The sequence below is a fragment of the Acipenser ruthenus genome, chromosome 32 (assembly GCF_902713425.1).
Source record: "Acipenser ruthenus chromosome 32, fAciRut3.2 maternal haplotype, whole genome shotgun sequence".
Lineage (NCBI taxonomy): Eukaryota > Metazoa > Chordata > Actinopteri > Acipenseriformes > Acipenseridae > Acipenser > Acipenser ruthenus.
Genome location: NC_081220.1, coordinates 2935203 through 3007291, shown reverse-complemented (window position 1 = coordinate 3007291; position 72089 = coordinate 2935203). Strand labels below are relative to the sequence as shown.

The window sequence follows — 72089 nt, the reverse complement described above, 5'->3', positions numbered from 1 at the left end:
TTGATTTTGTATTTCCAGCTGTCCATATGGTCCTTTGCGAGGTGCCGGCAGTATCCCAGAAAATACCAGTTTTGGTCTTGTCTTTTAATTTCCTTCCTAGCTCTCTGAATTTGTTTTGCAGGGATCTTGGCCTGTCTCTTCCAATGTTGTTTGTATTGATGTGGACGACTACTACCGGGTCGTCTCCTGTTCGTTCTAGTAGCCTGTCCACGTTCTCAGTTATGTGCTTGACAGAGGCTCCTGGAAGGTAGCACACTGTTGTAATAAGGGGGTCCAAACTGCGAACTGAACTTGCTGTGTTTCTCAATATGGAGTCCCCAACAATCATGACCTCCCTTCTTTTTGTTGCCTGGCCAGCACTGTTTATAGGGTCCTTGATGTTGTTCCTTTCGTTCTCTTGATGTTTGTTTTGGTCATCGAAATGTTGAAGTGGCTAAAAATCAGAGCTTTTTAATTATTTTAAATTATTATTATTATTTATTTCTTAGCAGACGCCCTTACCCAGGGCGACTTACAGTTGTATACAAAAAATACATATCAAGAATTACAGTACAATGAAGAGCAAGATACAAAATACAATGTTTAAGATGAAAGCAGGCTCCACACAGGCAGTAGCTTTGTGCTTAAATTCAGCAGTTTATTAGCACAGGTCAAATAAACAACTAAGGACCAAGCAAAACAAAATATTAAAAACCCATCTCTCTGTGCTAAACTCCACTTATTTACTGGCTCACCAGAATATGTGCAACAGTTTCAAAAAATGGCAAATGAAAAATACCTCTGTGTGACGTGTGAGATTAATATATATATATATATATATATATATATATATATATATATATATATATATATATATATACACACAAAAAAAACACAGAATCAACACAGCTCTTGAGCCTCTATTTAAGAGTTTTAGACAGCAAAAAGTAAAAAAAAATCAAATTATGCATGAGCACCTATAGTGATCTCTATGGAAAGCCATCTGTGACAAAAAATGCATTGTGCTGCTTTAGACTACCAGAGCGAACCACAATCTCATGGGACTGACATGCCTATCTTAAATAGTACCCAACTTCCTGAAAATGCTGTGTAGTGATTTGTATATAGATTGTATATATTTTGTTGTTACTTTATGTGGAATGTAATAAACGAGAACCAAAACGTTGATTTTTTCCCCCTTCACTTTACAAGGCCCTTTGTTTTATTTGAAGTGTTTAAAGTTAAATTTCAGTTTTTCATTTCTTTGTTCAGCTACAAAAAGGCACAAGTAAACCTCATTTTATTACTTTATGAAAACGTGTCGATGGCCGCTGTTTACTGTAAAGAAACAGCAATGGCAGCGCAATATAATGACTTTTATTACTTTTTGAAAAACTAACGAATATCTGAAGGAGTATTTAAATTATGAGCGACTATCCAAACATGAAAATCCTGTGTTTATCCCAGCACTAATTAAAACCCACCGCTGCTGCACTTTCAAATGAAGGAGGGCTGGGCGATAGTGTCGCTGAGCTACGATAGGTGTGAAACGACACAAGCTCTGTAAACAGGGATTGGTCAGATTTAACAGGGGGTTGGTCAGATTAAACATGATCCCTGCCTGGGTAGGTTATTAAGTCAATCATCCTGGAGGCCTACCGAGTCTGCCATTTACCGCAGAGCTTTCACAATCGGCAGGAAGTCAGAAAAATGTATTTTCCAGTCAGGTGTTGGCACCCCCCTAATAAACTCGTCGGGCCCCCCCCCCCCAGGAGGGTGTGCCTTGCAGTTTGAAACCCTTTAATTTAAGGGTTATTGATAACACCTGCTGGATAGGGGTTCTCCAGGCCCAGGGTTTCACTTGAGGGTGGCTCTTGGGAAGCACTTGTATTGCGTCTTTGGTTGTTTGCTGCGTTTCTTGGTTTTCTTTCTCCAATCTAATCCACTTTTTACCTAGAGCAGATCTCCAGCGCAATCAAAGGTCAATCATTTGAAAAGGTTCAAAGATAGCTGATATTAAAACCAAGGTTAAGACTCCTAGAAGTGCAGAATGACACAATACTAATGTTCGTAAACGTACTGTGTCTGTAATTTTAATTTTTTTCAGGCGAGCATTATTGTTGCGGATCCATTTTGTACAGACATTGCCAGCACCCCGTATGCAGTGACCAATGGGCAATGTGGAGAAGAAGGCAAATATATTCATTTCACTCCCAAGTATCTCCTGCAAGATGAGGTTGTTGATAACTTTGGGCCCCGTGGTAAGATGAAATCACTGTTAATACTGCCCATTAATGGCTGGGTTCACAGAACCTGGTTAGCACTAATCTTGGACTAATGTACCTAATGTTATCTTAGGTAAGGTAGACCACTATTAATGCTTACAAGGCACTGTTAAACTGACTCATCTACTGTTATAAAAGTGTAAAGAGTGGTTGCAAAGCATACTAGTCCTAGCTAGAATCCTGTTAAAATGCATTGTTGACAGTGAAAGAACAGATGGTCTAAAACAGCCGTTGTCAAGGTAGCGTAGTAAAGGATGGATTTATTTGAATGGAATGTATTCATTTATTTTAGGACGTGTCTTTGTGCATACATGGGCAAATTTTCGGTGGGGGGTGTTCAGTGAATACGACACGCTGAAGAAACCATTCTACCGGTCATCCAAGGGACAGATTGAAGCAACAAGGTAACAAAACTGACCATTTATAATTTAAAGCAAATATATTTTTGACAATGACAATGGTTATAAATAGGTGCTTTTGGGATGAGGACTCATTGCTTAGTCCATTATTAATTTCTAACCTCTTCCTTCACAAAACATGAAATATTCTTTGAATGATTCCAATACTAATTAAGAGCTATCTTGTAACTGCATCATTTGTGCATATATGTTATTTTTTTTTTGGACATTGATAATAATAATGAGCTCATTTATAAGCATTATAACACACACTTTTCAGGTGGCTGTATCAGAACTATTCATGACTGTGTGTTTTTGATAGGTGCTCAAAGGACATCACTGGGTATTTAATTAATCCTGGGACTGGATCAAGCTGTGAAACTGACACAAGCACAGGTTTACCGAAAGCTGACTGCACATTCATTCCCCATCAGAAACAAAACACAAATGCATCTATAATGTTCCAACAATTCCTGCCTGACGTAAGTGTTATGATGTAAAAAAACGACTCCAAAAACTTAAGGTAAACTAGCAGGACTCTTTAATGTGTGTCTTATACATCTCAAGCATGGCATCTCTCTGCTGTCAAGCACGCACGCTCACCTACTGCAACACACACAATCCACACAGCACGACACCCACCCACACACACGTCATGAACAGAAACAAACCCTGAACAACCAAACACAACAGTAATTAGTCAGTATAATGCATAATGATAGCCTCACAATTCACAATGATTATTATTTTTTTTTATGATTTATTTTCTTAGCAGACTCCCTTATCCAGGGCAACTTACATTTGTTACCAAATATCACATTACAAAAAAAAATCACATTACAGTAAGAGCAAGTACAGTACAACATACACATACGGTACACATATGCTTGCACAAAGCCTTCTCTCCATGAGTGGCCATGTTGAGGACATCTTTCCTCCGGGCAATAAGCTTCCACAATTCCCTCCTCTCCAATCCATATATATATATATATATATATATATATATATATATATATATATATATATATATATATATATATATATATATATATATTGTGTGTGTGTGTGTGTGTGTGTATATATACAGTGCCTATAGAAAGTCTACACCCCATTGAACTTTTTTCACATTTTGTTGTGTCAGTGCCTCAGAGTTTCATGCATTTTAATGAGGATTTTTTCCACTTATCTACACACCATACTGCACACTGTTAAGGGAAAAAAGATTTTATTGAGAAAAAAGATTATATATTAAAAATACAAAACTGAAAGATCATAATTAGATAAGTCTCCACCCCCTGAGTTAATACTTGGTGGAAGCACCTTTGGCAGCAATTACAGCTGTGAGTCTGTTGGGATAGGTCTCTACCAACTTTGCACACCTAGATTTGGCAATATTTGACCATTCTTCTTTACAAAACTGTTCAAGCTCTGTCAAGTTCCTTGCGGAGCGTTGATGGAGAGCAATCTTCAAGTAATGCCACAAATTTTCGATTGGATTTAGGTCGGGGCTCTGACTGGGCCACTCAAGGACATTTACCTTTTTGTTCCTTAGCCACTCCAGTGTAGCTTTGGCTGTGTGCTTTGGGTTGTTGTCATGCTGAAAGGTGACCTTCCGTCCCAGTTGCAGCTTTCTTGCAGAGGGCAGCAGGTTTTCCTCAAGGACTTCTCTGTACTTTGCTCCATTCATTTTCCTTTCTATCCTGACAAGTGGCCCAGTACCTGCCGATGAGAAACATCCCCATAACATGATGCTGCCACCACCATGCTTCACAGTAGGGATGGTGTTCTTTGGGTGATGCGCTGTGTTGGGTTTGTGCCAAATATAACGCTTTGTGTTTAGGCCAAAAAGTTCAATTTTAGTTTCGTCAGACCACAAAACTTTTTGCCACATGGCTACAGTATCTCCTGAGTGTTTTTTGCATACTTCAAACGGGATTCAAGGTGGTCTTTCTTGAGTAAAATACAGGCCAGATTTGTGGAGTGCTTGGGATATTGTTGTCACATGCACACTTTGACCAGTCTGTAGCTCTTGCAAAGTTGCCATTGACCTCTTGGTAGCCTCTCTGTTCAGTCTCCTTCTTGCTCGGTCATCCAGTTTGGAGGGACGGCCTGATCTAGGCAGGGTCTTGCCATACACCTTCCACTTCTTAATAATCGTTTTGACCGTGCTCCAAGGGATATTCAAGGCCTTTGATATTCTTTTATACCCATCCCCTGATCTGTACCTTTCAACAACTTTGTCCCAGAGTTCTTTTGAAAGCTCCTTGGTGCTCATGGTTGAGTCTTTGCTTTGAAATGCACTACCCAGCAGAGGGAACCTACAGGAACTGCTGAATTTATCCTGAAATCATGTGAATCACTACAATTTAACACCGGTAGAGGCCACTTAACTTGGTGTGTGATTTTGAAGGCGATTGGATACACCTGAGCTAATTTAGGATTGCTATTACAAGGGGGGTGGACACTTATCCAACCAAGCTATTTCAGTTTTTATTTTTAATTAATTTTCTACAAATTTCTAGAATATTTTTTTCACTTGGAAGTTGTGGGGTAGGATGTGTAGATAAATGAAAAAAAATGTTTAATGCATTTTAATTCCAGGCTATAAGGCAACAAAAGGTGAACATTTTGAAAGGGGTGTAGACTTTCTATAGGCACTGTATATTGCTACTAGGAATTATTTCTATGTAACAAGGAAAGATCTTCTTGTGTCCTAATTTTTCAGTTTTTTTGCAGGTCACAGATTTTTGTGATGAGAATACCCACAATGATGAAGCTCCCAATCAACAGAATAAAATCTGTAATTACAGAAGCACTTGGGAAGTGATCAGACAGACGAAGGATTTCAGGGGAAGCAACCCCCCTGTGTCCACTAGTCCCCCTGAAATAACGTTTACTTTACTTCAGGCGAGACACAGGGTGGTGTGTTTGGTCCTGGATGTATCCGGAAGCATGGGAGGTGTAAGAAACTATTATCAGTTATCAGGGGTTCACAACATGTTTTTTCCATTAGGTTCTCACATGAGTACCAGCAGTTTAAACAGCTGAGATGACGTGCTGCTTGCTGTGCTTGCCAGTCGTTTTAATTAGCTAACTAAAACAGCGGTGTATTTAAAGGGGAGCTCACGTTGTTGTTTTTTGTGTGTGTTACATGTTCCCATATGTTGCCATAACTGTTTAAGTATTTGTATGTGTATTGTTTTTTTTGTTTGTTTTTATTACATCCTGACCACTTTTATACACTATTAAATTGCAGCCTACAGTGCTCTGTTTCCAAGATGGCTTCATATGTACCCTTCAGAAGAACTTCAGAACTACATTTCCCATCATCCTACTGCTCACATATGTATGATGGGGGTGATGGGAAATGTAGTTCTGAAGGGTACATATGAAGCCATCTTGGAAACAGAGCACAGTGGACTGCAGTTTAATAGTGTAAAGAAGTGGTCAAGATATCAAAATAATGAAATAAAAACAATACACATACCATACTTAAACAGTTGTAGCAACGTATGTGAACATGTAACACACACACACAAAAACAACTTGAGTTCCCCTTTAAGTAGGCCTAAATAATTCACTACACTATGTCTAAAAGACAAAGATTTGTACGTTTTACGATTTGGGAATCGAAGTAAATAAAACAGACTTTGCTTTTGTGACCAGGACAGTGATATTTTGAAATTTACCTATTTCCAATGAGAAAACGGGCGAATTTGTGTCTTTTCGTTCACATAAAGTCAGAAAAAAACAACATATGAATCAAAATTAACGTTTGGAAGGGTCCACCATGCAGAAGTAGCAGTTGCTTGAGTGGTCAGTGGGTTCCCGCCAAATTCTTGGGATAGTGAACTTAATGGATCTCTTTTCCCCTCTGTTCCATCCCACAAAAATACATTTATTTCACCCATGACTAATGTGTAAGAGATTCTCGCAACATTTTTCATATATGATATATTTTTTCAATAACATTGAAAATTGTAAAACATTTTAAAATTAAAAACTTTTACAATTTTAAAAATTTTAACAAATTTTATAACATAAAATTCCGAGCAACAATTGTCCATCTTACCTTCCAGAGTTTTTTTGCAATGCTCGCAGGTGAAATGAGGTGACCAGGGTTTGTCTTGATCCTCGACAGGCGTGCCAAAATATGCCTTGTAGGCCTCACACATCTTAGCAGATGCATCCACGGAGTACTTTTTCGCTCTTGTCTTGATAAATTGGCCGCAGACATAGCAAAATGCGTCTGCCGGATGCTTGCAGCCTCTTGATGCCATCTCAGAAAAATGCAGATATGTATCCACTTAGGCAGCTGGAACTAAACTGAACTGGTGGGCTTAAGGCTTATTAAAAAAATGTACCAAGTTGTATATTATTGATAACACTGAAGCACAACATTTTAATAACCTCAGTATTTCATTAATAATTATGCATTAGGATTGTGAGATGCTTTTTAACATGTTGCACTTTTGTTTGCATTCACTTTTAAATCAAAGTGAAACAAAGTAACATTAATATGATTTAAAGCACATTTAGTTGTTTCACAGAAAAAGCCTGTCATTGTAGCCAATTTTACTATCAACAGGTTTCTCGGTTGTAATTGAGATACAGTGAAGGGGGAGGGAGTTTATAGGACTGGGTTAAATTGTTACAGAGAACAATGCCTGTCCACTGTAATTACTTGCTTGTATGGAGAGCAGCTACTGATGTTCAGGGTGTACCCCCTTTTTTCTCAGTTTGACAGGATTACAAGGCTGCGGCGGGCTTCTGAAGTGTTTCTGATGGAAATTATTGACAAAGGCTCGTGGGTTGGAATTGTAACATTTAGCAGCGATGCTGCCATTCAGAAATCACTTACGTTGATCGACAGTGAAGCAGTCCGGACAGATCTGATCAGTCATTTGCCAAGTACAGCTGGTGGCGGGACCAATATATGCAGCGGTATAAGAAAAGGATTTGAGGTATGTACAGTATGTATTATGATCATATTGGTATATGACCTTCAGGTCCATTTTCAATGGGTGTTTCTTCTGTGCATTGTTTCAACTCCAGAGGTAAAAATGAAACCCCTTCCCAGGTACCAGATTTTGAAAATAATAATAATAATGTTTTCAAACCTGTAATTGCTATAAAATGTTAACATATGACAAATAAAACACAAATACATGACCTAAACTGTGTTTTTCATTAACCCTTTATGCTCCTGTGTACTACATACCCATGTTCAATATAGAGATAAAAACACGTATGGCATGGTACTGTAAGAGGGTTTTCATTTGACGTATGTGCGTACGTCATGGTGTTGAAGTGGTGATCTGGCACGGTTTAAAACAAACTTATTCTTGATGGAATCTGCTCACTTGGTTTAAACTCCCCTACTGGTTCTAGAGTAAACACAGTAGGTCCAACTACTAGGTAAAAAATGTCTATGGGGAATGTGACGGTGTGTGTGCGTGCGTGAGTGTGTGTGCGTGTATGTGTGTCTGTGTGTGCGTGTGTGTGTGTGTGTGTGGCAGACACTGCCCCTGGTCTTCATTAGTTGGGAACAAATTGCGTCTTTTTTTTTTTTTTTTTGCTACCACTAACAAAGTGGAGACTTGTTTCCGTACAGAACTTTCAAAGCAAATGCGTCGCTTCACTGCACATGTGTCGGTACGCTGGTGGTACATATGGAAGACTAGTCTTCTGGCTCAGAAGAGATGCTCCACAAGAGTGATTTTTCACATTGGCAGTGTGGCATTATGCAGCAAAGGTCATTCAAAATGATCTAGACAGCATTCAGAACTGGGCAGACACATGGCAAATGACATTTAATAGAGAAAAGTGTAAAGTACTGCACGCACGCACTAAAAATGTGCATTATAAATATCATATGGGAGATACTGAAATTGAAGAAGGAATCTTTGAATGAGACCTAGGAGTTTATTTTGACTCAGAAATGTCTTCATCTAGACAATGTGGGGAAGCTATAAAAAAAGGCCAACAAGATGCTCGGATATATTGTGAGGAGTGTTGAATTTAAATCAAGGGAAGTAATGTTAAAACTTTACAATGCATTAGTAAGACCTCACCTAGAATATTGTGTTCAGTTCTGGTCTCCTCGTTACAAAAAGGATATTCTAGAAAGAGTGTAAAGAAAAGCAACCAGAATGATCCCGGGTTTAAAAAGCATGTCATATGCAGACAGGCTAAAAGAATTTAATCTATTCAGTCTTGAACAAAAAAGACTACGCGGTGATCTGATTCAAGCATTCAAAATTCTAGGGGACTCTTTTGACATGAAAAAAGAAACAAGGACCAGGGGTCACAAATGGAGATTAGATAAAGGGGCATTCAGAACAGAAGATAGGAGGCACTTTTTTACACAGAGAATTGTGAGGGTCTGGAACCAACTCCCCAGTAATGTTGTTGAAGCTGACACCCTGGGATCCTTCAAGAAGCTGCTTGATGAGATTCTGGGATCAATAAGCTACTAACAACCGAACGAGCACGATGGGCTGAATGATCTCCTCTCGTTTGTAAACTTTCTTATGTTCTTATGTTTTGGAGCATATGATTATTATACAATAACCAAACACATTCGGACAGCACGGTGGGATAATTTGTCTTTAATTTTATTTATGTACTGCCGAGTTCCCCTTTCAGGATGGTACCGGTAATCATTTCCTGTCCCTTTTTGACAGTACTGTATACACTATGTCCTGGAATAGCAGCTTATTTGTCAGTACTGTATACAGTATGTCCTGGAATAGCAGCTTATTTGATCCATTTAAATCCGGATCCATTGGGAATGGCAATATTGAAAATGGAAGGGCCCCTGAGAGTGTTAAACTTCTATCTCCCTGGTTCTTGTTTCTGTAAACTTTAGGTTCTTCGAGGAGATGATGGAGAAACATCAGGTGACGAAATCATTTTGCTCACAGACGGGGAAGACAGCGCTGTTAGATCTTGTCTTGAGGAGGTTAAGAACAGTGGAAGCATTATTCATACCGTAGCGCTGGGACCTTCTGCAGATAGCGCCCTTGAGGAAATGTCTAATGCAACAGGTAGAAACAATGTAGAACATGTTTTTGTAACAAAGTAATGGGGTAGGGGTCAGGGCTGATAAGTGACACAATCACAAGACAAGGGAGCCTGCCTCTTTTGTACAGTGGTATCGGTGCTGTGATGCAGAGCCGGCGGGAGGTCCCGGGTTCGATTACCACCTCCATCTGTTTGGATAGCATGTGGGAACCTAGGACTATATAAGGAAGGACAGGACAATGATGTCACAAGTAGGTGGAGTTCACTGCTAGGACTATATAAAGAAGGATAGGACAAATGTCACAAGTGGGCGGAGTTAGTAAACAGTGGAGCCATTTCTGGAGCCCAGAGAGCACTTTGACAGTGCACTCGCAATGCTTTTAACGTATTCACGTTTGCCCTGGCAACATGTTTCTTGACATAATTAAGCATTAATTTACAGTAAGTGACTTTATATTAACAATATATTTTATTGTTGTTAAAAAAAAAAAAAAAAAATACTGGTCTGTCCAGGCGCTGCAACACAGCATGGCTGCAATGTATTCAGTACTGAGTGGGCTCCACAAATGGCGCCTGCAATTGAGTATGGAACTGCATCACAGGAATGTGGCAAAGTGGCTGAGTGGAAACAGGTGCAGGAGTGATGCAGTGCGGTAATGAAACAGACAGAGCCTTGTAATCCTGTCTGGCGACCAAACAATAATCCCCCTGGCAATACACACCAATGTGTAGAGCACGGGGTAAATAACAAGGGGATTGCAGTCCCAAATAATAAACAATAATATCCACCCCACAATAATACAGACACGGTCACCAGTCCTGGGTGCGTGCAGCAGTGCTCGTGGAGGGTGGCAAACTCAGACCACAACATGGTCTCATTTGAAGTGTTTTTTAAAACCCCAAAAGTAATGACTAAAGCTAAGGTTTACAATTTTAGAAAAGCAAACTATGAAGGTAAAAAACAGAGACTAACAGAAGTAGATTGGAGTAAAATAGAGAAAACATCCACAGAAAAAGGATGGCTGTTTTTTAAAAATGTAGTACTAGAGGTGCAAAACAATTACATCCCAAAAGTAGACAAATCTAAATCTAAAACAAAATGGCCAAAATGGTTTAATAGATCAATTAAAAAAAAAAATTCAGCGAAAAAAGGCACATATCAGAGCATTTAAAAGGGACCAAAAACAAAGTACACGGAAAGAGTACTTGGAACTGCAAACACAAGTCAAAAAGGAAGTTAGAAAGGCCAAGAGAGAGATAGAAATCAGTGTTGCTAAGGGGGCTAAAACCAATTTCAAAATGTTTTTCCAATATTATAACAGCAAGAGAACATTCAAAGAGGAGGTTAAATGTCTAAGAGACACAAATGGCAAAATCATAGACGAAGAAAAAAATAGCAAATATATTAAATGATTACTTTTCACAGGTTTTTACAAAGGAGGACACAGACAACATGCCCCACATGTCGAACTGTTCCTATCCAATTTTAAATAACTTTAACATAACAGAGGCAGAAGTGTTAAAGGGACTAGGAGCTCTTAAAATAAACAAATCCCCTGGGCCAGATGAGATCCTCCCAATAGTACTCAAAGAAATGAAAGAAGTTATTTACAAACCGCTAACCAAGATCATGTAACAGTCTCTTGACACAGGGGTTGTACCGACAGACTGGAAAAAGGGAGACAAAACCTCTCTCAACCTCTCCTTTGATGCCCACATCTCCTCTGTCGTCAAATCTTCCTTCTACCATCTTCGAAACATCTCCAAAGTCCGTCCTTACCTTTCCCTCTCGGATGCGGAGATACTTTGTCATGCATTTGTCTCCTCTAGACTCAACTACTGCAACTCTCTATATGGTGGTCTCCCGGCACACACCATAAAATGACTGCAGCTAGTTCAGAATGTCACTGCCATGATCCTTACCAGATGTAAAAAATGTGATCACATCACCCCCTGTCTTGCCCAGCTGTACTGGCTGCCTGTAAAGTTCAGGATTACTTTCAAAACTCTCCTGCTCACCTACAAGGCCCTTCATCACACAGGTCCCGAGTACCTCCTCAACCTGCTGACCCGCTATGTCCCTGCCCGTAAGCTGAGGTCCTCTGACTCTAGCCTGCTTGTTATCCCCAAGCAAAAGTGCACCACACTTGGAGAACGCTCGTTTAGCTTCATGGCTCCAACTCTTTGGAACTCTCTCCCAGCTTTGGTGATTGATGCTCCACCGTCGCTCGCTTTAAATCAGCTCTCAAGACCCACCTGTTCTCTCTTGCTTTCCATGCTCTTTAAGCCTGATAGCTGCTATTAGCTGTGTGTTGGTGATACTATTTCATGTATTATGCACTTTCCACTTTATTTAATGTATTATGCATTTGTTTTAACTGTATAACATTTATTATGCATTTCTCTGTATTTAAAGTATTATGGATTTTCTTGTTGTGACTCCATCTTGTAAAGCACTTTGTGATGGTGCTCCACTATGAAAGGCTGGTTCTTGAAATGTATTTTTTGTTTATGACTGTAAGTCGCCCTGGGTAAGGGTGTCTGCTAAGAAATAAATAAATAAATAAATAAATAAATAAATAAATAAATAATATAAAATAAAGATTCATTTACTGATTGATATGACCTCTACATACCATACGTTCAGCCAATTAAATTAATTGTGTAAGTTGACATGTATACATTTTTATTATATTAATATATTAATTAAGACATCTAACTTTATTGTTTTGATAATCTTCGTCCTGTAGGAGGTCTACAGTTCTATGCCTCTGATAAATTGGACTCAAGTGGATTAATTGATGTTTTCAGTTCACTGTCTGTGTCCTCTGGAGATTTTGCTGCAGAGGTTATACAGGTATGTACAGCTTGCCAAGTAACAAGGACCTGACTTGGTGAATACCTTTGATCAGGGGTCTCAAACTCAGTTACTGGAGGCCAACTTCTTCTGCTCTCAATTACTTCATTGATCTAATTATTTAGTTAATTTTAGCTTTTCTTTGCAAGGAATTACAGATGATGGTTTAAAATGTTCCCCGCTTGATTCAAGGTTAAATTTGCCTATAATATTGTGTGGCCTGGATAAGGGGTTAAATGTATCCAGCTAATTAATTAATTAGATCAGTGAAGTCACTGAGGACTTGGGTGGAATGAAAACCAGCATACCCAGTGGCCCTCCAGGACCAGAGTCTGACACCCCTGTTGTAGATGTATAGACATAAATGGCCATTTTTGCCTAAAATCACGCCATAAATGTAACCATCTGTTCTCTATATTCTTTTTTCTTAGTTGACCAGTGATGGTAAACAAACTGATGCAGGCAAATGGTTTCATGGGACCATATACTTGGACTCCACTGTTGGGAACAATACAGTTTTCACTATAACCTGGCAGACTGATGTACCAACGATACTAATAACCAGTCCAAATAGTCAATCATACAGCAACGAAGACCTACAAATCAAGACTGACTTGAGAATAGGTCGCTTAACCTTACCTGGGACTGCACAGGTAATTATCACACAGAGAAGCTTTGACATTGTCAAGAGGTAGAGATGTTTTCTGGAAACGTCAATGTGTTGCTGCATTCACTGAAGGGGAGCTCATTTAATAAGTCTAATAAAATAACATGTAATTGTGATCAGGAGACTGGTTGGTGAATGAATAATTTTCCTTCAGTTTTATTTCATGAAAGGCAGTGAGAAAAAATCAAATTATTATTATTATTATTTATTTCTTAGCAGACGCCCTTATCCAGGGCGACTTACAATCGTAAGCAAATACATTTCAAGTGTTACAATACAAGTAATACAATGCTATCAGGCAGATGAAACTGGATGATTTCACGACTGATTGATCATTTTACTTTTAGGAACTAGATCCTATAAGCTATTTACACTAAATCATCTTCAGCACGTATTTGAACAAGGTCAATTAGGTTAGCAGCATATTTCAATGTGTGCTTAAACCAAACAATCTGAAGTGTCTTAAACAGAGGAATGAAGGGCAGAACTGGAAAATTGTTATAATTCAGCCAAAGTACAATTGAGCACCTAATTGTACTTTGGCAGGTATGTGATTTATTTTAGCTGAGTGATTTATTTTCGTGGACCTTATCTAAGTTCATGATTCAAAACAAATGGACTTTGCTTTTCACAGCAGATGACACTTAGCGGTACCGTACTGCGCATGTGCCCAATGCTCAAACTTAACTGCCAGTACCCACTTAAGTTCCTTATACAATTGTACACGTAACTTGGAATCAAAGTCAAATATGGTGACTACTGTATATGCTTCCATGTTCACCAGGGCAGAGTTCACAGTTCAGGTTTTTAAGCTCCCATCCCAATGCATTCTGGGAAGTGTAGTCCTCCTGTCCTGGTGAACATGAAGCCATATAGTCATCCTAAATGAATTGGCCAATTAAACTTTGTCATGTTTTGAATATACCACTTATTTGTGTGCATGCAATGTACACATTTAGGCACCCAAATAATATTTTTTATATGTGTATCTTCAAGACTGATATGTTTTTCTTCTTCTAATTTAGCCAGGTTTGTGGGGATACAATATTCTTAACAGTGGCAAATCACAGCAAAGCTTTACAGTGACAGTAAACTCCCGTGCTGTGAATGAGTGTGTGCCTCCGATCACTGTGAATGCTGAGATGAACACTGAAAGCACATCCTATCCGACGCCAGTGATCATCTATGCAGAAGTCAACCAAGGGTACACTCCTGTGATAAACGCCAATGTCACTGCCATTATTGAGCTGGCGAACACATCCACAGTGGAACTGTCTCTTCTGGATAGCGGTTCAGGTAATTCTAATAACAATACCTGGGCTATTGCTTGAGTTCTTTTACATTACATTACTCTGGGTACACATAAGAGTCTAGTGCAGTGCTTCTCAACTCCGGTCCTGGGGACCCACTGTATCTGCTGGTTCCAGCTGAGCTCTCAATTACTTAATTGAACCCTTCATTTAACTAATACAGTCAATTCTTGATTTTCTGTGGGCGGATTTTCCGGTTTGCGGATCATCCGTGCTACAGAGAAAAATATTACACATGCCCTATAGGTCAATTATAACTTGGTTCCCTTTGTAAATGCAAATATGGCTGAGAGTAAACGATTGGAAAAAAACAGCAAAGAGCTGAAGGTCTGCCAGCGTCTGGATAAACAAGCCAAGTATCTTTTCTTTTTGCTCTGGGGATGGGGGGCGATTTCAATGCTTCCTAAAGGAATCAAAGCCTCTAATGTGCTGGTGGATTATTTTAATAATAATGAGTAGCAGAATGACGCATCGTGTGAGTGCTTTGGACTAATAAAGGAATGCCAGTCGATGACACAAACAAGCACGACTGACTACTGTAAGAAACTATAAAGTGAGTGAGTTTTATTAGGATTTGCATTATCCAGGTTTTTGTTTTATGAAAACATAAAGTTTCCAAACGAGAGGAGGCCATTCGGCCCATTTTGCTCGTTTGGTTGTTAGTAGCTTACTGATCCCAGAATCTCATCAAGCAGCTTCTTGAAGGATCCCAGGGTGTCAGCTTCAACAACATTACTGGGGAGTTGGTTCCAGACCCTCACAATTCTCTGTGTAAAAAAGTGCCTCCTATTTTCTGTTCTGAATGCCCCTTTATTTCATCTCTATTTGTGACCCCTGGTCCTTGTTTCTTTTTTCAGGTCGAAAAAGTCCCCTGGGTCGACACTGTCAATATCTTTTAGAATTTTGAATGCTTGAATCAGATCACTGCGTGGTCTTCTTTGTTCAGGACTGAATAGATTCAATTCTTTTAGCCTGTCTGCATATGACATGCCTTTTAAACCCAGGATAATTCTGGTTGCTCTTCTTTGCACTCTTTCTAGACCAGCAATATCCTTTTTGTAACGAGGTGACCAGAACTGAACACAATATGCTAGATGAGGTCTTACTAATGCATTGTAAAGTTTTAACATCACTTCCCTTGAATTAAAATCAACACTTTTCACTATATATTCAAGCATCTTGTTGGCCTTTTTACAGCTTCCCCACATTGTCTAGATTAAGTCATTTCTTAACATAACATAAACACAACATAAACTCCTAGGTCTTTTTCATAGATTCCTTCTTCAATTTCAGTATCTCCCATATGATATTTATAACGCACATTTTTAGTGCCTGCGTGCAGTACTTTACACTTTTCTCTATTAAATGTCATTTGCCATGTGTCTGCCCAGTTCTGAATGCTGTCTAGATCATTTTGAATGACCTTTGCTGCTGCAACAGTGTTTGCCACTCCTCCTATTTTTGTGTCGTCTGCAAATTTAACAAGTTTGCTTACTATACCAGAATCCAAGTCATTAATGTAGATTAGGAATAGCAGAGGACCTAATACTGATCCCTGTGGTACTCCACTGGTTACCTCGCTCCATTTTGAGGTTTCTCCTCTAATCAGTACTTTCTGTTTTCTACATGTTAACCACTCCCTAACCCATGTGCATGCATTTCAAAACACTGTAAATATGGTATTATGGTAAAAATAAATATGGCAATATGCTCCAGTAAAATCCCAACTGTATAAATGGGTACCTGTGACAGGATTGACCGAGGTTTGAGACTCAGAGACAGTATAAAGTTCAAAAATAAAGTTCTTAATAAACAAAAATACAAAATAAACCGGCACGAGGGCCAAACAAAAAGGTTTCAAACACAAAATACAAACACAAAACAAAAACTTACAAAATAAAGTTTCCAGGCTGGGCGTTGCCTTCACTGGAACAGAAAAACACAGCACAAACAAAACACTCCTTCTCCTTCCAGAACTCTCTCTCTACCACTCTCTCCAGCCAGGGCCTCTCCCCTGGCTTTTATCCCCTGTGGCTGGAGCCCAATTAATCAATAATTGCTAATTAGTCAATTAGGGCTCCAGCCACATTCTCACATGTTTTCCTGGCAGGGAGGAATTTTAACCCCCTCCCTGCCAGTCCCAACCATGATCATAAAGACGGGGCAGTCCCCCGTCACAGTACCATTTAAAAAAAGTAACTAATTGTAAGTTGCTTTGGAAAATCGTGTCGGCCAAATAAATAAATTAATAAATAACACACTGTGTGTAGAGCAGTGGTTCTCAGTGACTTCATTTAACCCTGAATTGAACTAATAATCTCCCTAATCAGAGCTTTTTAATCATTTTAAACAGTTATTTTGAGTTACATATACAATTGTACCAAAAACCAGCAGACACATTGGACTGTTTAGTTTATGTTGTGTCCTTCGTTTCCTGTAGCAGGTAGTGAATAATGCAGGAATAGAACAAGACTTGTGTTGTCTCGTCTTCTCCCTGCTGTTTTTGACATCCCTTTGCAGTTCATGTGTTTTTCTCCACTTGTCTATCTGCAGGTGCAGATGCTTTTAAAAACGACGGGGTCTATTCAAGTTACTTCTTCAGCTTCGGGGGCAATGGAAGATACAGCCTGAAAATTAAGGTTCTGGGACTAGGAGGGACTGTAAAAATTACCACCAGGGAAGGAAACAGTCTCCCTTACAGATCAGGATATATCTCCCAGAATGGTATGAATTCACATCAACAGGGTACTAGCTGACTCAGGAATGGCCAACCCTGGTCCTGGAGAGTCTCAATCCTGCACGTTTCATCAATTGCTAAATACCTGCTGTTGGAGCAAATGGTATTTCTGACCAGTTAAGCCCAGTCATTGAGTCAATTAAAGGGTGAATTCAAGTTGTTTTTTTGTGTGTGTGTGTTACATGTTCCCATATGTTGCTACAGCTGTTTCAGTATGGTATGTGTATTAATTTTTTTTTGACATCCTGACCACTTTTTTCCACTATTAAATTGCAGTCCACTGTGCTCTGTTTCCATGATGGCTTCATATGTACCCTTCAGAAGAACTTCAGAACTACATTTCTCATCACATATGATACACACGTGAGCAGGAGGATGATGGGAAATGTAGTTCTGAAGTTCTTCTGAAGGGTACATATGAAGCCATCTTGGAAACGGAGCACTGTAGACTGCAATTTAATAGTGTACAAAAGTGGTCAGGATGTAAAAAAAATAATACACATACCAAACTTAAACAGTTGTAGCAAAAAAAGAAAAACTGAGATCCCCTTTTAACTCATTAACACTAGAAGGACCGGAGATATACTCATACCTAGAAGCCCAGCAGCAGTCTTCGAGCGGCTGTATTCAAAACACTGTAAACAGTATAACGAAAGGAGAAACAGTAGGATGTAATTTTTTTTTATTGAGTACATCACAAACATCTGAAAAACTGAAGCATATATATATATATATATATATATATATATATATATATATATATATATGAACATTAATTTTACAAATCAAAACAAGAAAATGTAAATAAAAAAAAAACATCTGAACAGATGTTGACAACATACTTATTTATAAAACTGAAACAATAGCAATACATTTTTAACTTTTCAACAGCAATCGGTTTATTAACAGATGAGCAAAAGCAACCGAACAACATAGATACATAAACTTAGAAAAAAACATTTTACAGAAGCACACAGCACAAGAAGTTCTAAAAAGTCTAATTTTCCATATTTTGTTGCGTTGTAAAACTCCACGGTCTCTGGTATTTATTTTCACTAGTCCTGATGCTAATTGACTGACCAAAGCAGTGCAGCTGGCAAGCAGACGCCAGCCTTCAAAAGGCTGATTGAAAAACAACAGACTGTCAGTCATTCACTCAGGCAGAGAATAGACTAATCTAATTACAGCTAAACACATTGCGGACTGGTAAATAAAAATAATAAAGTAGAATACCGTTCTGTCTAAACAAAATACAATTATTTTCTGTGTGGTCGTCAATGTGACTGCTCCCGGGGCTTTTAGGTATAATGTAATATATCTCCTTTATTTCTGCACTCCTGCGTTTCATGCTTTATGAGAATATTTAATACATACGGACAGAAAGGAACATGAATGCACAGCCCCATATGTGTTACACGACTGGAGAAAATTACATTTTAAAACCAAAAACTCCAAAATGACTGCCGCAGGGCTACTATTGTTAAGAGGCTCAGGTAAAACAAAAACCAGGACACCCTGAGGCTCTCCAGGACTACGGTTGGCCACCCCTGAGCTGACTTATTGAATGAATGAAAACTGAGGCCCATTGCCATGGCTAAAACATTATATCTAGCAAATGTAAGACATTGATCAGTCAGAAGTACCATATGAAACAAATGTGGTATTTGTGTGATAATCCATGAACATCATTATTTGTCATAAATCCGGAGTCTAGATCCTTTAAGAATCAATATGCTAAGGCCCTCCAGAATTCCCCTTGCTTATAGAATTCACACAAGGTTGTATAATTCAGCAATACGATGGTTGCAGAAAGTTGCAAAAAATCATTTTTTTAGCTAGAAAAAAAGAGTAGTCCACCCAGTTTTACTGCTTGTGGCTATATGGGATGCACATTAACAAGTTATCATCTAAATATGAATAGAAATTAAATAACCAGAAAACAATGCCTTAACACTTAATTTTGTAAAAACAAAAAATAGACATGAAAAATTATAGCCTGGTTTATACATGTGTTCCATTACAGGTACAGTCCATTTCAATAAACCACCTCACGCCAATGATACCACCAGTGATGTTGGCAGTTTTAGCAGAAGCGGTAAAGGAAGCACACTGACAGTAAGCAAAGTGCCCGCAGATCCCACAGATGAGTTTCCTCCTGGGAGAGTCACTGACCTCACAGCATCCATTGTTGATGACAAGATCCAGCTGACATGGACAGCTCCGGGGGATGACTTTGACAAAGGACTTGGTAATTCCTTTAATAGCAGATACGGGGAAAATGGGGATGAAAATCTGCAGCTACATTAGTTCTTTCCAATAACTAATTGATTTTAATTTTTATCATTATTGTTTTTTAACAGAAAGAAGTCAATTTGGGCACCTTGAATAGCAGTGTACATACAAATGTATTATGATTCACCAGAGGACATTTTTGACAAAAGCTCAAGAGACAGAAATTAAATAAGAACAAGCATACATACTGTACATGCATCCATATTTTGAATATATATATATATATATATATATATATATATATATATATATATATAATGCTTTGAGCACACTCTTAAACCCAGGGGAGACGTTTAAGGAGGACAAAGATGTTCAAAACTCCTGTAGTGGTTTTGTTTGTGCACTGGGCATGCTATATGTCCAGACAACTTTTTAATAAAAATCACACAGACTCATTTTAATTTGAAGTTTTAATGAATCAGAGCAGTAGTTGTGCTCTTTTCGGTTTATTAAATGCTTTAAAAATTGCATTGGTTGGTTGCGCAGACCACCGTAATATCCTGAGTAACAAGCAGTCTGGCGAGATCCAGTGCCTTTACAGGTTTAACAGCATTACTACTTCAATACAGTAATACAAGCTAAAACACCCACAGCTACGTTCTAAAACGTTCAATATATCACTCTCTTAAAACTAATACATAAGTGTAGAGGAAGATAAATATGACAAATAAGAAATGTCTTCAAAAGGCAGAGACTTCTGAGTTTGATCAAACCACGTCAGCTTGCAAGATCAAGATCAATGGTATCGAATGGGGTCTTGCTCTGGGATTATATAGGATTTTCCCTCCATTGAATACAGCAGGAGTCTGAATTAAATCTGATCATCAATCTGCCTTGACAGTTCCTATCTTTGAGTTAATGTCATATTCTAGAAGGATCCGGTCAACTCTTTTTTAGAACTAATTCGAGTCATATAACAATCTTCAAAATTAATTGGATATAACTTATTTCCCAAAATATTGGAAGATGATCTCATAGTTCTCAATTTCAACCCCTCCTTTCTCTAAAAAGTCAACAAAAGTTCACAGGATCCTTGCTACAATACAAGTAAAAAGAGATGCTGTTTTTATATATGTATAACATCACCTTTTCTGTGTGATTTATATTAACCTGAGCTTTACAATATATTCCCTCTGAGCAGCATGTCTCATCAACTTTTCATATTAGTTTACTTTCATATACAGGTGTGTTAACAAAGTATGGGATAAAGGGCTGTAGGGGTTATCATAAGCCTTTGAATGGGCATACAGTAGTTAGTTCAGTTATTTCCATTTAAATTTAAGCCACAGTGGTCTACCTCATGTTATCTCAGGTGAAGAAGTCCAAGATTAGAGATAATCTGGATTTGTGAAACTTGATGTAATATGGTATTTGGGATTTCAATCTACAACACAAAAGCAAGGTTCAGTACATCTGCTTTCTCTGCTGTTAATTGTTAAGGTAGAACCATACTGAATCCCCACAGCCACACACCTATTTCACCTTTTACATTTGAACCATGTGTTTTCTTTATATAAGGATTGTTGTGATTGACTTTGTTTTCTAACCTTGTAGTGTCCAGTTACAAGATTAAAATGAGCGGCAGCATGGTGCAGCTAAGGGACAACTTTACAGGATGTGACATCATCAACACGACAACACTGCAGCTAAAACCAGCTGGGGAGGTGCAGGTGTTTCTTTTCCCACGAGACGCTGCCAAAATATTCAACAGCACCATCATATACTTCGCTCTCACTGCCACAGACGACGCAGGGCACACTTCAGAACTCTCCGTCATCGCGCAGGTGTCAATATTCATGTTCAAGGAAGCAATTCCAACCACTAGCTGGCCAATGAATAGTTCATCTACGGAACCATATCCAATTCCTGCTCTGCCACACTCAACATGTTGCCAGCACGAATGGCTTGTATTATTGCTGGTAGGGATGGGCCTGTTTCTGCATTTACTCTGGTTACTGATGCTTATCATTTGGTGGAATGTGGGGAAAAAGGTGATCTATGTTTATTCAGATAAGGACACGGTGATCAGCAACCCTTTCAGTACTGGGGTTGGTATGTACAGCAGACAGATGTAGGACAGCAGTGTGGATTAATGGTTAGGGCTCCTGACCGGAATGTCATGGGCAGGGTTGTCAGATCTGTATAACATTTGTAAACAAAAATAGCCAAAAAGCTGATTCAAAAGCAAAATTTTTTTGTTTTACTTTTACATAATATTATTGGTTTTCTTACTGATGCCAACTGTTGTAACCCCCAAATGATTATAAATAGCGCCCCCCAAAGGCTCATTTACACTGCCCACAACCTGCCAATGCCTAGGGCCCTGCGTTTTTTTTCACAACTTGTTTTTTTAAGCTGTATTTCAGTCCTGCACCACAACATGCAGATATAGCCTCCCCATTAAGCCACCTAGTGTGAGCAATCAAAAACAATCAAATCATTGCGTTACTTTGATCATCTCAATTAGTCATTCTGTTACTACAAAGTACATGCATTGGCACGTTAACAGAAAAAATAGAAACCCGCGGCTGCAAAAAAATATTGTTTATACATACAAGATTCGTTCTGTCAGTCCTCTGGCAAGTGTGGTCAAAATGTATATATTACAGGCAAATCTTGGACTTGACAAATGTTGTAAGGATATCGAGGAGAAAATTCTTTAGACATTCCTTTGTCAAGGTTGATGTGTGCCTGTGGCAGTGTGCCCCGCCCATGTGTGTGTTATGTGTTGTATGTTGTGTGTGGTGTGTTAATGTTGGTGTATAGGTATTGGTGCACGGGATATAAATGGGTCTGTGTAGCACGAGTGATTTAAAATATATAGTTATATTTAGGCACGGGGATTCATGTGCAGATAAAGTATGTGAGCACGGGACTGCACAAATGAGTTCACGTGCTGGGATTCAAGTGAATAATTAATTGGTAATTGAATCCCGGCACAACAGTATATATAGATGCACGTTTTAGTCACTCGGGATTGGGTGTTCAGTGTGGAGAGAACGGGAGAGGAAGTCGAGAGTAAGCTTTAAAATAATAATTACAATTGCTAGACGTGCTGAGTTAGATCAGCACAAGGCTTGTTTGTTTAGCGTTCGTCCACCCTGTTTGTTAGTGTCTGTTCGTTTTTGTTTGTCTGTTTATTTTGGCCTCAAGTGCCGTGTTCTGTTTTGTTCAGCTTTTATTTTCTGTGTGTTATTAAAACACTGAGCACCGCAGCGTCTCAGTTTCACTCACCAGTACTGCCTGTCTGTGTTTCTTTCTGGCCTGACGTCACCCCTACAGCCAGCCTGTTCACAGTGCCTTACTGTTTCCAATTATCCTGAATTAGATGAGGTATAGAGAGTGTTTATAAAGTCCTTGTACAACTTTAAAGTTTAATAACTTTGGATGTACACGTGATAGAATCAAACTGTTAATGGAGTATGACAGCATAATTCATGAAGTTTGATACAGTTTAAATTTCTAGGCGTCAACATAATTGCCATCTTTCGTAATACATCACTCAGATTTTCCAACTTGCTGAAGACCAAAAGACGCTCACCAAAATAAAAATAAAAAGCCCTCAGCACTACATTAACACAACTTTATGAATTATGCTTTCATATGCTGTTTACAGATCAAGTGCTTCATTTAAATGATCAAATAAAAAATACCACCCCGAGAAATGTCTCTTAAAACCTTAAATATTTTCAAATGGCCAAATCATTTGACCAATCAAACAATTAAGACCTGAGACGAAAACCAGAAACACTTCGGCCCTCGAGGACTGGAATTGCCTACACCTGCTGTAAAGGATCCATCAAATACTACATGCACTGTGCAGATGATTGAGCTGAGGAAGCTAAATATCTGTATCTTTCTAAGACACATGCCAGGAGCAAATTCTCTGGATTTTGGATCAATAACTCTCCTGATTACTTTAAGTAAATGTGACACATTAAAAAAAAAAAAAGAAAAGAATTAAGAAAGTTAGATGCCAGTAAGGGCTGACGACATGAAAAAAAAACTTACCAATCATCTCCTGGCCCTTGTGAGACCAGGACATGTTTTACAGCAGTGGTTATCAGCCCTGCTCCTGCAGTACCCTGCTGATCCAGCCAAGCTCTCAATTAACCCTTAATTGAACTAATAACTTGCCTAATCTGAGCTTTTTTCATTATTTTAAACAGTCTGGGTTTACAAGTTTATACAAGTGTAAAATTGTATAAGGAATGTGAATTCTCCAACATTTTTTATAAGTTACACAATTTAAAGTCAAATTGAGCAAATTATTACTTCAGTTAAGGGTTCAATGAAGTCATTGGGATCTGGGTTGGACCAGCAGGGCAGGAAGAGGTCCTCCAGGACCAGGCTTGAGAGCCACCAAATACAACACAGACTCGCACCACTGATACATAGTAGCAAACAGGGCAGAATAAATCCCACATCATTCTCCAATATTATTAAAACAATTCTGTAAAGCTTTTTTTTGTGTATATATTTATATAAAATGATTTAGGAATACTACTATTTTGGTACTTTCAAAAAAATCTGTAGCACCATAATTTCAATTGAATCCCACAGTGTCAGATACCTGGCATGTATGCATTTCGGATGTCTCCTGTTATAAATCAGCCAGTCGTGTAATAGCTTCTATCCCAATAGTGCAGAACATTGTTACACCCCCTCCCCATAACCCTCCCCCCCCAGAAATGGTCTTATTTCCATCCCTGTAGATAGATAGTATTTGATTGAAGGAGGCAGTGTGGGCCACAGACTAGGCTGCTCTCACAGGAAACACCTGTGCCTGGTGCTCCCCTGGTGGCTGTGCTGAGTCCCTGCACCCTGCCACTGCTGACACACACCCACGCCCTCTGCTGGACACGCCTAGAACTGCGCACCGTGCTGATTAGACTCCCCTGCAGACAGACAGAGAGACAGAGCTCGAATTGAACGACAAACAAAGACACTGAGAAACACTTCTGGTCTAATTAAATCAGTCTCTGGATTCATTAGAGTACCAGGAATGGCAATAAGACTCCTATTGCACAGCAGTTTCACCCATTCCATGTTTTAATACTACCAGCTTGACTAGGTGTGTTTAGGTAACAGAAAGCTGTCTTAAATCAATTGGAGCTTTTTCTGCTGTTGTGCTCCTCGTTTGTGGAATTCTATTCTGCTTGACATCATCAGGCAGGTTGAAGCATTGGATCCTTTTAAATCTCAATTGAAAACATACTTTTTAAATGTGCTTTTATATAATTGGTTGTAACTGGAGTTAATTAGATGTCTATATTAAGCAATTTTATGTTGTTAATTAAAAAAAAAGTTAATTCTTAAAACATTTTTTAATTAAAAAAAACAGAAGATTTGGAAAAATATATTGTGACAATGCAGGGATGGAAATAAGACTATTGCACAGCAGTTTCACCCATTCCAGGTCTTACTACCAGCTTGATTATCCCCAGTGTGTAGAGGTAACAAGCTCAGGTGTGTCTTATTATTAAGCTCATAGTGAAACCAGGAATGGATCACACTGATAGGCAGTGGGAGTCTTCTTTTCATCCCTACGTCTGGAGCAAAAGAGAGTTCACTGACGAGGGCCGGTCACTAGGGGAGATAGTGAACCAGGTAAGAGTACCTCTCTCAGCCTCTAGGTGTCTCTCTCTCTGCAGAACCTCTCTCAGCCCCTAGATGTCTCTCCCTTTATCTCAGCCTCTAGGTGTCTCTCTCAAATTCAAATTCAAATTCAAACTGGCTTTATCAGCATGACAGGAGTGATCCAGTGTTGCCAAAGCTTTTCATCACAAATGTTACATAAAATAAAATATAATGTTAATAACACACAATATCAATCCCTCCCCCTCCCTCCTTCTTATCAGGATGTAAACAATATAACTCATCATAATAATATATCTGTGTTGCACTGTTTCTGGCAGGCAGTGACAAGGCAAGGCAGCCTAATACACAGGAGGACACTGGGTGCAGACCCAGCACATCACACTCTTCAGAGCAAGGTCTCTTTACCAAAGAGACAGGCTCTCCCTTGCAAGAGCTATTACACACTTGGAATAGTTTCAGTGCATTACCTCATTTCCACCACAGGGGGGCAGTCTTGTACCGCTTTTTAAAAAAATATTGCACTTCTTTAGTGCAAATAAAAATCGAATGCAAAAACAGAAATACATTTTTTTTTTTTAAAAAACCTGTGGACAGCAGACTCTGACCTGCAGTTTATCAAACCGCAACAGACTTGCGTTCTTTGTTTTAGTTCTGTAGTTCTGTTCTATTTATTATACAGCTGCCATAAAACAACAGAACCACTGTGATATAAAAAAGCTTAAGCTATAAATTGCATTGACAAGACTGAATTGATGTGCGTGCATGGGTGTGTGCGTGTGCGTGTGCGTGTGTGTGCGTGCGTGTGATCTGCCTGATCATAAGACTTGACCTGCGATCAAGTCACGTGCCATTTTTATCAGGTGTGCTGCGGCGCGAACGTGACGCAGATCAGAACCTGTAAATATCTGACAGAGCAGCACCCAGGAAGTGTGAGAGCGTTCTGTATGAGTGTTGTTTTATTAGATTTCTATGTAGCTTGTGTTTTGTAATACATATACATATATTTACTGCTTTTTCCATCCAGCTGAAGAAGGACTTGTAGTCCGAAACCTCCTGATTTAGAATGACCTTTTTCTTTTTTTTGTGATCCTTTTGGCACACAACAGTTTTCCTTTTTCATGTATTATTAAGTGTATGTATATATGTATGCAAGCTCCTTACTATAAAGTAATCTTGGTCAGTCAGTCAGTGGGATTGACTTCTGTCTGTGTGTCTGTTTGTCAACAGATTGACCCCAGTGAGCTCACCCTCCTTCACACCCTGAGGAAGATGAGTCTGTACCCTGTTTATTTAGCAGGTCCTCAAACCGTGATACAGCCATCCTGAAATGTCTTTGTATCAGAAACAGCTTCTATCGGATTGGCATTCAAATCAGTAACAGGCTTGGTGGTCCAGTGGTTAAAGAAAGGGGTCATGATACCAGGGAGTTCCCAGTTCAATCCCAGCTCAGCCACTAACTCCCCGTGTGTGACCCTGAGCAAGTCACTTAAGCTCCTTGTGCTCCGTCCTTTGGATGAGATGTAAAAGCGAGGTCCTATTGGAAGTGACTCTGCAGCAGCAGTTGTTGATGATGCACAGCTCACCCCCTGTGTTAGAGACCCCTGATTTAAGCCAATTTTAATTGACTAAAAAAAAGCGACTTCAATTGAAGTGATTTGTTGCCACGTTGCAAAGTTGGCTAAAACCGTATCTATATTTTGCTCATGGGCCCACCCAGTTATGGAGCGATTGACAATTAAAAACATTGCATGCAAAACCGTATCAGACTGTAATCCGCTGCGGCGAGTCTAGTTCATTCTTTTGGTTCAAAAAATATATCCGTCCCACACACCTCAGCACCGTTGTCATGGTTATGAAAAAAAAGATTGGTGATTGGATGGCTGTGATATGAGATCTTACGTCTTCGATACTATAGTATCGAAATGACAGCGCGTCGGCAGCATACGTACAGGAACGTTTCTTTCATTGCTAGGCATGCAAGCGACCAGCTTGCGCAGCTGCTGTTTAGTTATTTTTTACATTTGCAATTAGCTATCTAAGTACCTACACAGGGCAACAGTGTGGAGTAGTGGTTAGGTGGGGGGGCATTGCTGTTGTACATTTGAGCAAGTAAAAACCCAACTGTATAAATGGGTAATTGTATGTAAAAATGTGATATCTTGTAACAATTGTAAGTCGTCCTGGATAAGGGCGTATGCTAAGAAATATAATACAGAATGTTTAGCCAACTTTGCAGTAAACCGTAGCTATATTTGTGTGTTACGCATTAGCAATGTCCCGACAAATTTTGTAAAAAGAAAACGAACCGACGAATCAACAAATGCGCCAGTAATGTAAGTACCTTAATTTCATTGTATTTTGATTTTACAATTGTGTATGTAGGCCTACTTATAACCAGTTTTCAGCTGGTTACACAATATTTTGTTTTGAAGTGCTTATTTTATTGTAGTTTTTCATTTTTGAAGTCGTGCTGTGCAGTAATGTGAGCCTTTTATGTTATTTTTGTAAATAATGACTTCGTTTTCACAATTTTGTTAGTTTCTGTTTGCACTTTGTCAAATGAAACGGTTTTTGCAATTATTGTGCACAGTGTGTTTCTGTAGGTTGTATGCTTATGTGTTTTGTATTTTTAGTGTATACGTGCAACTACTGTTATAAACTGCAAAACATGTTCGCCTTGCTTCACTCGGCACCATACATTTTCAGTCTTGGCTACGTTGCGCTTCTCAAACCCCGCGGAGATATTTGATGTATTCAGAGTTTTAATTGATTTAAATCATGTTTGTAATGTAAACTATTTCCTGTGACGTCAGACCTTTGGTACTTGCCCGTCCACCCATGTCCATTCCTAGCTACGCCCCTGCAATGATAATAATCACACGTACAAATACACACACACAAAACTTGTATCTGTTTCTCAAGCCTATTCCAGTCTATTATTTTTTTTAATAATATAATTTTTACAAAATAAGAGTTTTGGTGGTCCAGTGGTTAGAGAAAGGGGCTTGGTACCAGGAGGTTCAAATCCCAGCTCAGCCACTGACTCACTGTGACCCTGAGCAAGTCACTGAACCTCCTTGAGCTCCGTCCTTCGGATGAGACGTCAAACAAACGAGGTCCTTTTGGAAGTGACTCTGCGGCAGCAGTTGCTGATGCATCGTTCACCTTTGTAAATCGCTTTGGATAAAAGCGTCTGCTAAACTCATTAATGATAAAGAGGCAAAAGGGAGAGATTACTGACCCGCCCCGTGAATCCCATCGTATAAAACATTCCCGCTGCGGATAGAAGTGTTTCTGTCCAACTGCGCTTCGCATGCGCACTCAGCCCCGCTTCTCCACGTCTCCACCGGGATTGTCAGGCGGCTTGTAGCGGGGTAGCTCTCTCCGTCTCCCTGTCCCTCTCCGCCCTCCTTCACTTTGATCCCGGAGCTCGGCGTTCCCTCCGCCGTGAGGTTACCGGAGATGAACCACCGGACCCGGACCGAGGGTGAGGAGAGGCACCGGATTAGATTCACTAATGTCAGAGTCGCCTTGGACTCGACCGAGACAGCCAGGGGGACCAGGATAGACACTGAGGAATCATCTGAAATTTAATGAAATAATAATAATAATAATAATAATAATAATAATAATAATAATAATAATAATAATAATAATAATAATAATAATTTTGAAAGTGTTTCTGTCAGTAATGAAATCGTATCTATAGAGATATACAATGCGGTGCACTGACTTGAATTTATAGGGCAATCAGGGTATTTACATTCAATAATAACTTGCGCTCTCTAATATATTTTAATAAAAACGTTTGGCAACACTACATGAAGCGTCTCTAATTACTGTGTATTTACATAGAAGTTACTTAGTAAATACAGGTATGAAGCATCATGTTATTATGCATAGTTACAATGTAAATCTCTGTGCTCGATATAACTCTATCCTTAACACTAACCCTATCCCTATCACTAACCCTATCCCTAACACTAGCCCTATTACCTTAACACTTTTCTGATACAATTGTGTACTTACATATATCGTGCAAAAAGCTTTGCTTGTTAATTCATATTAACATTGCAATTATGTGTAAGTGCGCGTGTATTTGCAAAGTATCTGCTATGCAAACACAGAGTAATCAGAGACACTTCATATCAAGTGTTACCGAACGTTTTTCCAAAAGCATTATTATTATTATTATTATTATTATTATTATTATTATTATTAAGTCACTACTGCAGTATAAACTCACCTTCAGACACGCGTCTGAGAATCTCAGAGAGCTGCCACTCTGTTCACCGCAGTAATATCGCCCGCTATTGTTTCTCTGCGTGTCCCGGATTGTTAGCGTGACTCTATTGCTCTCTACGGTGCTGGTGATCCTGCATTGTGAGCCCGGATCTCCGCATTCACCCGGGAACGGCTCGCTCAGTCCCCCGCTCGCGTTGTCTCGGAACCAGCGGACCCAATAGGCAGATTCGAAGACACAGGGGACGGTAACGGGCTGTCTGACCCGAGCGAAATAATAAGCGGGATTTGGACTGAGAAAAAGAAAAACTGCAATAATAATAATAATAATAATAATAATAATAATAATAATAATAATAATAATAATAATAATAATAATAATAATAATAATAATAATACACAGAGAAACACAGATAGCATGAGTTTATAATAGAACAGGGCTAATTTTGAGGATGCATCTCGTTTAAAAATGTGGATTGCGCCATGCGATTTAAAGAAGAATTCTACCAGCAATTGTAACGTTTTTAACTTTGAGAAACAGATAACACACTTTACACGAAGTGTCTCTGATTGCTGTGTATTTATATACTTAGATGCTACATGCGTAGCTTTACTTACACATAGTTACTGTGTTATTAAGCAGACTTACAATGTCTTTCATGTGGTAGATTTTTTGCATAATATACGCAAGCACAATTGTATCAGGAAAGTGTTAGGGTTAGAGTAAGGGATAGGGTTAGTGTTAGTGATAGGGTTAGGGATAGGGTTAGTGTTAGTGATAGGGTTAGTGTTAGTGATAGGGTTAGTGTTAGGGATAGGGTTAGTGATAGGGTTAGTGTTAGGGATAGGGTTAGTGTTAGGGATAGGGTTAGTGTTAGGGATAGGGTTAGTGTTAGTGATAGGGTTAGTGTTAGGGATAGGGTTAGTGATAGGGTTAGTGTTAGTGATAGGGTTAGTGTTAGGGTTAGTGTTAGGGATAGGGTTAGTGTTAGGGTTAGTGTTAGTGATAGGGTTAGTGTTAGGGATAGGGTTAGTGTTAGGGTTAGTGTTAGGGATAGGGTTAGTGTTAGGGTTAGTGTTAGGGATAGGGTTAGTGTTAGGGTTAGTGTTAGTGATAGGGTTAGTGTTAGTGATAGGGTTAGTGTTAGGGTTAGTGATAGTGATAGGGTTAGTGTTAGTGATAGGGTTAGTGTTAGGGTTAGTGATAGGGATAGGGTTAGTGTTAGGGTTAGTGTTAGTGATAGGGTTTGTGTTAGGGATAGGGTTAGTGTTAGGGATAGGGTTAGTGTTAGTGATAGGGTTATATCGAGCACAGAGATTTCCACATTAAGTACATGGTAACTCTGCACAACGCCATTGTAATGATGTGTAAGCGCGCATGTTTGTGAATACAGTCATAGAGACACTTCATGGAACGAGTTACCGAAAAACAATATTTAGAACCACATCGTTATAGAATGAACAAATACCTTTTAATAAGGGTTTGGCAATGAATCAAAATCTATTATTATTATTATTATTATTATTATTATTATTATTATTATTATTATTATTATTATTTTAATGGTCACATTTTTCAGTGACAGTGAAAACAAACGGTGGAGATAATAATAATAATAATAATAATAATAATAATAATAATAATAATAATAATAATAATAATACATAAATACATAAATAAATAAAGACTTGCCTTCAGAATAGAATGTTGCCACAGTTAGAATGCGGATCATTCTATTACGCACTAAGCGCTCCATTGAGACAAGGCGCTCGTTTGCAATCCGCCTCACAGGGCTCTGCAGACACGGAAAGAAGCGCGGTGCTGTGTGGATCAGACAGGCGTGGCGGTCGAGTCTGGTTCTGAGGGGGAAGGGGACCTTACTGTGCAAGAGGAGAGAGGCTGTCTGTTATTTCCTGTCTCAAAACACTCAAAACAATACTTAGATATATTTATATATAACAAAAGATTAAAAAAATGCATGGGTGGTTTTTGCACCTTATTGATCGATTCGTCCATCTGAAACGACCACGCGTTGGTGCTGATCTTCAGTGGAAAATAATAAACCACAAGCACTGAAACCCGAATTAACGGCTATTGTGCGCGTCGATACCGTTACACACACCCCTCCCCCACATCGCTCATGTCACTGAGTCCAGGGGCAAGGTGTCTTTATATTAAAATTTCAATATAATTTAAATAATAAAACAAATATCTGACAAACAACAGAAAAGTAAAGAATGAATATATCTGAAACGGTAAAGCGACTTTACGCACACATTTGGAAAGAGCACCGTAGACAAAATACTATAATAATAATAATAATAATAATAATAATAATAATAATAATAATAATAATAATAATAATAATAATAATAATGTTCACTTTATCATTAATAATCTCAAGACGATCTTGCATTTCATTGTGGAGTCTGGAAGCTTGTCTTGATGTAGAGTCGCGGATTGTTTTTGTATTTACAATGCTTCAGCGTGCATTGCCGTGCGTCGTGGAACAGGCTAATTAAAATCCACATGAAAATATGTTGCTATTGCAGTGAATAGGGGATTGCAGCACACTGCGCCGAGTTAACACGCAGAGTTTGCATTTCATTTTCAGTCTGAAACAGCTCCTTTAAACAAAGCGTTCAGCAGTGAAAGGGCCGCGTTCATCACAGACTGCTCAGGTTCTGTTTTATTTCCAAATGCAATTAACTAATAGTCTGGGTCGTGTTTAATGGTCGCTTCAGCGCGTCGGTGTTGTCGAATTTGCTTCTCGTTTTATAACAATGACATCCCCTCCTGTTTTGAAGCACACAAATCGAGCACGAGATTCTAAAGGCTCGCTAAGTCGCTGCTGCAACCGGACACCTCGAGTCTTGTGTGGATCTTTACGCGTAAAGCTGCACAAATTATATTGAAGTGTATGATTTTAAAGATACCATAAGCGAACTACATTATATATTAACTATATTAGTATTAACTATTAACTGAATAACTCCCTTAGTAAAATAACAAATGCTTTTATTAGCAAGTTCTGCAATGCGCAATTTCTTTTGCCAAAAAAAGCCTGTTGTTCCTCTTATTAAAAGACTGATCAATTCATTGATCATACTTTTTGTCCCTCAAAATAAGCTCGTGTTTTGTTTTTCTAATCATATGCTCTAAAAATAAACACGTTGTGGTCATTTCATGAATTCATAAAGACGCGCAAACAAACCAACATAAGACAAATAAAATACATACACGCACCTTCCTCTAGTGTTTCCATGTGGGCGCGCGTGTATTTTTAACTCGTGGTTCTGTTGCGGTCAGCAGGTGTATTCAGTTATTCTGTCCGCGCATGTGTATCTAGATAGAGGCTGTGGAGCGGTTTAATGCACTCTGCTTTCACAGGGCTATTCAGACTGACTCGTGGTCTCAGCAAAAACCCGCAACGAACTCTCTCAGCGCGAGGTGATTTTCCACTAGACTGCAATCGACAGAAGGGTATTTCTGCACGAAGGCGGCTCCTTTCTTTCATCAGATATGAACATGGCACGTCAGCATATGCATACTTCATATCTCGAGCGTGCGTGCATGCAGGGTTAGAATCGGTGCGTTTTTGCATGGGGGGGGGGAGGGGGGGGGGTTGCGCGCTGCTTTAAGTTAATAGTTTAAACATTTGTCATTGTTTCAGGACGAATTCTGCTAGATATGCAAGTTGAGTTTCCCATTTCATTGCACGAACGGTTTGTCTTTTTTAGAAAAAAGGTAGGCTTTCAAAATCAGGGCAGTTGATTTAACTCTTATAGGTCTCTGTATTCACGATTTTTCTAATTGCTCTTATTTGAAATTTTTCTTATCTATTACTACGTGCTCTTAATGGACTTTACTCGTATGAGTAAATATTGTTACTATGAGTTAACTGCTCTTAGTCAAACTCGCTCCTAATTGTACTGTATTCATTATTTTGCTCTTATTTGAATTTGATCTTATTTGCTACTGATTTTATTGTACTTTATAGCTGCTGTTATCTGTAATGTGATATTATTATTTATTTATTTATTAGCAGATGCCCTTATCCAGGGCGACTTACAATTGTTACACTATATCACATTATACATTATTTCACATACAATTCCCCACTTATACAGTTGGGTTTTTACTGGAGCAATCTAGGTAAAGTACCTTGCTCAAGGGTACAGCAGCAGTGCCCTCACCTGGGATTGAACCCACGACCCTCCAGTCAAGAGTCCAGAGCTCTAACCACTACTCCACACTAGTCTGTAATATGATATTCTGCAATGTGATATTTTATAATGAAGTATTTTATAATGTGATATTTTATAATGTGATATTCTGCAATGTGATATTCTGTAATGTGATAATTTATAATGTGATATTCTGTAATGTGATATTCTGTAATGTGATATTCTGCAATGTGATATTCTGTAATGTGATATTCTGTAATGTGATATTCTGCAATGTGATATTCTGTAATGTGATAATTTATAATGTGATATTCTGTTATGTGATAATTTATAATGTGATATTTTGTAATGTGATATTCTGTAATGTGATATTTTATAATGTGATATTCTGTAATGTGATATTCTGCAATGTGATATTCTGCAATGTTTTATTCTGTAATGTGATATTCTGTAATGTGATATTCTGCAATGTTTTATTTTATAATGTGATATTCTGTTATGTGATAATTTATAATGTGATATTCTGTTATGTGATAATTTATAATGTGATATTCTGCAATGTGATATTTTATAATGTGATATTCTGCAATGTGATATTTTATAACGTGATATTCTGTAATGTGATATTTTATAATGTGATACTTTGTGCTGTGATATTTTGTAACAATTGTAAGTCACCCTGGATAAGGGCATCTGCTAAAAAATAAATAATAAGAAATAAATAATGATAATGTTATCTGTTAAACCTGGAGTGGAATGACAGTCCTCCAGGACCGGGATTGGACTCCCCTGCATTGGGGTCTATACAATTTCCCTTCCAATGACGACACACAATGTAATAATTACATGGGAGTTGCTGCACCTTTAATGAACTGCCGCGGGGTTGCAGAAATATACTTGAACTCAATGGGAATCGAATCCCAGGTAGCCCCACGTGTGCAATCGCACTCATGTTAAGATTCTTAGTGTTCCTGTACTTGTATTAATGGGAGCGCTGTCTTCAAACAACAACATCACCTTTTAATATGGATCACAGCTCATGATTCTCAACAACACACCGAAGAAGACTGCACCTGTTCAAATCATTTTTCACAAACACGTTTATTATTATTATTATTTAAATGTACAATTATTCAAATACAGTGACTATTATTAGTATTACAGCAAAATATATGTTTTATATGATATCATAATAATATACAAGATGTTTACAAAGAAAGAAAAAAAGATTTGTGGGCGTGCAGCATGAGAGGCTTGCTTGAATTTGACTCTGGCTGTTTAAAGTTCATTTCAATACAAATGGGTAATATTTGACATGAAGTGTCTCTCATTACTGTGTATTTGTTAAATGCATGCGGACTGGCACATCATTACAATGTTATTATGCATAGTTACAAAGTGCTTAGTGTGGATGTCTTTTTGCACGATATATGCAAGTACACAACTGTATCAGCAAAGGGTTAGGGTTAGTGTTAGGGATAGGGTTATATCGAGCACAGAGATTTCCACTGTAAGTACATTGTAACAATGCATAATAACATTGTAATTGTGTTACACATGTATTTACTAACTACTAGGCTATGTAAATGCAATCTCTCTCTCCACGGCTGTATTTAAAGATGAGCGCAGTGCTTTGTGGAGCCCATCACAGATTGAGCGATGCGTACTCCGTCTGAGAAGAAAGAGAAAGGGTTCAGATGTTACAGGACAGCACAGGGTTACAATGCAAGCTTCATATTTAAATACAGTACAGTAATACTACTAGGATGCAGCAAGTTAGGATCACAAGTTATATCTACAATGGCATATTAGTATTGCAATAATGCATTGGTTACATATTACTGTGCACAAGCCACGTCGTAATTAGACACACAAGTATGTGCTACATATAGCAGGTATTTTGTTTTTATTTCTTATCTTCTGTAAATGTATGGGCTATGATTAGTGAACTAGTTGAGAATCCCTATCCACATTAATAATCTAACTGCCCACAGAACTCAATGGAACCAGCTGCTTGAAGCTCCTGTGGGTTTCCAGCGAATGCAATTTGAAATAAATACATGTTGATACATGGAAACATCAATCTCTCTTTTCTACTTTCACCTGAAGAAGAGACCTTTGAGGTCTTGAAAGCCTGGGATTCATTATTGTTTAGTAAGGTACCTGTCCTTCTCTTTGTCTATCAATAAATAAATAAAACCCTGAATCAGATTGATTACCGAGTAATCCTGGACTGTTCTGTGTCGGGCGGGGCGCTGGGGACGGCAGGGCGCGTCGCTGGACTTGTGATCTATAGATTATAAAAAAAACAAACATGTTATTATAATAAGACTTTATAGTTCAGTTAAAATTCAATCAAATAAATATAGCTGACATTTTATATAGTATTATTATTATTTAGCAGACGCTTTTATCCAAAGCGATTTAAGTGGGTGAACTGCATCATCAACAACTGCTGCTGCTGCTGCTGCTGCTGCAGAGTCACTCCCAATAGGACCTCGTTTGTTTTACGTCTCATCTGAAGGACGGAACACAAGGATGTTTAGTGACTTGCTCAGGGTCACACACAGTGAGTCAGTGGCTGAGCTGGGATTTGAACCTGGAACTTCTGGGGTAACAAGCCACTTTCTTTAAACACTGGACCACCAAGCCTCCTTATTATAATAATACTTCATAGTTCAGTAAAATGCAATAAACATTGTCTAGTGTATATGATATGAATGATATGCGGATATTTCAAATGCAGAAACACCAGCGATCACAAAGAGAATATCCAGCAGTTACCGGTTTTAGTTTTCTGAAGTCTTCTGTAAACACACGCCACAGACACCACGACCAGAATTAGCAGGAGAACGACGGGCAGTCCGTAAAACAACACAGGAACGCAATCTGAAACAAAACATGCACCACAGATATTAACAATACACATTGTGTTATTATTATTATTATTATTATTATTATTATTATTATTATTATTATTATTATTATTATTATTATTATTACCACACTATGTTTTGTGTTTTTAAGTGTGTGTTCTTTAACAGAATATGCAAAAGCAGCTTTTTTACATTGTAACTTTTTCTGCTCAAATTTCAAATAATGACCCTTCAGCTGCGTAATTCACCTTGACTTCGGAGTGACGTGAATACTTTTTCTGTGACGTTGGTGATGTTGTAAGCCTCGCACTTTACAGCGCCGCTGTTCCATTGATCCGCGCTGATTGTGACGTAGCTGCGCACGCTATAGGACCCGTCGGGTTCGATCTCTGCCTCCTCCGCGCTGCCCGGCGCGGCTGCCTCGGCGCCGATAGTCCAGAGGACTCGGTGCCGCCCCGGAGACGTGACTCTCACCAAACACAGCACCGGAACCGGCTCGGTCCAGTCCGAATCGCCTTCAAACAGACCCGGAGAGTATAACTCCACACTCGGGACAGTCAGCGGGTCTTTGAGTAAACACATATATTGTAAGTTTAGTAACCATGAAAAACAAAGTGAAGTAGCTGACGTCAGGGATCAAATGTTATCGTTACTCTTCACACCGCTCACTTTCTGCTGTTCACTCTCATTGTAAACCCAAAGCGTGTTCTTATTATCCTCCGAGTATAATTTAAAAAGATGCATCATCATCATCATCATCATCATCATCATCACATATTGTTTGATTTCATTTGTCAGCTTCTGTCTCGGAATGTAAAGCAGGGTAGTATAGGGCCCGAGTGAAAGGCCGTCAAAGACCATCACATCATTTTGGTGTTTTTTTGTCAATTTTTAAACATGAGTTTTGGATTGCAAAGGGTTAAACGTTTTATACCGAGGGATTCCAAATATGAAAATTCAAATTATGGAACTCCTGATTATTCTATTTCCAACACTTTGAACGCATTCTATATAACCCTTCCCTTCCTTTGTCCAATATTTAAGAATGTTTCTTTATAGAACCTACAGAAACCAGGGTTCCAATTGCAAAAAGATTACCGCACGGTACCCTTATACAAATAGGTAACCAGGTACATTTGCGCGATAATTTTGCAGCTGTCCCCCTTTGCTTTTCCCATGGTTATGCATTGCATTTACCATAGTTTACCCTTTTTTGCTAGGTTTTTTATTAATACGCTTTACCATACGCCACTGTGCTTCACAATACTTGCCTGTGCTTTATCATGCTTTCTCTGTGGTTTATTACAATTTGCTGGCCGTTTACTATGAGAATCTTTTAATTTACCATGTTTTTAAACACGCCTTACCATACCTCTCTGTGTTTTGCATTGCTTCCCTATGCTTTACCATACCTCTCTGTGTTTACAATGCTTCCCTATGCTTTGCCATACCTTTCTGTGTTTTACAATGCTGACCTATGCTTTACCATACCTCTCTGTGCTTTACAATGCTTCCCTATGCTTTACCGTACCTCTCTGTGCTTTACAATGCTTCCCTATGTTATGCGTTACTATGCTTTAACTATGGTACTTTTATAAGGGAATAATGACATGCATTTTCAGCATAGAGACATCTATTCCAATGGTCTATATTTTCAGACACAATGCCTATCTAAAGCTGAGGGAACACGGAGCCGCTCTGGGGCTTGGAACTTGGTTTCAGGAGACTGTAGGTTTCAGGTCACTGCACAGCACAGCAGGCAGGGAGACTTGGGGTTTGATACAGCAAACCTCAAACCAGGTCTCTCGGTCTCCTGGAACCAGGTTTCAAGCCACATGGTCCTGAAAAAATGGCTTCGTGTTCCCCCCGCTTCACATCAACAAGTTACGCCCTTGCCCAGCCAGCGAAACCCCATTCGCCTTACTTCAACAAACAGAACCAAAATACATTTTAAAACAGCTCAAAACGGATTCCCCTTCCAGAACCGAGTAACTGTACTTACCTGATACAACGAGTTTGGTGCTGTACCCGGGTGCAAACACAAGAGCAGATCTCGCTATACAGAAATACACGGCAGAGTCGTTTCTGTGGAGGTCCACAATGGTTAAATTATACTGTCCGTTCTTGTTGTCTAGTGTTCCGGAATACCGGCCATTTTTAAGTAGCCCGTGCTCAGGTATGTGACGATCTGGATTCGCCCGTCCGGCTCCTGTCGGTACCAGGTAACAGCATATAAATAAGCGTTTATTTTACTTGTATCAACTCTGCATTTCAGCGTGATATTCCCGCCCGGTTCCGCGGTGTCAACAACGGGTTCCGCCAGCCCATCTGAAAAATAATAATAAAAAAAATTAAAAAACACAAATAAAACCAAATCAGTGAATATGGAAGCATCGCAAAAGCGTGATTTAGAAGCACAGACGGTCTTTTTTTATCGGATCTGCTCGGAGCAGCAGCCCGGACTGTCGTGTCGAACCAGCCGAACCCGTTCCAGTAAAGGCACTGTGTATATATATATATATATACACAGTGCCTTGCAAAAGTATTCAGACCCCTGACCAATTCTCTCATATTACTGAATTACAAATGGTACATTGAAATTTCGTTCTGTTTGATATTTTATTTTAAAACACTGAAACTCAAAATCAATTATTGTAAGGTGACATTGGTTTTATGTTGGGAAATATTTTTAAGAAAAATAAAAAACTGAAATATCTTGCTTGCATAAGTATTCAACCCCACCCATTAATATTTGGTAGAGCCACCTTTCACTTCAATGACAGCTTTAAGTCTTTTGGGGTAAGTATGTACCAGCTTTGCGCACAGTGTCGGAGTGATTTTGGCCCATTCTTCTTGGCAGATTTGCTCCAGGTTGTTCAGGTTGGGTTGGACGACGCTTGTGGACCGCAATTTTCAAATAGTGCCACAGATTCTCAATGGGATTGAGATCAGGACTTTGACTGGGCCACTGTAGGACATTCACCTTTTTGTTCTTGAGCCACTCCAATGTTGCTTTGGCCTTGTACTTGGGATCATTGTCCTGCTGTAAGGTGAATTTCCTCCCAAGCTTCAGTTTTTTAGCAGACTCAAGCAGGTTCTCTAGCAGTATTTCCCTGTATTTTGCTCCATCCATTCTTCCTTCAGTTTTAACAAGATGCCCAGTCCCTGCTGATGAGAAGCATCCCCACAGCATGATGCTGCCACCACCATACTTCACTGTAGGGATGGTGTGTCTTGAGGCATAGGCAGTGTAAGGTTTGCACCACACATAGCGCTTTGAGTTTTGGCCAAAAAGCTCTATCTTGGTCTCATCTGACCACAAAACCTTTTCCCACATCGCAGCTGGATCACTCTCATGCTTTCTGGCAAACTCCAGACGTGCTTTCAAATGGTACTTTTTGAGTAACGGTTTCTTTCTTGCCACCCTCCCATACAGGCCAGTGTTATGCAGAGCTCTTGATATGGTTGACTGGTGCACCATTACTCCACTCCCAGCCACTGAACTCTGTAGCTCCTTCAAAGTGATTGTTGGCCTCTCTGTGGCTTCTCTCACAAGTCTCCTTCTTGTTTGAGCGCTGAGTTTTGAGGGACGGCCTTTTCTTGGCAGTGCTAGGGTGGTGTAATGCAGCTTCCACTTCCTGATTATTGATCCAACTGTGCTCACTGGGATATCCAAACACTTGGATATTATTTTGTACCCTTTCCCTAATCTATGCATTTGTATTACTTTATCTCTAACTTCTGTAGAATGCTCTTTGGTCTTCATTTTCCTTCAGATTCACAGCCTGACCAATGATCCTTCAACAGTGGGGTTTTTATCCAGAAAATGTGACAGCAACTTTAATGGTTCACAGGTGGAGGCCAATGGCAAGGTAATTGTGTCCTCGTTAGGGCAATTTCTTTCATCGGTGTAAACTGGGAGCTTCCACAGCACAGGGGTTGAATACTTATGCAAGCAAGATATTTCAGTTTTTTATTTTTCTTAAAAATATTTCCCAACATAAAACCAATGTCACCTTACAATAATTGATTTTGAGTTTCAGTGTTTTACAATAAAATATCAAACAGAACCAAATTTCAATGTACCATTTGTAATTCAGTAATATGAGAGAATTGGTCAGGAGTCTGAATACTTTTGCAAGGCACTGTATATATCTATATCTATATCTATATCTATATCTATCTATATATATATATATATTAGAATGGGCCTACAGCAGTCAGCACGCTGAGCAATTAAACTCAAAAGCCAGAAGATAGAAAAGGATGCCATTGCAGTTTTACATTATATCAAATTTTCAGCTAAAATCTCTCAACTTTCACTTCTTATTTACTTAAACGTAGTCATAGTCTGCTGCAAAAGACGAGCCGTTTGAAATCCCTATTATAAAATGAAATGATATCTACATATATCAAATCAATGTTAGAATAATCGGATACTTACAGTGAGCGACCAAAACCAAAAGGCAGCCGATAGAACAGAATGCCATCGCTCCTGGAGTCCGAAGCGCAGTGTGATTGAATACGCGCCGTGCAGCCCGCAGTAAACAGCGCCACTGTGCTTTCAACATTGAAACGAGATCTGCTGCGCTTACATACGGGGCGGGTCTCTCAGCTCGCTCTGAGATGTTTAACCAGCTGTGGGTGCGTCGGCATTGCTCAGAGCGGATCACAAAGCAGCGGGCACGGCATTGCTCAGGGCGGATCACAAAGCAACGGGCACGGCATTGCTCAGAGAGGATCACAAAGCAACGGTCACGGCATTGCTCAGAGAGGATCGCAAAGCAACGGGCACGGCATGGTCCAAAATACGAGTCTAAAAAAGTGTGCAACTTTGCAGAAGTGTCTGGGTTGCGTGAAGCCGGTATGCAGAATACATCTGCTGCTTAGAAGAATATATATAGGATATTTCAGGTACTTAAAAAGGTAGAATAATTGATTACAAATCAATTATCAGGACGTTTCTGTTTTTTTGTATTCAGCTGATGAAGGACTTGTAGTCCAAAACGTCCTGATAATTGATTGTAAAAATATCTGTTAAATCAAACAAATTTGCAAAACAATTAGTTATTCATTGCACAAAAGCAAACCAGAACAATAACAACATATTTGATAAAGGCATTTTCTTCTCCTTTAATATACACTGTTTACAGTACGCTATTGCTATTGCTGCATGATTGTCGCATCTTTTTGTTTCCTGTAGAGTTCTGTATCTTTTTAGACTTTACAATTCCTGGGCTGTCTGTCTGTCTCTGCTGTTACTTCACCTCCTTTATCCCGGAGGGGAGGGGGAGGCTTTTAAACTGTTGGAGATTTCAAGTTAACATAAGAACATAAGAAAGTTTACAAACGAGAGGAGGCCATTCAGCCCATCTTGCTCGTTTGGTTGTTAGTAGCTTATTGATCCCAGAATCTCATCAAGCAGCTTCTTGAATGATCCCAGGGTGTCAGCTTCAACAACATTACTGGGGAGTTCGTTCCAGACCCTCATAGTTCTCTGTGTAAAAAAGTGCCTCCTATTTTCTGTTCTGAATGCCCCTTTATCTAATCTCCATTTGTGACCCCAGGTCCTTGTTTCCTTGGATCGACATTGTCAATACCTTTTAGAATTGTACCATTTTATAAGTAACTTGAAATCGGCAACTTTTTAGGAGCTGAGAAGGATTAAAAAGGTTTAATTAAACACATGATCAGTTTAATGAAGAGTCTAGTTAAGTAATTGAGAAATCAGTTGGAATGAAAACTAGCAGACACACAGGGGGTCCCCAGGACCGGGTTTGGGAAGCGCTGGTTTAGATTATTTGCTTTGCTGACCTGCTAGTCTTGTAGAAACAATCACAGCTGATTATCGTTTGATTACAAATGCATGTGTGAAAACACACAACTTTCTTAATGTAAAGGGTTAAGAAGGGCGACATCTGGTGGATACAAGGTGCCATGACTCTCTCCCATGAAATAGAAAAAACCGTTCAAATGCGGCCTGACGAATGTGTAACAATTTAAATCAGGGGTCTAAGTGCTTATTAGAAGCTTGCTTGGTCCAATTTAATTAATTTAGGGTACAGGAGGAACACTGGCCCTCCAAGACCAGGATTGGAGACCCCTGATATAATAATAATATGTTTATATAACACCTTTCATAGTGGTCCACCATCACAAAGCGCTTTACAGAGGTAGGCTGTGAACTGTGCATTATATGCAGTGTCACTTACAATAGGACACTGATTTAACATCTCATCTGCAGGATAGAGCACAAGTGACTTGCTCAGGGTCACACAGTGAGTCAAGTAGAAGCAGAGGTGGGATTTTAACCCATGACCTTCTGGTTACAAGCGCTGGACTTTAACCACTGGACCACACTCCCTCATATTTATATGGTTAATTATTCTTCAACATACCTAGTATAATACTTTATTATACATTGAAAACAAATTACAATCATACAATCTACTTAATATTTTTGTAACTTTTAAAATAAAGGAAAGTATTTTTTACTTTTAACAAGATTTGTCTGTTTTATTTTTGCATGTTAAACAAGCATTGATATATAATAACATTGAATTGAACCAAAGTTGAATATTGTCTAAATCATGAAGTCACATGTCACATAAATCATATTTATGGTCAGAATTGTAAGATTACTGTAGAATACATATTAATGTGTTCAGTGTGACCTTTGATTCCACTTAAATATGAATGTAGTTTTTATGGTGATTGTGAGAGGGTGTGGGTGATTCACTGAAACTCAGGAGTCAGAAAGCTTGCTTTGAAACGCCTCTTCGGCGCAGTGATTTATTTGAGGCACAAGAGGGCGCCCTTGAGCTGTGGTTGAAATACTGACAACGGTATTTATTTATTTATTTATTTATTAGCAGACACCCTTGTCCTGGGTGACTTACAATTGTTACATAATATCAGAGTACAAAGTATCACATTACAGAATATTGCATTATAAAGTATCACATTACAGAATATTACATGATAGAGTATCAGATTACAGAATATCACATTGATGTTTGTGAGACGGTCCCTGTGTGGATACCAACAATGGTAGCATTCAGCACAGTTCTTTTAGCATGCGCAGGTGCTGAGAAATAATATCCAATAAAAGATAGTCTGTGAGACACGAGATTCAATGACAGTTTCCTGTTCCCTTGATACTGTAATGGGGTTGCCCTGAGCCCCCCTGAGCTAAATCAAATAACGCCACAGGATGGGTGCATCAATTACCGAATTAGATCAGTCGTCTTCTCTGGCAGTCTCTGCTGTCTTTTCTATTTCTCCAGCCAGAGCTTCCGCTGGTTTGTATTCTGCAAGGGTTAACCAAAGGAATAGCAGAGCGTCATACTCTTTGTGTCATCGCCATGATTGGCAGGTGGGTCAAACGGGGCTTCCGGATGCCCCCTGCAGGATCATGCAAGCACAGATCTCCCCTGTCACAGTGATATAGAAGATATTGTGATAAAACCCTACATCATTTATAGTGTCATTTTATCCAACATAACTAAAGGCATGTCTTGAGATGGCATAATGCCTTCTGCCTCCAACTCCGAACGGGTGACTTCACAAGCTCCCCAAACTTTTAACTTATAACTTTAACAATAACTTTATCATAAATATAACTCCACAATAACATCAGCTGAAAACCTTCAACCAATGACTATCTATCTACAGGCATGCAAATAATACTCCCGTTGCATAGCAGTTTGATCCATTCCTGGTTTCACTATAAGTTTAATAATAATAATTATTATTATTATTTATTTCTTAGCAGACGTCCTTATCCAGGGCGACTTACAATTGTTACAAGATATCACATTATTTTTACATACAATTACTCATTTATACAGTTGGGATTTTACTGGAGCAATCTAGGTAAAGTACCTTGCTCAAGGGTACAACAGCAGTGTCCCCGACTGGGGATTGAACCCACGACCCTCCAGTCAAGAGTCCAGAGCCCTAACCACGACTCCACACTGCTGCCCTAATAATGAGACACACCTAAGCTTGTTACCTATACACTGTGACAAATCAAGCTGGCAGTAAAAACCAGAAACTGCTGTGCAATAGGAGTCTTATTGCCATTCCTGAAATATTTAATAAATCAAATGGCTGATTTAATTAGATCAGAAGTGTTTCTCAATGTCTTTGTTTGTCGTTGAATTCGAGCTCTGTCTCTCTGTCTGTCTGCAGGGGTCTACCAGCCTGGCGTGCAGTTCCAGGTGCTTCCAGAAGAGGGGGTGGGGGTGTGGCCACAGTGGCAGTGCGCAGTGAATCAGCAGAGCCTCCAGGACAGCAGCCAGGTGGAGGTGTTTCCGGTGAGAGCAGCCTAGTCTGGGATTTTTCTGTGTGTGTTTCTACAGCTCTGGCCAAAAGTGTTGCATCACCCTATAGAATGAACTAATCTTGCCTCATAAAGTCGCATGAAGACCTGCTGAATAATGTTACATTAACATATTCAATTACATACGACTTTGTATAGTGTCCCCGTATCCTTAAAACATGTGACATTTCAAAATCTAACATGAAATGCTGTGCTGCTAATAAAATGATGAAGAAGCAGCTGCTTGAGTTTTGTGATGATTAATGAAGGCTCCACAAAAACAATGGGGGGGGAGAAGGTGAAATAACAGCAGAGACAGACAGACAGACAGACCAGGAATCAGAAAGACTAAAAAGATACAGAACTCTACAGGAATGAAACGGTGCGACAATCATGAGCAGCAATAGCTTACTGTATATGATTGTATCACAGTGTAGATTTAAAGGAGAAGAACATGCCTCTATAAAACATATTATTATTATGATTGGTTATTTATTTTCTCTCAATATTACATTATTGTATTATCATTATCATGTTATCCAATTTAAATTAGAATATTGTTTAGTTTTTTTTTTTTTTTAAAACAAAGCAACAGGATCACGTCTGTACAGTGAAGAGAGTCCCTGTGATAGGGACCTATCTATGCTGTATGTAAGAAAAATATATAATGTGTTTTTGCGCAATGGATAAGTAAATGTTTTGCACATTTGTTTAGCTGATATTTCACAAAACAAATGATATATATATATATTCTTTTCAGCTGTTTGTGTGTCTATATAAATATATAAAGAATTATCTTTTACCGTTAGCTGCACTTCCTATATTTCGTCACTAGGTGGTGCCACTGTCCAGCGTCTCCGAGCACTAGTAGTATAGGAAAGAGAACTCCCAACACTGCAGACCGGTAAACTAATCTAAAATATGTATGTACACTTTGCTTTATATTTTGGTGCAAGAAATTGAAGCTAGCTAATTTGGTATCCCAGTGCAGGCTTTCTGCTCACCTACCTTAATATATGTACATATATATATATTACATATCAATGTTGAAAACACAGTGGTGCCGTTTACTGCGGGCTGCACGGCGCGTATTCAATCACACTGCGCTTCGGACTCCAGGAGCGATGGCTATTCTAACATTGATTTGATATATTTAGATAGACATGTATAGATATCATTTCATTTTAAACAGCTCGTCTTTTGCAGCAAACTATGACTACGTTTAAGTGAATAAGAAGTGAAAGTTGAGATTGATTGTAGCTGAATAATTTGATATAATGTAAAACTGCAATGGCATCCTTTTCTATCGTTTGGCTTCTGAGTTTGATTACTCAGCGTGCTGACTGCTGTAGAGCCCTTTCTAATATATTTCCTATTTACTTAAACGTATTCATTTGATGCAAAATAAATCCACTTTATAAAATGCAATATTTAAAATATAATACTATTAATATATATATATATATATATATATATATATATATATATATATATATATATATATATATATATATATATATAATATTATATACTAATATTATATTTTAAATATTATAATTATGCATTTTATAAAGTGGATTTATTTTTGCAGCAAATGAAGACGTTTAAGTAAATACGAAATGAAAGTTGAGAAATGGATTTTCGCTTACAGAATTTGATAAATACTTAACGCCTGGTGACTGATGCAGTACTTGGTCGACATTTTCCCATTTCGATCCCAACTCTGTTTTAATTAAATAGCCTATCTATATATTAATTAAATACATTTATTTTTTAATGTATTTATTTGAATTTAATATGAATTTGACTTTTTTTATTTTCACATAAAAACAACTGAAGTTTCCGAACTTAGATTTCAGCTACAATATATCATTCAGTAGTTCGGGACAAACACCAATCACAAAATGTTTTAGTACGAATATTTATTGTAGAGAATGCGGAGTATGCGATTTTACAGAAAAGTATGCTGTATATACACATTCATTTGGCATCAAACCTAACTTGGTTTGAGGGTTCGCTGCCTGGCCGACTGGACGAGGCTGAGACCCCCATTGATAAAACATAAAAACTGTTATTAAGAAAGGTGGCGATGGGGAGGTGGTGGGTTACGATGAAATCAAAACGCAACTGAGAGATAAGAGAAGAGGGTATTTATAGTGCTAACAATTTAAATTAGCTAATGTGTAAATTGAATGATTCAATTTGGTGATGCGGAGATTGGTGTCTGACCCTCCTCCCGAACTTGAATTATAAATTTCATTTAATCTTTTTGTTGGTGTTTGTTTTTGATAATCACATAGTTGTTTATTTTATCTATCTATCTATCTATCTATCTATCTATCTATCTATCTATCTATCTATCTATCTATCTATCTATCTATCTATCTATCTATATAATGATTTCCATTACACGAGAGTAGATGTTAAAGCTTCATGCTCATTTGAACTCGGCTCTCGCCAAGATAAGCACCAACTAAGACGTAGCTTTACAGTAAACTAATGTGATCCATATGTGTCTCCATCCATTTACGTTTCCTTCCATATGATGATGTAGAAATCCTTCTGCCTGATGTTGATGGCTGAAGTGTAATGCTGGCTCCAGGGATCATCTTATTTTGCTGCGATGCTGGCTCCGGGGATCAACCACAGTGCGGTCTACCCAGCGCATCAGCAAAAGTGTGTGTGTGTGTATATATATATATATATATATATATATATATATATATACTTGGAGTTTATGAATCAATATTGTCATTATTTGCTTATGCGTAAAGTAAGGAGATAAGCAACAACAGCACAAACTTGAGACAGTAAACCTACGAGGGGCGACCCGTTGCTTCAGGTGTGATTTTGTGAGAGCGATCCGACCCGTCCTGGACAATCCGATTCGGCGAACCCGTCCTCCTCTCCTTTACTGGAACGGGTTCGGCTGGTTCGACACGACAGTCCAGGCTGCTGCTCCGAGCAGATCCGATAAAAAAGACAGTCTGCGCTTCTAAATCACGCCTTTGCGATGCTTCCATATTCAATGATTTGGTTTTATTTATGTTTTTTTTTTTTTTTTTAAATTATGATTATTTTTCAGATGGGCTGGCGGAACCCGTTGTTGACACCGCGGAACCGGGCGGGAATATCACGCTGAAATGCGGAGTTGATACAAGTAATTTATATGCTGTTACCTGGTACCGGCAGGAGCCGGACGGGCGAATCCAGATCGTCACATACCTGAGCACGGGTTACTTAAAAAATGGCCGGTATTCCGGAACACTAGACAACAAGAACGGACAGTATAATTTAACCATTGCGGACCTCCACAGAAACGACTCGGACGTGTAGTTCCACCCGATACGCAAGCCCACGTCAGTGACACACTGTCGCTGGAGGTGAAAAGCGCTCAGTGCTACTGGCGCTGGTGTGTAACACCTGTAACATGTTAAACCAGCGCTCAGTGCCCACCGCCGCGGACCAGCAGCCAATTGCAAGCTAGCAAGCCAATATAGAAAGTGTCACATGACAAGTGTTCGTGTGGTGTTTTAGCTTGCTGAAATCATCTTCTTTAGAAACTTTATTTTTATTTTTGATGGCGCACATTGTAAGTGATATTCTGGAAGACGAGACTCCCTTTTCAAAGCGCGTAGAAATATAATTGTGATTACAGACTTTATTGCCCAGTGTTGCTTTCTTCTTAGATGTTTGTCTGTTTCGGCTTTCTGCTCCCTCGATCACGTTGTGCAGCATCTCGCCTTGCTAATCCCTACCGTATGCTTTGGCGGTTTAACAGTGTGGTCTCTGTGGCGCAATCGGTTAGCGCGTTCGGCTGTTAACCGAAAGGTTGGTGGTTCAAGCCCACCCAGGGACGGTGCTTTTTGCATTTCTTAATCACATTAGAAAATGGCACTCTGATAAGTTACTATTTCCCCCAATTACACTGAAGAAGAAATGTGTTCTGTTTTTTAGTTCAAAATAATACAAAACAAAAATATTCTTGCTGTTTACCGAAACCCGGGATCGAACCAGGGACCTTTAGAACTTCAGTCTAACGCTCTCCCAACTGAGCTATTTCGGCTTGACAAGCCTCCAGTTTCGAGATACCATTCTTTTTAAGAACAGTTGTAATATAATTAAGTACATTTCTAAACAGTCCGCTAGTAACATCTATAATCTCAAATCTCTAATTTATTTCAGCTCTTATGAAAGACAAGTATCCTTGCGCATTATATCATCCTAATTGCGAAATGTAATATTAATTAATTGCCTTCAGATAATATTTTAGAAAATCTACTTTGCTAACAGAAGAAAAACAAGCTAGCAGAGGATGGTTTCGATCCATCGACCTCTGGGTTATGGGTCCAGCACGCTTCCGCTGCGCCACTCTGCTACAGCTGCCTCATGACTGAATTACCAAACAGAAAAAAAAGACTGAACACATTGTTTTAACCAGACACACGGCAGTGGCCGGGCCGAACCATGGAAACGTCGTAAATCAGAGATGATCCGTTTTCTTTTCTCCCAAATACGGTATGCAAAGTATGCAACTTTTCTGCCCACTTTGATCACAGGCAGTTTTATCCCCCAGTTTCGGCTGCCAATTCCAATATTCTGTCTCTCTAAAGCATCTTAAATCGTGGAAAGCGCTCTTTGTTTAAAATTACACTGAAGACTTATTTTGTTCGACCAGGCTTACAATTAGATATTTTGTTGTTTTTAAGTAGATTTTGTGAAGCGCATATGGGGCGTTATAGAAAATATATCTGATTAATTGATTGATTGATTGAATGTTACCCTGCGTTCGGTCTGGCAGGTTTAATTCTTCAAAAGACAACTCCGAAGGGTCTGATAAATGACACTTTAATTATTTGAGATGATGCATGTAGACAATAATGTAAGAGCACCTCTACTGTCCCGACAAGGTTCCATAGTGTAGTGGTTATCACGTCTGCTTTACACGATCTTACAATTATGTATTTTACAACATTTAAGGAAAAACGAGCAAGCAAAACAGTTTAGATTTTAATATTATGCAGGGTGACTTCAAATACAGAAACCTTGATGCATTTCCCATTTTCAAAAAAATTAATGTGTCATATGCGTAAATAAATAAATAAAATAAACAAACAGTTTCGTTTTGATGTCTGTTTAATGTGTGTGTGTGTGTGTGCGTGCGTGCGTGCGTGCGTGTGTGAATACGAGAGAGAAATGAAACAATGTATTCTTGCTCTAAATGAGTTGCTGCTATAGTAAACTATGTAACAGTGTAATCCCTGAGAAAGAACAGACTAAACCCTTGAAACAATGTATCGAATTGAAGTATTTGGCTGAAACGCTGTAACAAACAGGCAGCAATAGTTTGTGCAATATGAGAATTGAAACAAAATTGTGTTTTAAATAAATTTGACTATTTTACATCCCTGGCATTCTTATTGTGTATTTGTGTTGTACTTGGTCAAGACCTTTTCCTCTGGCCCAAATAAAATAACCTGGTGCTAACCACCTAAAATCTTTAACTTAATCTGAAGGTAGTGCCTTCAGTGGTGTAGACAGCTACCATAAATTATATTTTAAACCCAGTTTAGCCCTCGCTACAGTGTGACCTTTATTGCTAATAAGTAGGGGAATGTTTAGTCACTAATGCTGTATTTACTGTTGAAGTCTAATTGAATACATGGCTTTCAAATGTGGAGCCATGCACAAAACCTGTGATTTTTAATCAATTTGCATGGCTTTTCAGTATTAGAAGGCTATATAGATTAGAACCCCTGGGAGTTATTTTTGAGTTTTAGGGTTTCTTATTAATCCTTCGAGATTTCAACGTTTATTTCTGGTTGTTTAGCCTGCTGTTTAAAAAGGTTATTTTGATACTATTTGGAACCCCTGAAATATGGTTTCTTGGAATACTTTTTCAAGAGTGTAAGATTTTTAAACCTCACGAATGTTTTAGAACATTCCCGGAAGGTGTTAGTAATAAATCAGACACTTGATGCAAGTGTAGCCCATCAATCAACAAAACCTTTATTATTTAACTTCCAGTACAGTACCAAACAATATTAGGCCATAGCAGTCAAAATGAATAGTTATTACCCATTCTCAATGGGAAGTTGGGCGGGGTCTGGAGTCTCTGCGTCAAGCAGTTATGTGTCCTAATTATTCATTATTATTAATTCATCATTTTAGAAAACGCTTCTATTCAAAGCAACTTCCAGAGACTATGGGTGCACTATGCATCACAGTCACCTCCAATAGGACCTCGGTTTTACATCTCAAGGGCGGGGCACAAGGAGATTAAGTGATGTGCTCTGGGTCACACACAGTGTGAGTTGGGATTTGAACCGGGAACCACCTGGTATGAAGCCTTTGTCTTTAACCACTGGGCCATCTTACCCAAGCTTCATCGAAGATCTAGCTAATTCACATTTTCTCGACACTCGCTCTTATGTCATTCTTAGCCGAGTGCATGACAATTCGTCTAATAATTACACTGTAGCCTATAATATTCTGTGCACAGAGGGAGCGCATTTACTAATGAAACAGGAGGAGCGAGGAGGAGGCGTTTTGGGCAGGGTGTGTTGGGAGCTATTGTTGGAGGGAGGGAGCAATTACTGAATGGCTGGATATTGTGAGCACGGGTGTGGAGTGTGATTGTGGGGTTATCTGGGCTTTGTCGTGGCCGCCGGGGTTTACAGATAACTTCAGTCTTTTATTTGCTCGGAGTTCCCGTTACCTTTTTCTTATTAATTTAATAAACACTGGCTTGAGATGTGTTGTAAAACCTACCCAAAGGGGTTGTATCTTACATTAAAGGCTATTGAAACCCCAATCTCATCATGCCCAACAGATACCACGTTAAAAATAAGATCCAGTTTAACAATCCGACCAACATCTCACTCGTTTTACATTGCAATCTTAATAGCACACATTTACTAATGTCGCTTTTGCATCTCACTCTAAAAACAGTCTCATCAACAACACTAGCGTGTTAAAGTGAACAATCAACAATTTCTATGTGGTTACACAGTCGACATCTTAAAAGTACACACACATTTTTCTTATATTATGACTCTTAAAATATGTACATCTAGTAATATGGATGAATTCTCTCTATTATTGATGCATGGACCAAGAAGAAGCGCATGGGAACCCAGGAGCAAGCTGATGTTCTCTAACCCCTATATTCTCATCATTCAGTTTACAACAACATCCAGTGTATGGAATGGGCAGTTAAAGGTCGGTTCGGTGTGTTTTATCAATAGTGTTATGATGCCCTCACTTAGTTGTATTGTGTGTATCATTTTCATACTCTGTGCAGCTTCGGAACCCGTGTTCCAGCCGGTTTTATCTATACAGCTGTTTATTGCACTGAATGGGCAGTTAAAGGTCGGTTCGGTGGGTTTTTTCAATAGTGTTATGATGCCCTCACTTAGTTGTATTGTGTGTATCATTTTTGTCGTCTTTGCACCTTCGGTACCCAGTGTTCTGGGAGCTTTATGGTGATAAAAAGAGGGTTCTGGCCCGGAACTGGTTAATGACAGCGCGTTATTAATCGGTTCTGATTGTTAAAATATTCTCCTCACATGTCTAACTTTTTATGCTGTTTTTTTTAAGCAAATGAATTCATTAAAGTACCGTACCGGGCCGTTCCGTCTCGTTCAGGCTTTTACTCCATCCCCTTGATTCCTCCGCCATGTTGGTTGTGATGAACAGTGACAGATCGACAGTGCCGATAATTAACTAACTAGGCTGCCTGCGCTACACATTTGCAGGGTTTTTTTTGAGCGTGAAATCAGTATCAAAAAGATTTGTAACCGTAGACCAAGTTTCGTGCGTGCGCAGAAAAAACAAACCTGTAAATGTGAAAAGGGACTCGAGCGCGCGCAGAACAGAACCGTACGTGTAAATAAGAACCGTAAGTGAAAAAAAATGAGGTTGTATTTTTTTTCAATTTACAATTACAAACTGCGTTTCTGCGCGCTCGTATTTTTGAGAGCAATTCCACTCTCAAAAGTGGCGAGCGAGCAGAAAACAGATTTGTAAGCGTAGACTGAGTTTCTTAAGTGTAAATTAGAACCGTAATTGTATTGTTTTCCCATTTTACAGTTACAAACTGCGTTTCTATCCACACGGATTTTGATAGCTATTTCACGCCATATGTCCCCCTGTACTAAAGTATACTGCACTTAATCCAATAAGAGAACGCTTTCAAGCACCCCGTGTCTTATGCAACCGAGAGGCAAAGCCCATGGAGGAAGCGCCACCATTAGAATTGCACCTGCAGAGGGCGATATATTGCTTGCAATCTCTATTTTTGTACTCAATCACACACATACACACAGAGACTTACACTTGTATTATTAATTGTACTATATGTTTTGTGGTCAATTATATATATATATAAAAATGGGGAGGCGCTGCCTCCCTAGCCTCCCCTGAGAAACCACCTCTATATGCGCGTGTGTGTGTATATATATATATATATATATATATATATATATATATATATATATATATATATATATATATATATATATATATATATATATATATATATATATATATCCTTTTCATTCAGGAAATACAGCATATAGGGGATCAGGTGATGCTGCGTATACTACCCTGGCTTAGAAACCCTACCCGTCCGGATGGCTGACAGCTGCTGAGGAAGCATTCAACACCACGCTTGGGCAAATACGGGTAGTGGGCACTTGACAGGGAGGTGGCGGATACTGATGAAACAGACTGAAATGCAGCATTAGTTCGTTCACAAAATTGGCACTGCCTGCTGTGACAGACGGGGAAGGTTACCAGTGTTGCCAAGTCTCACGAGAAAAAAAGCGACACTGCCTTTCAAAACAAGCCCAAAACAAGCGACCCGTGTTAGAGTATGGGTGTTTATGCAAGTTCCAACCAGCGACTCTCAAAAACAAGCCCAATTCTGCTTATTATAAGCGGACTTGGTAACTGTGAAGGTCACCTCAGCCACCAGTTTCAATTGGACAGCAGTGATCTGAGGAGGCTCGTGCTGTCAGAGATTCTCTACTTTTTTAAGTTGTGTTTGATTTACTGTCAGTGTTAAATATTAATGATGCAAACAAATTAAACACAATCAATACGTTCATTTACAATTTTACTTGCTGGATGTTGTTGCGCTGTTTTGGGCGATCGAGCAGGCTCATGTTCACAAACTACATTTACTAACGTGGAGTGCAGACACGCGTTGTCTTTAGACATAGCTGCGATCAAAAAGAAAAAAGGACGGGAATTAATTCAGTTAGACATTTAAGCAGCAAGGGTATTCTCAAACAGCTGCATTAATACTATAACAAGGGCATAACGCAGTTCATGGTAAGTGTTTTTATACAGAACTGTAAACCCACAAGAGATATACAACATGACCAGACACAGCGAAACACAATCATAATAATTAAAAAAAAAACACCCGCATTATCATTAAGGTGAACTACACCATGCTAACTGTCTGAATAAGAAGCTGGCCGAATAAGAAGCTGGTCGAATAAGAAGCTGTCCGAATAAGAAGCTGTCCGAATAAGAAGCTGTCCGAATACGAAGCTGTCCGAATAAGAAGATGGCCGAATAAGAAGATGGCCGAATACGAAGCCAACCTCAGCAGCAGGAAACTACCCAAGCAAATATGTAGCGTCATACACCATGCCAAGACAAAAAAAATACTTTTGGTACGAACCATTCACATTCACATCTACTATGAGAAAGAGCAAAACTGAACCTCTAGTGTAACAGTAACGAACTTTTGACCTCCTCTCCCATATTTGTAAATAACAAAATATAAAAACACAACCACAATGTCATAATAAATACAATAAATACATTAAAATACATTAAAATAATTATATTAGTCAACTGCTATCTAGTGTCTACAAAAACAATGCCTGTAAGAACCCTATTTAACTAAACACCTACTTAAAACAGTACAAACTTTTTTATTATTATTCATTTATTTTATTTTATTTATGTATTTATTTTGCATATTGATAACTGGGTAAATCTTTAGTGGTTTTGCAAAGAGGGGGTGATAACCTATCTAGGGATACCTCAATATTTAGTGAGTAACGCATCTAATGGGGTAAATGGGGCATCAAAAGACGTGTCCCCATGCATTCTGTATTGGTTATAAGGGATTATATTTTGAGGTGCTGCTGCCCGTGGGGTATGTTTTTCTCCTTAAAATCTTAAGTGTTTTTGCAAAGAGGGGGTGATAACCTATCTAGGGAAACTTCGATATTTTGTAAGCTAAGCGCCTAAGGGGGTACAAGGGCAAAACCAGCGTGTAATATATGGGGTACCACTATGCTGCTGATACAGATTTTTTATTAATATTTTTGAAAGAGGGAGCGATTATTTGTTAAGTGGTACCATACCAATATATTTATTGAGCAAGCTGTGTAAGTGAGTTAATCACACAGAAAACGGACACGCTGCTTTGTCAACTACACCACGAATAAGGAACCGGGAAGAAGGAACCAACATCCAGGTGGTCAAGATTTGTTGTTCAGCGACTAGCTTGTTTCTGCTGCTGAGTAATTTTAGTCTCAGATCTGTTTTTCGGCTCTCTCACATTCAAAGTAAATATACATGAAGCTACACCTGACCAATACCACGTGTTTGTATTACTTCCATTTGAGATGAGCAGTTTGGTTGACACACACGTCAAATGTTTCATATGCATGTTAAGCTACGTGCACAAAATGTCTCTTGGTGTGTCTGAACATAAAAACAGCTAACCACTAAAACTAAACTACGTGCAAAAACAAAGCCATTGGCTTTCATAAGCAAAACACAACTTGAAAAGCAGCTACTCAGTATTCATCTTTGTATAAAATATTTACAGCCGAATTTTCAGAAGGGGCACGGGGAAAAACAGGTTGCACAACACCTTTGCGACACCAGAAAGGTGTCAAACTGGATTTTCAAAAGTCCTAAAAGTTAGTGGAGCAATGGAATTTTAAACTTTGCGCTTTTTGAAAATACACTTGCATTACAGCTTGTTAAGCAATTTAAATTGTTAATTGGTTCTATTTTGCAAATAACGCCTTATTTTCAAAAGGTGCAACACACTGACATGCCCACTAAGTACACCGAAATACAGTCGCTAATTAAGACATGACCCCATGTTGCATTATGCCCAGATTCGTATAATGAACCTGCATTCCGAAACAGAAAGCACTATCATTCCATAAATATGCAGGTCGCATGTGATGCTCATTGTATCATCAACGATGTAGTTGCCAAGTACCCTGGCGGATGCCATGATTCATTCATTCTACAGAGCAGTGCTTCATTTAGAACATGTGAACAGGAGCTTTTCAGAGGAGGCTGGCTTTTAGATAAGTTGTATTTGTCAGGGTGTCCTCTGAATAACATATTGCACTTGAAGTTGTTTTAATATCTTACTAAAAGTGTGTTTGAAGGTGACGGCGCATACCCACTAAAACCATGGCTGCCAATCCAAATTTTAAATCCAGACACAGAAGCAGAAACAAAATACAACAGTGCTCACATTTGTAATCAAAACACCATTGAGAGGTGTTTTGGGATTCTGAAAAATAGACTTAGATGTATACATAAATCTACTGGTGAGCTACATTATAACCCTGCTAAGATATGCAAGATCATTGTGGTGTGTTGCATGCTGCACAATATTGCCACTCAGCATGATCTGGAGCTTGCTCTGGATCACGGAGAGGAAATGTTACCAGGGGACATAGATGACAATGATGAAACCCTACACAACCCTGTGCCACAGGCAAGGCAGATATGCCAAGAGAACATCCATGAATCCTTCAGTAAGTAGTAAGTATGATCAATTTCCTTAGTTATGTATGCATAAATACAATGATTTATATATAATCAGTTCTAACAATTAACATATGCCAATGGTTAAAACACAGATATGTAACAAATGTTAGTGTATAACAGTTTTTATTTGGAGTTTTCAGTGACAATACAGAATATTGATTCAATGTATTACAAGCATGTAACATACTGTTCTTCTAACCATTTGGTGGGTTCCCTTTCCCTAGTGGTACTCCGCTGTGTCACAGCAAGTGCCTTGCCTTTGTCTCGGGGACAATCCCGTTTGGATGTAGGAAAAGGCTGGTGTTCGATGGCAGTTCATACAGCAGAGGTCGTGGCAGTGCAGGGCTCTGGTGCAACGGGGGTAGTGCAGGGCTCTGGTGCAACGGGGGCAGTGCAGTGCTCTGGTGCAACGGGGGCACTGCAGGGCTCTGGTGCAACGGGGATAGTACCAGGCTCTGGTGCAGTTTGTGTGTCAGAAATGTTCTCCATTGCCATTACCATACGATCCAGTAATGTACTGTTGTTGCGAAGCTCCTGGATTACACGTTCATTGGCACGCAACCACCTGTCAACCAATATATGGATTTGTTTAATTTTTTCAGCTATGCCACACACTACCCGTACATGTTTTTCGTTTCTGGTACTGATTTTTTAAATTCAAAAGCATGTAAACGGTCCTCTCTGTTGAGGACCCTTGTGCCTAATGAAGGCAGGGCAGGGTCTACCACATTAAGGCAGTAGAACCTGGAGAAGGTATGTGGCGTAGTCCAGCTAGCTGTAGTACAAATATCAGACAGTGAGGCACCTCTGAAGAGGGCCCAAGATGTAGCCAACCGTCTAGTGGTGTGTGCGGTTACCCTACCAGGTGGGGGCAAGCCAGCACCATTATACGCAGTCAAGACTGTGTCCACAATCCAGTGTGACAGATGCTGCTTAGAGAGGGTTGGTTTGCAGTGACACCCTGCTGCTATCCTCCCAAATACGCATGCAGGAGCTGTGCATGGATCTCCTCAGTCAGGCGAAGGCTCTCTTTGGCACCCGGAACCGGGCAGGTTCAGGCTCTGGTCTGGCCCCTGAAAGGTACCGCTGGTTAGCCATAGGGCTATCAGATGAGGTTGTGGGTACGTTGCAGAGCACTAGGGCAGACTCCACTAGGTCTTTGTACACCTATAATTGGAAGTATTTCTAAGTTGCCACGTGTTCCATCAAAACATTACACGCAAAAGACAACATTCCTCCGTTCAGGAGAGCAACCACCAAGAAAAGGTGTTAAAACCAATCCTCGCCCAGGACAACAGGAAGCTGCTAGAGACTGGAAAATGCTGGCAGATGTTGGTCAATGGCTTATTTTTCCACCTGAGATTGCCACCACTAACCTTCGACCAGATATTGTCTTGTGGTCCGGATCAGCACGCCTTGTTCACCTGGTAGAGTTAACAGTGCTATGGGAGGATGATGTAGATGAGGCGTATGAGAGGAAGAAACTGCGGTATGCTCAACTAGCCACTGAAACAGAACAGCGAGGATGGAGAGTCCGGGTTTACCCAATGGAGGTGAGTTGTCGAGGATTTGTGGCACACTCTACAACCCGGTTTCCCAGAGACGTCGGATTCAGTAGCCAAGAGTTGCGTCACACAGTGAAGAACTTATCTGAAGCAGCAGAGAGGAGCAGCAACTGGTTGTGGTTGAGACGGAAAGATTCTGGCTGGGGACCTCAAGCACAATAGAAACAAAGAAACGCTGATGTACGGGTAAGTAAGCTGGGCTGAGTTGAATGGGGGTGATGCTGGGATGCCGTCAAGCCCTCTTGAGGTGTCGTGGGCTAGTCGACGAAACACCGAGGATGGAAGGTGCCCACTTGAAGACCCCAGAGATGTACCCTACATAGCTCAATCCAGACGGTTGTCGTGCTGATGCACTGGGGAGACCGCACTGTGGTTGATCTCCGGAGCCAGCATCGCAGCCGTTGTGTGTACTGATGCGCTAGGGAGGCAAAATAAGCTGATCCCTGGAGCCAGCATTACACTTCAGCCATCAACAACAGACAGAAGGATATCTACATTATCATATGGAAGGAAACGCAAATGGATGGAGACACCTATGGATCACATTAGTTTACTGTAAAGCTACGTCTTAGTTGATGCTTATCTTGGCGAGAGCCGAGTTCAAATCAGCATGAAGTTTTAACATCTACTCTCGTGTAATGGAAATCATTTCTAGGCTTGGTGTCTGGCTATAAGACATGAGCCCATATCTTGCCCTATGCCAGTCATCTTACAGTTTCTGCAAGAACTGCTTAATGCTGGTAGGTCACCTTCCACATTGAAGGTGTATTTAGCGGCTATCTCTGTTAGCCATGCCCCCATAGATTCAGTGTCTCTGAGCGCACAGTTTTAGGCTACCCATTTCCTTAAAGGCACACGGTGATTACGCCCTCCTAGGAGGACTGTCCCCCCCAAATGGATCCTTAATATTGTACTAGAGGCTCTCACGAAGGCCCTTTGAGCCCTTACCCTCCATAGAGCTGAATTACCTGTCTATGAAGAGAGCCTTCCTCACCTCTGCTAAGCGGGTCAGTGAGCTGCAGGCACTGTCTGTGCACAGCTCCTGTATGCATATTTGGGAGGACGGCAGCAGGGTGTCTGTGCACAAACCAGGCTTTCCTCCCCAAGGTGATCACAGCCTTTCACTTTAATCAGTCTGTGGAACTGGAGTCCTTCCATCCACCTCCATTTGCTTCAATGGAGGAAGGGAGATTAAATTTCCTCTGCCCAGTGCAGGCATTGAGATGCTACGTGCAGAGAACAAGAGCTCTGCATCAATCTGACCAGCTCTTCGTCTGTCACGGGACACGGACCCTAGGACAGACCCTCTCAAATCAGTCTGTCACACTGGATTGTGGATACAGTCTCGACTGTGTATAATGGTGCTGGCTTGCCCCCACCTGGGAGGGTAGCCACACACTCCACTAGAGGGTTGGCTACATCTTGGGCCCTCTTCAGAGGTGCCTTCATGTCTGATATTTGTACTGCAGCTAGCTGGGCTACGCCGCATACCTTCTCCAGGTTCTACCGTATTAATGTGGAAGACCCTAACCTGCCTTCATTAGGCACAAGGGTCCTTGAGGGTGGTCAGTCCCTGACCACCTTCCGGCGCCTCCTCATACTCACCTCTTCAGATAGCACCTGTAGAACTCCTCTTTTCCCTCTGGACACTATCACTCTTCCTTAAATGCACTTTACTTGCTCTTATCTGCCCCCTATTTTACTGCATTTAATCCTGTACTTTAGAGTACTGTAATCTGCCACAAGTGTTATTTAATCTTTAGTATTTTGTATTTAATTATATCCTGATGTAACTATCACTGTTATCTTCTCCGTTATTGAATTGTATTTTGTCACACTTGTACTTGCTAGAACCAAATTCATTGTACTTTATCTTGCTCTTAATTGTATTAATACTTCTACTGTGATTCTTGAAATGTACTTTTGTTTACGACTGTAAGTCGCCCTGGATAAGGGTGTCTGCTAAGAAATAAATAATAATAATAATAATAATAATAATAATAATAATAATAATAATAATAATAATAATAATAATATGCTGCCGTTCCTTCTCCCTCACGACGGCTCTGGTATACATTATCACATACGTAATGTCTTGGTGGTCGTCTTCGAATTGAAAGTGAACGTTAGGTTACTTACTGTAACCCTGGTTCCCTGAAAGAGAAGACGACCACCAACCGCGAGCTCGCATAGGTCGCCCTCACGAGTTCGATGGAAAAAGAGAAATGGCTTCCTTTGGGTGAGAGTTTTATCCCCTCGGTGTGCAGGACCGAGTGAATCATCCCAGGATGGGGCCTATCGGCAGCTGTGTTATAGAGAGCTCAGCGATACCTACCCAATGGGCAGGGATATCCCATACGTAATGTCATTGGTGGTCGAATTATTTTTCAGGGAACCAGGGTTATGGAAGTACCTAACATTTTTAGCATTAAAATACATTTTTAATGGTGTTGCTATACACTATTTTATTTATCCCCGGCCAAAAACAAACCACTCATCTCTGCTCTTAGCTAACATATAACCGGACACATTTTCAAGTGCTTGTAAACCCCATCACCCTGTAAACCCTGCCTGCGAGGCAGTACAAAACATATAATACCTGCCCAAGCATACAGGATTACTTCATGAATCGATGAAGTCACTCACTCGATCTTTATTGGATTATAATTGTTTGCAGTTTTGGATAATCCTTCAGTCAAATGTATTGTAATAATAATAATGCACTCTCCACTGGTACGGGTCCGCTGACTTGTTAATGGTATGACTTTCATTTATTTATAATTATAAACATTAGAAGGAAATAATATGATCTTAACGTTGCATAACGTCACATAAATCGAACACTGTTTCTAGTACCTAAGATTATTAAATATTTCACACAGTATTTAATATTAATACACATTTCACAAAACGGTAAGTACATGAGGACATTTAGAAAATATATCGTAGGTATTATAGGTGTAGTTTAGCGGGCCAGGAAAAATCAGGCTTCAGCCGTTCAGATCTGAGAATGTTGATGCATTTTCAAACCAGTAGTTCCTAACTGTGAATTCTGACCGCTCCGCCCCGAAGCATGGGATAAAGCATAAATAAGTTTGTTTCTGTATTTTAAAGTGTGTGCTAAAAGAATAGAAAATACATTTGAAAAGTGAAAGTGAAAGTTTGCTACTTTTAAAGGGAACGTTACATTCAGTTAAATGTTCAGCACAATTTGTACAATTGAGATATCTACAATAAATACAAAATAAGTCATATTGGATATGGGAGTTTCTTCAAGACATGGTCTTTTCTTAATGAAATGTCGTAAAACACTACAGTTGTACAATGAACTTCGTCTGGGTGTCTTGAAATTGACACTTTCATGTCTCAAGGCATCTTAAGACATAGGTGATGTCTCGGTATGTTTGTGTTTTAAGCAATATATCCCATCATTCTCTATTTGTGTTTACCATCCGTTGAAGAAAGTACTTTATTTATTTTAGGCGATAGAATTTTTCTAACAACTACCGCACATATATAATGTTAGAGGCACACTGTGAAATGAGACTTTCGCGAAATGTCTAAAACTTTCAGGCATTTCGCGAAATGACTGATTTTAGGAGCATCCCATTACACAATTTGTCTTTTTTCGAAATGCCTGAAACTGCCTCCGACAGTTCATACAATTAGTATATAAAGGATCAGAGGTGCAGATTTGGAGCTGGATTCCTAGCGCCAGGGTACCTCATATAGTGCAAGGAACATTACATTGTGGAGCCAGTAGACATGTTTCTATTATTATTATTATTATTATTATTATTATTATTATTATTATTATTATTATTATTATTATTATGTATTTGTTAGCAACCATAGATGATGATAGCGTCTCCTTGGATCTGGACGACTCATATACACAGGAGAGAACGTGTGTGTCGTGTGAGAAGTTGTGAAGGTGGCTTGATTTGGGCGGTATTTAATAATTTAGCACCAGTAGGCTCTCTGGTGCTAACATTTTAGAAAAGTTTAGCAGCAATTTTCAAAACGATTTGCACCCCTGTTAAGGATTCTGTGTTCAGGATCAAAGGTTCCAGTGTCATCTTGCACACATGAATGTGCATCAGGGCAGGAAGGCGTGAGGCTGATTAAAATGTTGACATCTGGAAACCCACGCTGACAAGCAGCACTGCTTAATGACCATGTCAGAGACAACAACAATAGACTGCATTGCTGGTTATTACAATGTGTAACAAATCATCTCGCATTCTGGGTTTATTTCAATAGCCTACCAGCCCTGGGGATTCAAAAGCAAAACACAAAACACTTCTTCACTTTGTTAGTGTCGTTGAACACGCTAGCATTATGGCACAACAGTATTTATAGAAGGATATAACTGAGGGGATATATATATCGCGATATATATATATATATATATATATATATATATATATATATATATATATATATATATATATATATATATATATATATATATATATCTCGAGGTTCCTGCTGTCATTGGTTGTTTCAAGTATCCATTAAATGAACATGATTGATGTCATGATTATGAACTGGAGTGATTCCACCTATCATGCTCCATTTGTCATTTGTTTTTTAAAACCTTGAAGCAGCCAATGATAGCGCTAGCAGGGAGGGACTTTTTATTGAATTGGAACCCCCCGGCTTTAAGTGAAATATGGGGACTGGTATTCAATTAATTGAATTCTGGTCAGCGATAAGTTGTTCAGTTACTTGGAGATCGTTGACAGATCCCGGAGACCTTGAGACTCAATAGAAAACCAGGAGGTCAGGCAGGTATGGGTGACAGCTAGGTAATATTCTTGACCTTGTAAGCGTGAGCACCCTCGCTGCTTGCATGAAAAAATGCTTTCCTGTTAAATTGTGTTAATGGTATGCATGTGCGTGTGCTTTTTATTTTTCGTGCTGAGAGAATGCTACTCTAACTAAACCGACATCCAGCTGAGGAGCGTCTTGTGAGCTGCAGCACCGCACCCGAGGCGTTGCTGTTTGGTTCCCGTTAGTGGTAAGCCCTGTCTTGCGAGGCGAGTATTTCATGTGTGCGTATTCTTTATTTATGGTATTGCTCGCTCTTCGCTCTGCGGAGTGCTTATTAGTAACTGCTCGTTTTGCATTGCACTGTACTGTATATTTGGCTGGAAGTTGTTTTGGTTTGTATAGTAGATGGTCTTTAAACTATCACCCCCTTGGTATATTACGTGCCGTGTATTTGAAACTGTGATCTATTCAGACGTTGTGCATTTACTGTGGATAATGTGCAATATGTTTTAGAACAGATATTCAATTCTAAAGATACGTTTTTGTAGATTAAATGCTATTTTTAAACTAGTGGGTTTGCTTTAATATATATATATATTTTAGAATACACGCTATTACATATAAAACTGATTTATACTTTAACATAACTGTTCGTAAAGGATTGGAGATTCTGTGCTATAATATCTGGTGGATTGCACGTTTGAATATTGCTTTGTCTTGTGTTGGATTGTTCTGTTTGATTTAATTTGGATTTGTGCTCCACGTTGTATTGGGTTTCACATTTATTAATGGTTTGTGTGGATTTATTTCTGTTAGCTGCATTCAGAATTTTCTCCACTTTTGTATAATTGTTTAGCTGAGTGTAATACAATACTGATATAGATTGACTTTATATGGAACATTTGAAATCCATTAAAAACTTTCTGTTAACTGGCTATTTGTTAGCTATTGCTGAATATTGCACAGTTATATTGCGGTATTTAAGTGTTTCCTTTAAAATAAATAAATTGTTTTGACAATTCAATTTTTGCATGGTGCGCTGTATACGGTTGCTTACCCAATTAAAGAATCTTAGCAGTGGGAACTCCAAAGTAAATTCAAAGGTACACCAGAGGACCTTGCCCTCTTTAAACACAAGGTGACGTAGCCGGTTTGGGGTCATAGCACCATCGGAATAATTTTACCACTTGAAGCTGTATAAGCACCTGTTACAGCTTTGGTTTATATATATATATATATATATATATATATATATATATATATATATATATATATATATATATACACACACTGAATATCAAAATAAACTGTCACTATTATAACACATTTATTGTTGAAAAAATAAGGTATATTAATGATGGACATCAAGAAAATGTGTTTGGTTTCTTTTTAATCACTTGATCATTCATCCTTGACCATGATACGCTTGAGTGACTATGACTGAAGCAGATGCACTTAATCACCTAATTAGTGAGACAGTTGATTGGACACTGGATATGGAGTGATTTCAGCTGTTGAATTGCAAGCTTGAATAAAAGCAAAAAAGAAAATCACTGAAAAAACCAAACAATATGCCACGTCTGTCAAAGAGCAGCGCCTTCGTGCAATCGGCATGTTGGAGGCTGAGCTTGGGCAGTGTACTGTATCCTTGTGATCGCGTGTATTACTTTTGCACCATGCTTGAATGGGTTAACAGTATTCACTCCCATCTAATAGGTCAAAGAGCATCCCACGCTCGCAGTGTTGTGTGTGAAGTTGCCGTTAAGATTGTGTATCCTGGCCCCTAGCTATATAAATATGGCTTAAAAAAATAACTTTCTGGGGTTCCGTGAACAGGATGGCTTTAGGGGTGACATCAGACCAGAAAGCATAAACCAAAACAAGGAATGGCACGAGAAACTGAGGCGCAATGGAGCTCATTGCTTTATTAAATAATAGAAAATAAAAGATTTAAACAAACACAAAACTACACAAACTAAAAGGCTCGTTGCCCAAACAAACAATGGCTGGGTTTACATGCACGTGAAAATCGACTGTGTGATGTCATGACTGTAGTCACACGAATACATCGTGAAACAGCAAAAGTACCTCCGTTTGGCAGCGCGACTTTAAGGGCAGGGTCAATCGCTTTCTCACGATAAAATTAGCTGTAAAAAACATGTAAACCAGAGCAGGAATCGTGCTCGTGTCTCACGAGGTTTCAGCAGTCAAGATCCCGTTTAACTAGCGGAATGTCACGTTATTCCTCAGCAAAGCCGTACCAAACCACACACAGACACAAACACAGAGACAAGAAAGAACACAAAAGACGCTACAAATGTAAAACTCTCGTATAGCATAATATTAATATTTGGATAAATGCATGTTAAGCACAACTAACCAAACTTTTAGCCTCATTTAGTACTAGTAGTCGTCGTATTTTCTTTCTATAATTTTTTTTTTAAGATGTCCCAGGAACAACAGAGCTCCACCTCTTCTTCCACCGCACAGAACTGGAATGAATTGTTAGCATCAATTGGCATATTGTGCAATAAGTAATGGATATAGTAACAAACAACATAAATGAACCACATCGCTTTAAATAAAGACTTTTGTTTGCAGATCAGCAGTCACTGGCTTCTCGGAGCAGAGGCAGGGTATAGGGACTGGCAGATGTGTACAGGAACATAAGGATGCTCAGCCTGGTACCCCGCCTATAGAACTGTCAGTGCATGAAGCCGCTCAGGAACCTCATATGTATTTTTCATATCCCCCTGTTCTCAATCTTATATTCATATAGCCCTAAGTCTCATACCGTTTTGTATTTTATTGTAGTGTAACCCCCCCGTTCCCACAAGTTCCACATGCATTTATAAACTACTTTAATTAAATAAAACTTTCTGAAGTTACGCATACCTATTTAATTAGTAAAACTTGTACTTGGTATAAGTTTTATTTTATATACTTTTGTGTGTGTGTCTGTTGGAAAGGTAACGAGATACTAACAAGAAATGAGTGATAATTCGGAATGTACACGACAACAAGATAATTCTTTTCTCTTTATTTATTTATTTTTTAAAATAGGCATGGCACTTGTGACAGAGATCAAATGATTCTTGGTGTTAGATCTCCCTCCCGACTTGTGAGGGCATATAAAATGAACAGAGTACCCTTAACTTTGTCACGACAATTTATTTCTTAGGGTAGGTGGATGTCGGCCATTTAGGAAGGGGATGGAGCTACGGTACCCAAACTCAATGACTCCGACACGAAACGGCTTGGCATCCGAGGATTGTAGGAGCGGATGTGCTCGTTAACCTAGGGGTCATGAGCGAGGGTATAAATAGGGGGGCGTAGTGAAAGTGATCTGTTCCATGGTAAATGGTTAGTGTTTTAAACCTACAAGGAATCTGTGTTGCAGTATCGTGAACCGTGAGTTTTCTCTTGTGTTTGTGAACTGTCGTATGTTTTTTTTTTTTTTTTTTTTTTTTTTTACTAGACTACCAGTAGCACGATCCGGAGCTGTAGCGAAAGCCAGCATAAACCCGGACATCACTCTCACTCCTGCCTTTCACGGAGAACAGTAATATACCACTTGCACTTATTCACTGTCACTAGGAACTGTGTTTGTGTGTTGTGTTTAGTGTTGGTGTGTAAAACTGGACTTTTGGTTACGGGTCAAATCCGGGGACTTACAAATACCGAGCGATACACGCCGCTGTTATTTATGTCACAGAGGACAATTAAGTCAAAGGCAAGTATAGTTATTTTAATTACTAAATATAACCAAACTACGCCACCTGGTGGAATATATGGGCACCAGGTCCTGAATTATGAATATACTTTCGTAATTAGATCTAATATTTAATAAACTTTCATCCAAATCCTTCTTTGCAGCTTTTTTTTTTATCCCAGGATCACAACACACTCCACACAAGATACAATAATAAAATAAAGCTTTATTTAGTACACAAAAAAATATTTAAAATATAAAAACTTCAGTCACAACATACAGTATTATTCCTTATTCTTGCTCATCTGGTAAACACAAGATAGCATACTTAGTACACACATTTAAAATAAATCATTCAATAACGAGGGTATAGCAACTAAAAAAATAAGATCAATATTTGGCATAACAATTGAATAAAGTCCACTAAATCGTGGTGCAACTACTAGTCCACCGCGACCAGCTAGAAATCTTGGTATGCAAGAGAAAACAAAACAAGAAAAATCAATCTCAGTCTCACTAATCCCTGTCCCGGTTCCGTTGATAGCTGAGAAAAGATCCAACTCGTTACACCCGTGCCTACAGAGGGTTCTAGAAAGAATAGTCCATGTTCAGCGCAGCTCACTCTAGCCTCCAGGAACGCGCACAGATTCTCCCGTACAGCAATAAGTTCCAGCTGGCAGCAACGTTGATCCAGGCACACACTAACCCCAGAACATCAGTCTTCAGCACAACCTGTTATAAACATAGATTTCAGTCCCTACACAGATTTACTGCAGTCAACTTCACTCAATTGATCTATCAAAAACAAAAAGAAAAAGAACAGTCTTGGCTTATGTGGCAGCAGTGTGGAGTAGTGGTTAGGGCTCTGGACTCTTGACCGGAGGGTTGTGGGTTCAATCCCCGGTGGGGACACTGCTGCTGTACCCTTGAGCAAGTTACTTTACCTAGATTGCTCCAGTAAAAACCCAACTGTATAAATGGGTAATTGTATGTATAAATAATGTGGTATCTTGTAACAATTGTAAGTCGCCCTGGATAACGGCATCAGCTAAGAAATAAATCAGCTAAGAAATATTCCAAGCAATTCCACCCGGTTTACCAGGGAAGGGGGTAGAACATTCACAGTATTAAAATCACGAGATTAACATCTAGCAGCGTCTTAAGCAGCCAAACATGAGCACCAACACGGCTTTTCATTAGTATTGTACTTCCCTGTGTGCTGCCTGAGTCGAGTCTCTCTCAATCTAAGTACTGTTTCATCCACGAAACGTTGTTCTTTCCTTTCTACAGCTCTGTTCCCAGACTCTTGTCCACCTGCTCCCCTACTTAATCCATCAATATCGGGTTGATCTTGCGGGTCTTTATTCCTCTTCCCTTGTCACGGTTCATTCATTTCTCTCTGTCGTTTGTGAGTCGAAACACTCTTTTTATTGTCTGTGAGGGATAAATTAGGGCAGGTGAAAACACTGGAGATGATTAACTGTGGGAGTCGGGAGTCAGGGATCCCAAACTGGAGTTCAAGCATATTAACAATTCATGAATACAACAAAAACAAACCACGCAGTGATAAAAAAAAGAAACTTCACACACAAGAATTATAACAATAAAAATTAAACGAATTAATAATAACCGTGAATATATTAAAAAGAAATATTTAGTGCACACAATAATAATAACACTTGCTCCACCCCCACCATTTTAACAACTTGGTCATTCATGACATTTACAGGTGTTTGCCATAAGACTCTGGACATTGTTAATTAAATCAATAAACACCCTTCACCTGGAAGTCATTGTCTGTCTGTTTTGTATCCACTGCACCGCACGCACCTGTATCTACTCACCACTTTGCCACACACTGCATGAAGCCCTCCTCCTGATATTCAGAGTTGTTCTTTTCCTATTTAAATATCCCCTCCCCAAAATCACTATGAAGAGAGTAATTTGTGTGTGTCTCTGTCTAATAACATCGTGTAACAATTTTTTTTTTTTTTTTGGTTCCTGGGTAGTAAGTGTTATGGAACAGAAAATGTGTTACATAGTGCAATATATAAGCTAATAAATTTGCATTTGTTTGAATTTTAGCAAGAGTGCTACAGCGTGAAGATGGCAGCTGGATCTAGAGCCTTAACAGCAGAGGAAATCTCCAGAAATATACAGACAAACAGAAATATTACTATTTCAATTGAAAACAACTGTGATTTCTGTCTAACAAACCCAAGGTAAGTGATCATAATCCTACTTTTTGTTGACACCAAAGGCTGTTTGGCAATTTCTTTAATTTCACTGAATTATTTTTATATAAATACAGAATTTTTAAAAAGCTGTTCTGCAGGGAAGCCAAATGGATTTTTTTGTCATTATCAGTACTATAATTACACAGAATAAATAACATTGCCTGCTTTGAAAATGAAAACACTCTATTCTTGTTAATGCATTCATTTGATACACAGAGGGATATATGCATGGATTATTTAGAATTTAACAACTCTTGCTCAGAAGTACACAAACATGATACAAAACCAAACCCTAACAAACCAAAAAAAACAACATTAAACCTATACTATAGCTGCACTGTAAGCTTTTGCTTAAGAAGTTCTGTTAGCAAATTGGATAAACTGAGGGTTCCTCTCTGTTAGAACTTAAGAACATGCACGAGTGAGAGGAAGCTATTCAGCACACACACAGGCGTCCAGTTCCTAGTAGCTGATAGATTTCAAAACTTTGTCGAATTGGGTCTTGAAGGATCCAAGTGATTCAGCATCAACAACATGACCACCGGTACAGGGAACCTGGATTCTGAGCTGCGCTTAAAAGTATTAGTTAGTGTTAACTTTGTCAACTCCTTTTAAGATTTTACAGACTTCTGCCCCTCCTAATTCTTCGTTGTTCCAGGCTAAATAGATTCAGTTCTTTCAGCCTGTTTTCAAGGCTCATTCCTCTAAGCCATGCTGGGATTAGTCTGCTTCTTTTCACTGGACTCTCTCCAGGGCCACAGTGTCCCTCTGGTACTGTGGTGACCACAACTGGTCCTCTAAGTGAAAGCTCACTAGTGCATTATACAACCAAATCATAACCTCCTTTGATTTAGTCGTTAGTCACATTTTGTAAAGCTGTCATCTAAAATAATATCCATGTAGATGAAATCTAAAGACTTCAGCCTTTCGAGTGATGTATTGGATTAGCAAACAACTGAATTTTATAATGATGTGGGAGCACACAAAGTTACACACCTGTATTAATTTCACCTATTGCCAGCATGGTATGAACACAGGTACCATTTTTATAGGACTATTGAAGCACTTTGCATTTGGTTTTACTGAGTTTCATCACAATCAGGCCGATATAGTAGATTTAATTCAATCCTGCTAGATTAGCCAGCTGCAGTTTCATTTTTATTGCATTATTTAAAATAAATATGCTATATATTGAAACACATACATGTGCTGCAACACAAAGACTGGGTTCCCTTAGACATGGCTGTATTGGGCTCTGCATTGCTTCAGTCTCTCAGGCTCCTGATTGATTTGGTAGGATGATATGCAAACTGTGAATCTACAAACCAATCCTGAATCGTTCTGTCCATCTATCCAATAGAATTGTGGATTGCATCTGTCCCCAGGTCCTACAGCACTTCATCAGTCAGTTCTCTATTAAACCTGGAATCGAATGGCACACCAGTATCTATGTTCTGGGCAGGCATTGCTGCAACATACCTTGGAAATGTTACAGTTTTAGCCCAATCTAATCTAATCAGTCATATTTAATACAAGCTCACTCACAGTAACAAGGCAGTTAATGTTTGTAGTCAATGGTACCCATAATATTCCAGCTGCTTTATGCATGGACTACATTGCTTAAATAAAAATAAAGTGCCAGTTATAACAAATTCAAGTTAAAAGCAGCTTGTCCCATTCTTACTGCCCATTCAGAAATGACTGTTACAGAATGTACCTTTGTTAGGAGCTCAGGGTTCCCCAGTAAACAGGGACAGGTACACAGGTACTCTAGCAGTACAGATCTTGGCTTGCTAGATAGTTCCCTCGTATGATCATTGTAATGATGTTATTCTTTTCATCAGGACTTACACTTTCAGTGGATATAATGTAGATCCTCCTCAGCCAACCATCAATGCAAAAACCACGGCCGTCTGTTCCTTCAGCAAAACCAATTATGTAGCACGTGGAACTGTGGGCGTCTTAACCTACGATGTCATCAAGAACAATGATGCTGTCGAATGCATTGCCATGATGTTTTCTGTACCATTTGATTACAATTTGTATAAAAACATGTTCGCTATAGGGTCCTTTAGTGTAGGAACATCCTGTGATAATGCCCTATACATTCGAATGTATCAAGAGTGGGTGGATGGTTTCATCAGAGGACAAGCAACAGATGGGATCATAAAGTTTACTGGGAAAGCTATTGAAATAAAAGCCACAATGTCTCCCGCAGGCAGGTCAATAATGAAAGTTGAAGTGTGGAACAAACCTTTATGTGCTTGAGACATACTGTGCTTGCTTTTCATTGACGGCCTGATATTTGCATGCATGAAATCATTCTACTCAGCTATTGTGAAACAGTCATATAGATGCAGTATACTTTTTATACTGTATAAAAGCATTTATCAACATGTATAACAAACTATGGATTGTGTTGCAGCTGTTGATATAAATGAACACTGTACTGTATGGACACTTCTAGCCTGTCATCTTCTGGAGTGTTTGAAGCGAGATAGTATGTTTTTTTTCTCTGTCCAATCTCAATTAGCAAACTCAATAAAAGGTATTTTTCTTCCAAAGAGATGAAGCTTAAACTGACTGAAACACTTGAACAATGTATATGAATTTGCTAACCCTATTTCCATGAACAGTTCTTACCTATTAAACTTGCATTAATAAAGTGATTTGTTTGTTTCATTGTTTCATTGCATACAGCTGGAGGGGTAGGGAATTACCTTTGGAAAAGTATAAGTGAAATGTATAGAAATCAACATGTTTGCAGTTCAAATCTATGGAAGGGATTTAAAGTTTGATATTGAGTACTTTGTTACTAAGTAATAAGGGGAAGTCCAGTTCTGCAAAATGAAAGCAGGTTGCTTGGCAATGGCTGCCTCGGCTGAGTGTATGAAATGCATGCGATAAAAGGTGTGAGAAACGTAGGTGAAAAAAGCAAGCTGGAGTCAAGAAGGAAAGTACAGGAGTGACCAGAATACTGCAGTCAACTAATCAGTAAGAGAAACAGGTTAAAAAGCACGCAGGCTGTGTGATAGCTGGGTATACATCATTATTATTATTATTATTATTATAAGGTGACTTGCAGGTGTTACAGGGCAGTAATGTACTCAGGCCAGGCAAAAGAAAGTACATGCAACACAAAATGATGAGAATTATACAACTGCTGAAAGTATGTCACTTTTGCATTCAATG

The 72089-nt window shown here is 39.1% G+C and overlaps 2 protein-coding genes and 2 non-coding genes across 4 annotated transcripts in view; 3 read left to right on the top strand and 1 right to left on the bottom strand.

Annotated features, from left to right (window-relative positions):
* LOC117395337 (calcium-activated chloride channel regulator 1-like) overlaps window positions 1-22787 on the top strand; it is a 27527-nt gene extending 4740 nt beyond the window's left edge. Inside the window, exons 3-14 of the mRNA XM_033994200.3 lie at window positions 2087-2240; window positions 2557-2668; window positions 2985-3144; window positions 5399-5623; window positions 7402-7626; window positions 9534-9711; window positions 12439-12545; window positions 12977-13198; window positions 14238-14508; window positions 17076-17246; window positions 19283-19507; window positions 21106-22787. Coding sequence (XP_033850091.3) covers window positions 2087-2240; window positions 2557-2668; window positions 2985-3144; window positions 5399-5623; window positions 7402-7626; window positions 9534-9711; window positions 12439-12545; window positions 12977-13198; window positions 14238-14508; window positions 17076-17246; window positions 19283-19507; window positions 21106-21626 — 2571 coding nt within the window. The 3' untranslated portion in view covers window positions 21627-22787. The remainder of the gene's footprint in view (window positions 1-2086; window positions 2241-2556; window positions 2669-2984; window positions 3145-5398; window positions 5624-7401; window positions 7627-9533; window positions 9712-12438; window positions 12546-12976; window positions 13199-14237; window positions 14509-17075; window positions 17247-19282; window positions 19508-21105) is intronic.
* Window positions 22788-48566: 25779 nt separating this feature from the next.
* trnan-guu (transfer RNA asparagine (anticodon GUU)) lies at window positions 48567-48640 on the top strand. Its single transcript has one exon. It is a non-coding gene; the product is annotated as a tRNA-Asn (tRNA).
* Window positions 48641-48774: 134 nt separating this feature from the next.
* Window positions 48775-48847, bottom strand: trnaf-gaa (transfer RNA phenylalanine (anticodon GAA)). Its single transcript has one exon. It is a non-coding gene; the product is annotated as a tRNA-Phe (tRNA).
* Window positions 48848-62909: 14062 nt separating this feature from the next.
* Window positions 62910-71506, top strand: LOC131703174 (uncharacterized). Its single transcript, XM_059006154.1, has 3 exons — window positions 62910-62957; window positions 68746-68882; window positions 70742-71506. Exons 2-3 carry the CDS (start codon window positions 68767-68769, stop codon window positions 71163-71165), a joined length of 540 nt encoding a protein of 179 aa, XP_058862137.1. The 5' UTR covers window positions 62910-62957; window positions 68746-68766; the 3' UTR covers window positions 71166-71506.
* Window positions 71507-72089: the final 583 nt, after the last annotated feature.

What these genes read in the sequence shown, in the direction of transcription:
- LOC131703174 (XM_059006154.1), top strand. Translation starts at nt 68,767, where the DNA reads ATGGCAGCTGGATCTAGAGCCTTAACAGCAGAGGAAATCTCCAGAAAT. An exon ending in TTCTGTCTAACAAACCCAAG is followed by an intron (nt 68,883 to 70,741) that starts GTAAGTGATCAT and finishes TCTTTTCATCAG; the next exon opens with GACTTACACTTTCAGTGGAT.